This window comes from Rhinolophus hipposideros, assembly GCF_964194185.1.
Source record: "Rhinolophus hipposideros genome assembly, chromosome: 13".
Classification (NCBI taxonomy): domain Eukaryota; kingdom Metazoa; phylum Chordata; class Mammalia; order Chiroptera; family Rhinolophidae; genus Rhinolophus; species Rhinolophus hipposideros.
The window spans coordinates 6,556,393-6,613,838 of NC_138059.1; the positions used below are offsets into that span (position 1 = coordinate 6,556,393).

The 57,446-nt window shown below is 42.3% G+C and overlaps 1 protein-coding gene across 3 annotated transcripts; it reads left to right on the forward strand.

Moving 5' to 3' along the window:
• Positions 1-344: 344 nt before the first annotated feature.
• DNAAF11 (dynein axonemal assembly factor 11) lies at positions 345-55,823 on the forward strand. 3 transcript variants are annotated; one of them, XM_081070518.1, is made up of 12 exons: positions 345-479; positions 8,591-8,758; positions 12,203-12,280; positions 17,335-17,507; positions 20,595-20,818; positions 26,721-26,912; positions 29,659-29,736; positions 32,384-32,449; positions 33,645-33,714; positions 34,436-34,531; positions 47,244-47,329; positions 55,176-55,823. In XM_081070518.1, the coding sequence occupies exons 1-12, from the start codon at positions 470-472 to the stop codon at positions 55,351-55,353; spliced, it is 1,419 nt and encodes a 472-aa protein (XP_080926644.1). In that variant the 5' UTR covers positions 345-469; the 3' UTR covers positions 55,354-55,823. The 3 variants fall into 3 exon arrangements, with proteins under 3 accessions (XP_080926644.1, XP_080926645.1, XP_080926646.1); XM_081070519.1 differs by lacking the exon at positions 12,203-12,280; XM_081070520.1 differs by lacking the exons at positions 345-479; positions 12,203-12,280 and adding an exon at positions 1,342-1,355.
• The last annotated feature ends 1,623 nt before the right edge of the window (positions 55,824-57,446 follow it).

Genomic DNA, 57,446 nt, shown 5'->3' on the forward strand with positions numbered 1-57,446 from the left:
GCCACATCCAGATCGCCTGGCTCTGGAAGGTGTTAAATAAAATGCAAAGAGAAAAAAAACAAAAAACAAAAAAAACAACAACACAGGGTGCAGGGACGCTGAGAGGCACGCCGGGCAGGCAGCCCCACGGGGACAGGAGGACGCCCCGCGCGTGTCGCTGCAGTGGGCCCCGGGGTTAGGCGACAGGGAAGCAGCCTGAGGACGGCAGAGCTGGACACGCACAAGCGGCGAGCTCTGGGGTCGGGGGCGCCCCTGTCTCCCCCCGCAGCCCCGCCGCCGCGGAGTCTCACCCCCCGCCCCCCAGCGCAGGCAGCGCGGCGCCGCCTGGTCCCGCGCGGCCCCCGTAGGGACCCCGTTGCCATGGCTCCGCGGAGCCGGGGAGGACGCGCAGAGACGTCACTGGGAAGCGTGAGGGGAGCCCCGGAGGCTGTGAGTCCGGCTCCCGACGCCCCCGCACCGGAGAGGCGCCATGGGCCGGAGTAAGCACCCCTCCCCCCTCCTGCCCGCGATCGCCCCGCTTCCAGGCCGCGTCCCAAGTCCCCGGGGACCCCGGTTCCAGCCCCAGACCCCGCCCCGCCCCACCTTCCCGCCGGAGGCAGGACCCCGCCCAACTCGGCGCAGCCTGTCCCTTGGCCCTGCTTCGACCCGCCTGGCAGCCTGGCCTTGGAGAGGCTCAAGTTCCCCTTCTGTGAAAGTGGCGTGGGCGTGGGGGTGGGTGACAAAGGCACTGGGCGTGAGGAAAGGGGGCAGTGCACGGGCGGGGACGTGGCACGTCGGGACGGCCCGCGCGGCGCCTTGCAGCCGTGTGCTCCTGGCCTAGTCACCTGCCTGGGAGCCTGGGAGCCTGGGAGCCGCAGCCTTCACGCTCATTGGGGAAGGCGGTGTCGCCTAGTGGTTAGGGACAGCGACGGGGGTGGGCTGGGAAGCCTCCTCCACCTGCTGCTAGGAGACCGGGAGCCAGTGACTTCACCCCTTTGGACCTAGGCTCCCTCATCTCCAAAACGAAGGCCATAATAGTATCGCTTAACAGGCATAGCAAGTGTTGTAAAAGCATTCCTTCAAAAATACCAAGAGAATGTGAAAGTGATAGGATGAACAGTTGTTTGTATTAGATTGAGCCACTTACGTTAGGTGGAACCCTTTTGATCCCAGCACCGTTTTGGACCTGCTCACATGGCATTTGGTACAGTTCAACCTAATTGATCGCGTGTAAAAGTGTCGTAATTGATATTTTTTTTTAATTAAGAGACTCTGCCAGATGATGGTGTTTCTGCCTTGGAAGAGCAGACAGCCTGGCAGTGGAGAAGGCAGGTGATTTGTAAATGTGACCCCCCCACCCCCCATACCTTAACCAGGTACTGATATTTCCTCTCATCCTCTTTCACAAAGCAATAGACAAAAAAAAAATTAGGCAGCCTTAAAACATTTAATGAAAATTTTGTTTCGGTACTGTCACCCACCCATTTTACTCCCAAATATTACCAATGGAAACATGAAAACCTTTATCCACACAGAGTTGTGTATGAATATTTATAGCACCTACTTTCAGAGGAGCTATGAAACGTGGAAACACGCCAAGTGTTCTCCAACATCTGTTAATGGATTAACAAATTGTGGGTTCACTGATCTCTAGACACGGGTGTAGTTCCGTTATTACCTGGCCCCCACATGTCCCCACTCTAAAAAAAAAATATCCTTGATAATGCTTTGTTTTTCTAGGTGTTCATGTCAGCTAACATACTGTGTCCAAACAGGCCTCAAAATGTTCTGGAATGCCCCTTTTCCCAGTGTATCGTTATTCAAGTAATGACCAATCAGTTCTTTGGGAAAGGATTGGAGGAATCATTGCCATGTACTCTTGTTATGCTCTTGCAGAGGCCTTCCCCTTGGGGATCCAGCCTTTCTTATAGTCAGTGGGGTGTCAGATAAAATACAGGACAAACAGTATTTTCATTTGCTAACTCTGGCAACCCCAGTTGCAAGTCCCAAAACGGGGCAAGAAATTGTGAATTTCTAGAAACTGGGCAAGAAATTGTGAATTTTTTGATTAAGGTGGTTTTCCTCAGCCTTCTGGTAATCAATTCTTGTTGTATTTTGATTGTCCAGATTGGGGAGTACTGTTGTTCGCTGCCCATCTGTATTGTCCTTCGTGTTCTGTTAACCATCCCCATAGCTCTCTGTGGATAAGACCTCCACTGGCTGTCACTCCAACCTGTCCCCTCATCATAACATCAATCCACCAGTAATGGTGTCCTCATTGCCACTTGGGCAGCCAGTGATATGATTTCAAAGTCCTTCTGAGCATGTGCTTTTAGTACCACATCTGGTATTAATTTTAACTCTTCCAGGTTGCAGGAAGCAGACTTTTAGATGGAGATTAGTATGCAGGAGGTTTATTAGGAAGTGCTGTGGGAGTGGGTAGAGAAGAAAGCAAGATTGGATGGAGAGAGAAGTTGGGCTGTGATACATCTTAACAAGGGCCTTAGTTAGCCAACCTGGAAACTTGGAAAAAGCTCTAAACTTGGCATGGACTTTGTGATTTTCCCAAGTTGGGGTGAGAGGGCTGAGTCTTTATAGCCCCACATCAACTAATCATTGGATATGGGATTTCCTGGGAGGGGGCATGACCTTAGTCGAGGTGTCTCTTCCTCTGAGGTGGCTTCTGAAGAAGGTGGGCAGTTGAGGGCTGTCTGCTGGTGGAACTCCCAGCAGTAGGAATTCATCTTTCCGATCTGAAGGGGGAACTGGGCAGTGCTTCATAGCAGTCAGTGAAGCCTGGGGTGCCCTTTCCTCACTTGTTTAACTGGCAAATATCTGCTCACATTTCAAGGTGGAGCTCATGCTGCTTCTCCTTGATGGCTGTTTGACACCCCTTGTGGGGACAAAGCCCCAAAAAGCAGTTTCCAGGCTCTCGGCCTCACATAGAAAGGTGCTGGCTCGGGTAGTAAATGGCCATTAACTGAGATCAGATGGCCATCAGCTGTGGCTAGTTGGCCGTCAGCTGTAACCCGTAAGCCATTGGCCACTAACATAACTGCTGTGGCTACCCTAGCAAAAGAAAAGGAATGGGGGCTAGCAAGAAGATGGTGGCTGGCAAGCGCAGACTGCTGTTAGGCAGATTATATCGATCCTGCTTCCTGTGTCTCCAGCCCAGCCGCCAGCGAGAATATATTGGTTTGACTCCCTTATCTATGGCTCCGTGGGTGTTCCTTTTTGGCCTCACCATGTCCTGCGTTCTTATGTGGAGAGCAGGACCAGAGACCCCACCTGACACCCGGCACGACACCCCTCTTGTCACTCAGTAGCACTGATCACTCCCTCCTTTGTACTCCTGTGCTCCTGGTATACTTTTGTCAATGCCCCATACCGTTTATCCATGTTTTCTACTAGCACTCTCCAGGAGTAGCCTCTGACGATGCCATTGGATTAGGGTACAGTATGGCGACTGGTGATCATTACGGTAACAGTGACTCAGTAGGAAAAGGCCATTCAAATGAGTTAATCCTGTTTTTAAAAGTTTCCATTGAAAACAGGAAAAGAAAAAAGAGTTTAGATGCTTCAGGAGGTAACCTTCACCTGTTTGTAACTTCTTCATTTCTATTCCTATATGTATCTGCTAGGTCTTTCAAGAGGTTTAAAAATTATGCAAAATCTGCCATAAACATACATTGTTGATTTTATTTCTGACCTACCGAGAAAGAGAGGGCTGTTTACAAAACACGATATCAAGCCTTAAGGAATGAACGCTAAATTGCTGGCTTTGGGAATTTTAGAACTTTGCTCAATACACTGAAAAGCTTTGTAGAAGCAAACAGAGCATGATAACTTCCAATATTCCAGTAACCTTCTCCTCCTGCCCTTTGACTCCCTACCCTGCAAGTCATTTTATTAATTCTCCCTCAAGTTACCGAGAATCCAGTCATGTTAAGGAATTGAAAAGAAGCCTAAACTAGCGATCAGTTTCGGTTAAACTTTTGAATTCCTCAACAGATTTATTTTAATGAGATAAGTATAAATCTGTGCTGAAAACTGTCAATAAACTCCATCAACCGTTCATTCCACCAGCCATGGAGATATTGGTTAGGACCGTGTGCGGGTGACATGTTTCTCAATCCATCTGAGTCCTCTACTTTGCTATTTGAATTTTTCCAAAATAAGGGAATGAAAGCAACATGTTGCATATGGCACCTTGGCGTATGATGGGCATTGTAATATCACCTCTCCTGTAATGGTCACATGGTGACATGTGAATGCTTCCAGAGCCTTTTTAAATTCTGTGAGTGATTTCCTGTAAACGCAGTGCTGCATTATTTGGAATAGGACTTTCTAAAGATGGACAGTTCTTTGGCTCCTTGGAGTTCAAGAATGTTTGGTCTAAATTATGTAGTGCATAAAACTGCAAAATGCTTTCCCACCTAAATGCATGAAACACTATGGTCTCCAAACACCATGTCACTGTTACCCCGCATTTCTTCTTGGGGACTCTGGCTTGTGCACTGATTTTGGCCATAACAGGCAAGGCAGTATTGTGTAACAACTCTTGAGTGCTATAAAACAGTATGTTACCCAGCAGTTTACTTAATGGAGAAGAGTTCAGAAAAGGGAAATATCTGAGACTTTCATAGTTCTACTTTTTTCTGTGACTCTCCATTTTATTCTAATCAGTCCTAATTGTGTATAATTATTGCTATGGTGCTGCATGAACTCCCTTGTGTGTGTATGTGTGTAAACTGGTTATTTAGGCTGAGGGGGGTTCCCCTGCTCCTCACCGTTTTCAACTAATCGTGGTTTTTTTATCATCTGAATTCTCATGATTAGGAGATATGGATCAACATAATTCCTTCCTATTATCTACATGCCGCTGAAAGCAAAGCTTTGACAATTGCATGGAAATGATCAATTCACACACATAGTAGCATAATAGAAAGAGGTTGTTGTTGTTGTTGTTTTTAATTTTAAGGAAGTTGTACCGTGTTTCCCCCCAAATAAGACCTAACCGGAAAATAAGCCTTAGCATGATTTTTTAATAAGATATCCCCTGAAAATAATCCCTAAACCGTGTGTCCCCCAAAATAAGACTGGGTCTTATATTCAGTTTTGCTCCAAAAGATGCATCAGGGCTTATTTTCAGGAGATGTCTTAATAAAAAGCATGCTAGGACTTATTTTCTGGTTAGGTCTTATTTTCGGGGTAGCAAGGGACCATAGGAAGAGTATTTGGTACCAGTAGGAACTTTGTCAACAGTTGGAGGAAACTACAAGTCTTCAGGTTTGAACACATCAGGAAAGCTTTTAAGTCTGTAGAGCTGGAGGAACCTGTGATAGGGTCCGAGACCTGGGAAGCCCTCCCTCTGTGGGCGGTGCAGATGCTGAGACAGGTGTCCTAGGCCAGAGATGAAGTGATGGTACTTAAGATGCTTTCAGATCTTGTGGTACTTGTCTTTCTCCGTCTGACTTATTTCACGTAACGTAATGTTCTCTAGGTCCATCCATGTTGTTGCAAATGGTAAGATTTCTTTTTTTTTCTTTATGGCTGCGTAATACTCCATTGTATAAATGTACCACAGTTTCTTAATCCAGTCGTCTGCCGATGGGCATTTTGGTTGTTTACATGTCTTGGCTATTGTGTACAGTGCCGCAATAAACATCAATAATGTTGTAAAGATTTTATAGGGTATCTGATAGACACTTGTCTCATTAGGGAAACCACCTCAGGGAAGATGTAGGTGCCTGATCACTGCACTGTACACCTGAAGCTGAAGAATAATCAATGTCAACCACAATTTTATATATATATATATATATATATATATATATATATATATATATATGAAGTGGAGTACAGCATTAGGAATAGAGACAGTGGAAACGTAATGGCTATGTGCGATGTCAGAGGGGTAGTGGATGGGGGGAGGGGGGTTGACACTATGTGAGGGATATAAATGATAAATGTCTAATATTACATTGTTTTGTGCACCTGAAACTAATAAAAATAAATTAAAAAAGGAAAGATGCTTTCAGAATTCCCCTGAACACATTCAACTTAACCATGGCTCTAGGTTACGGCTCTGATGGAGTTCAAGTTAGGTTTGTATCTTACATAGGGACGTCCCATTAAGCCTTCTGGGGCAACTGGGGATCCGAGAAAGAATATAAGTGGAGGGCTATGTATCAGGTCATGATCGAACTGCCAAATAAAATACATTTTCCTCCCTAAAAGAGTACCTTCATAATAACCCAGGAGGCTACATTTAATATAAGTTTCTCAAACTCCTTGGGTTTTGTGCCAGAGCTGGTGGCCGGGGAGAGCTGGCTCCCTGGCCGCCCCTCCCTCCTCTCCCCATCCCTGGCTCTATCCTGGTCCCTCCCTCATGCCCACGTGTGAAGGTATATACTGCCTATGCACCAAGCTATCCACATTCCTGGAAACAGCTGCTCCTTGGACACCCCTGGGTATAGGGAGGCTTGCCTGATGGTAGAGGGTTTTTTCAGGAATGAGCCTTAGAGAGGTGGCCAGAGCAGGGCTTGGAGCTGGGCTTGGGGCAACGTGGGCAGGGGATTCCATTGCTCCCCTACCTGGGGCATGGTCTAGAGGGACAGCCATGGGCTCTGGATGGGCAGGTCCTTCTGGCCCCATTGACTCCAGGTCTAATGATAGCAAGGCCTCCCCAAATCCCCCTCCCCTGTGTCTTCGTGTAGTTTACATCCTATATGCACCATTAGTCACGGAGGAAATTCCCCACCTGGTGAGTAATTCCCACATTTCAGTAAGTTAGCTGCAATAACATTGGGTGTGCCATCTCAGCCCCTCAAGCCATGTCTCATCCTTGCTGAGAGAATCCTTGTAGCCCCATTACAGATGCAGATAATCCACTGGACATTCCACAGCGGCGTTGCTGTATTCTCAGCTGGGCTGTACCATTTATTCGTTATCGGTTGATTTGCCGTTAGAATCAACTTTGGTGGTGGGACTCTTGGAGAGTAATCTTGATGCCCTTTCTTGTATAGGTCTGGTCCTCAGAAAGGTTTTTTGCCCTGAATAGAGCCCTGTGTTTGAGCTGGTTTGCCTTCTAGCAGTGACAGCCAGAGACAGTGGTACACAGCAGGCAGTCAGGACCCCAGTGAGTCAGCGCCCTCCCTTCCGGGGCCACTTTGGCCTGCCCCTCCCCAAGACCTGCTTTGCAGCCATCTCTGCGTGTTGGTTGAGTCAAAGCTTATAGCAATGGGGACATTCCCTGTGTGGTATTTGAATCTCTCACCCTCTACATTTCCTTCGTCTTTCTTCCAAAGAACTGTCATTGCAAGTTGTCCCATCTCCTAACACCAGAAGTAGCAGAGGGTTCAGCCAACTGCACACTAATGATAAGGTTCAGACATGTTTTCGCATTTTTTAATAAAGGCAAACTCCACTTTGAGGGTGCAGCACGGATGCGGGGCTGCTGAAGGTGCTGTGAAGAACTTGGCTTCAGCTCGAGGAGCGTGCATGTGTAGGAAGCCCGAGACATCTCCAGAGGCTCTTATTTGCTCGTGCTGGGGACAGTGTAGCCCAGCGGTTAAAGGCACACGGTCAGGCGCCAGGCTCCTGCATTTACAAGGGGGCTCTAGCACGTCCTACCAAGACCTTAGGCAAATTGAAAAACTGTCTGGTCTCCACTTCTCCTGTGACAAATGTAAATAGGTATTGTACCTACGCATATGTTACCACATGCAAAGCATTTAGGATGGCGCCTGCCACCTTGTAAATGAGCAATGAATGAATACCATCTCTTGGGGTGGACATGCAAGAGCTCCACATTCCTAAAACGTGGGGGTCCAAGTGGATGAATAGTTTTTCCAATAGCACTGGAGATGCAGGGTTTCTCCACCGCCGTTACCTCCTTGATTTTACTCCATCTTATGAAGGTGCTTTTTGTCTTGTTCTTGGCTCCAACTGTGGACCAGGGGCTTGTCTCCAGGCCCTGGGTGCCACCATCAGGCCGACCCAGTCCTGCATATCACTGGGAGGAGACTCATGACCGCTCCTCCAGCGAGAAGCTTCTTTCAGTTCTGCTGGAAACAGACCAAGTGGTGGTTGCTTTATACGATTGCAGTGTAGAATCTGGGGCCTTCCTCTCCTTTCTATTCAGCTTTAGCTAAATTAATACGTACCAGTTGAATGAACGAGTGGACGAGCCTTTCCTTATCGCTCGGTGGGAGGTGCTTTCATATTTGTGCCCTGTCAGCCCAACTCTGCCTCAGTAGCAAGTTGCTTGCTCTGCGCTTACTTTGTGGGTCTCATCCACTTGGACATGATACCACCACAATACCTCCCTATCGACATTCTTATCGTCACTACCCATCAGCTCTGTCTCCATCTATGCACCAAAAATGTGTGTACACCCTGCACGAAAGAGACAAAACGGATGGTACCCTTCTTCCCTCTGACGCATTGTGGCGTCACAAATCGTCCAGCATGGGGCAGCTCGCCTCTGGTCGCTTTCCTTTTGCAACTCGCTTTGGCCTGGAGAATGGGCCCTGAACTGCAAAGAAAAACCCAAAGCGTCAGTAACGCACAAGGACGGAAGTGTGATATGTGACAAATTTTCTTTCAGTCACAGAAGACCTTATTAGACGGAATGCTGAGCACAACGACTGTGTGATTTTTTCCCTGGAGGAGCTCTCCTTGCATCAGCAAGAAATAGAAAGACTAGAACACATTGACAAATGGTGCCGGGAGTTAAAAATCCTCTACCTTCAAAATAATCTCATTGGGAAAATTGGTAAGTGGTCAGGACTTTGTTCTCATGTGTTTTTTTGTTTGTTTGTTTGTTTGTTTTTGTGTGTGTTTTGTGTGTGTGTGTGTGTGTTTTAAACATTGTGGATTGGAGAACTTTGGAGAAGGCAGTGTTATTCTTAGAGGGAGACAGAATTACATGGGGAAGTGGACACAGCTTCCCTCAGCAGCTGCCACATGGACACAGGAGGAGTGTCCCCCAACACTCAGAAGAGCACAGTGTGGGTTAGTGGTAAGAGCAGGCGCAGGCCCTGACGTCACGGGTCTGAGCCCCACCTTTACCACTTAGAATCTGTGTCCAGTGACGCAAGTCAGAGAGGTTGTTCAAGTCTTAGTGTTGCTATCTGTAAAATGGGGACAATAACAGCTAACACACAGAAGTGGGATAAGGACGACAGGAAACGATGTGCATAGCACCTCACTCATGACACGATGGCCGCTGCTGTTATTAATATTAATCTTGTCAGGTGCCCCAGGGTGCCCCGAACTAGCCGAATGAAGGGAGAACTGAACAGAGTTAGAGGAACAGGCATGGCGTCAGGGTTGATGAAGCACAGTGAGCGCCAGCCCCTGTGGGTTCTGATGCTGGAACCCAGAGGTCAGCTTTAGAGGTTATATTTTAACTTTCCATGCTGATGGGCAGGGGTTCTCAATAGGGGCATGTGGTGATGTCTGGAGATATTTTTGATTGCGGCACGCGTGTGTGTGTGTGTGTGTGTGTGTGTGTGTGCGCGCGTTAGGGCTGCTAATGGCATGTAGTGTGTGGAGGCCAGGGATTCCGCTAACCACCTGCAATGCCCATGATGGCCCCCGCACAGGAGGAAGGGTTACCCAGCCTCACATGTAGGCATTGCTGGGCTTGAGAAACCCTGGCGGTGTGGTTGCCTCTAGTTTGGCGGGTCATTCAGAATTGGCCCTATGGTTGCAAAAAGCCTAAAATTTGCATCCTCTTTTCTGAAGATGTATTAGAGTTCTTTCTTCAGATAATTATTTTCGGCATCTTTTACTCTACCAGGAATTTGAAACTCTGGCACATTGTTCAATTAAAAGGCGGTTACAGACAACCACCAGCTTTCACGCACGGGGTCATTGAAGAGCCGGCCTCATTGTACTGATCTAAAAGAGTTCTCGCAATTTTCATCTCCACAGCTGGGCCCATCACAAAGACTCATTAGTAGCATCACATTTCAGTCCTTTTCAGAGCTGTGAGGAGGCTTACATTTTTGCTTCCAAAGTATTCTTAAATTAAACACCCTTTTAAATTTTAATAATGGGATTTTTCAGTGCTATCCCACCCATAGGCATTGAGGCATTTATTTAGCTAGTAAAACTATTCCTCTTGGATTGAGACTTAACTCATGTGCCATTGAAATAACACTTTGCAAAAACAGTTGCCCTTCCTGAAGTTCTGTTCCTCTCTGGGAGATGCAGATGGGCTGCAGGAAGGGGGTTGGGGAGGTGGGCGGAAGGCTCTATTTAGTGTCGGTCCAGGTGTGCGCTGAGGACTCTCTGGGGTCTTGTGAAAGTGGGGCTCAGAGCCCACCCCACACCTACTGACCCAGAATCTGTCGGGGTGGGCTCGCAGAATCTGCATTTGTAATGACTTTCCCCTGAGCCTCCAGCATGGGCAGAGCTGACAGTCCCAAAGCTGCTGGAATTGGGGAGGTTTGGCCCAGGACTCTGCTTATGGAAGAGCAGCTGCTTCCAGGATGGTCTGGGCTCCAATGCTCTGACCCTCTTCCTGCAGCTCAGAGGCTCTATAGCGTCTACGTACAGAGTCCTTTTTTCTTTCTGACCCATTTGGCCCATTTGTCCTTGCGGAGTTAATTTAGGGACATACTTCCTGAACAAACCTTACCTTTGTTTTTCGACTAGATGACTCTTTTAGCATTTAGAGGGTTATAATACATATAGCAAATGTGGGGGAGGAGAAGGTATTTGATTGTGGGCTGGCAATTTTAACCATGATAACGTTAGGTATTTTTGTTCAGAACGCAGACTAGACACTTTGTTGTCCATCATAATCCTTGGCACAAAGCCCTCTACAAATCTGTTGACTCTGAAACGCTCAGATGCTGCCTAGAGAGCCTTTACTAAAGTCAGTATCACTTAGGATAATCTAACTGCTGAGAGACACTTGAGTAATTTTTGCTAAAATCCTCATTTTGAAAAATGAGTAAACTGAGGCTCGGAAAGGAAAACTTACTCTCAGGTCCATGAGAACAAGTACATGATATTTTGTAGATTGTAAATGAAATGCAGTGATGATAAGGGTGATGACTGTAAATCATCATATTTGATCCTCATCATATCCCTGAAAAATGAGTTGAAGAAGCTTTATTGAAGTGGGGCTGCCCAAACGCACATTCCTTAGCATGGTTTTTTACATTCGTGTCGTCTTAGGGAGGACTGTTCTTTCAAGGTCTAGTGTAATGATTTACTGCTAAGCTGTGGAGTCAAATTTTCTGCCTCTACCACTTAACCTTGAACAAGTGGATTCGTTCTTCGCACCTTGGTATTCTCATTTGTAAAAGGAAGACAATAATAGAGTTTTTACCTCATAGGGTTGTTATGAGGATTAATGACATCATATATACAAAAGGCTTAGAAAACCACGTGGCATACAATAAGCATTCAGTGACGTTAGCTATGGTAGGATGAGCTGTTTTTAAAGGGCCCTGTCCTACAGTGATTCCTTGACTTACTCAGACTTGTTGTTTTGCCTTTATGGGCTTTCATATTTATTAAAAATGATAACCCTGTGTCAGGATGATGTGGGCTTCGAGTAGAGGAGAAGCCAACTCAATGTGGCTTCCCAGGCAGGAAACCAACATCTTACCCACTATTAGTCTAGAGATAGGGCGAGCTTCATCTCTTGGTTGGTTGATTCATTGGGTCTGTGCCACCAGCCACAGTGGGCTTCATCTTAGAGCTGGTCCCCTTCTGGTTGCAAGAGGACTGGGTATCAATAGGGACAACACTCCCTTCTTTTTTAACATGCAGCAGGGAAAAAAGAGAAAGGAAATCCCCAAACATGGGATCGAGATCTTGCCTTTTCATCTGGTTGGGAGCATTTGGTGTGCATGCCCTCTCCTGCTTCACGTGGGCTGGGTGACCTAAGACTGTGTTGCTGAGCTGTCACTAGCAAGGGACACGGGATTGCCATGCACTGGCCCAGCGTGGTTAAGCCTTACCCCTGGAGTTGGGGCTGGGTAGAAACATGAGCAGAAATGTCTTCTACTAGGAAGGATGGAGGGAGAAATGGATGTCACATGGGCAGTCAACAGTGTGATGTGCAGGTGTGGATTTGAAAAAGCAGCATGGGTTTGAGAACCATAATAATACTTAGACTCTCTTTATCATCTTCACAATAGATTCTGTAAAAATGCCTTTTGTCTTGAAGGTTAATTACATTATTTGTATATTTCAGAAAATGTTAGCAAACTCAAGAAACTTGAATATTTGAATTTAGCTTTAAACAACATTGAAAAAATTGAAAATTTGGAAGGTAAGAATTTTCTTCTAATTTTACTGTGAATTAAAACTGAGGTTTAAAATTGGATTTAAACTGTATTTCTTAAACAATATGTTCTGCCATTTTGTTGGTTTTCTTGTCAGTTTCCTTGACGGTATCCTTTGGAGCACAGTTATTCTCCTTTTTAATAATAGCTTTGTTGGGTATAATTGATGTACAAAGACCTGTATGTATTTAATGCATACAATTGGATGCGTTTGGACATATGCACACACCTGTGAAACCATCGCCACAATCAAAGTAATAGACATGTGCCTCCCCTCTATTTTCTCTGCTCTCCCCTCAGACTTCTTCTAAATGTATATTTTGATTGCATTACGTTGATCTTCCATGCCCCTCAACCTGCATCCTATTTAAACCTCTTTGTCTCATGCTACATTCTGGAAACTTTCCTGTTTTCCTTGGCAGGCTTCTATTTTGTACCGCTATTGCTTTTCTAAATGTCTAGTAGCACTGGTGTCTTTTCATAATCACAAAGGATTTGGTTGGTTAGGTGGCTGGTGTGGGCTCATGTGCAGTTGTGAGGTTGTGTTGTGTTTGCACCTCCAGCCTCCCTCCTGGCTGGCAGGGCTGCTGCGGGATCTGTGGGCGTGGGCAGAACATGAGGACCGGCGGGCTTTCCCTCAGAGCGCAGGGCCATGGAGCAGAGGCAGGCAAGCTGCTCTCCCCACCCCACTCCCATCTGCTAATAGCTGAAGTTTAGAGGATGTTACTTAGGTTATTGGAGATTTTATCCTGTTTACCTCCTTGGAAATTGATATTTCAGCGACTATCAAAGTCATATATCAACCAAGACATACATATTCATCATACATTTTAAATTTTCATCTTCAAAGCCTAAAATATCATCACTATCACAGCCCCAGACCCATCATCAGTGCTGGAATTGAGATGATTCTTCCCATGGTTGGCATTTTTCCGCGTGAGAAATGGAGTCATTGCTCTCTGAGCTACCACTCTACAGCCCTGTTACTATGTTCTCGTGTGAACAAATGGATTAACAAAATTTACCCAGTATCCACGTTTTGCAGTAGTAAAATGCCAATATAAAATGTGAGAGGAATCATTAAAACGCTCCCTCTTGGTTGGCTTGTCCAGGGCTTGTTATTTGGCAGCAAGTATGTGAAAGGCCGGGGAAGTTCTATGTTTCGCGATCTGTTTTGGTCATCGTCCACTAGAGGGCAGCGTGGTCACTGTTGTCTCTGAGCTTTGGGCACCACAGCCCGCAGTCCAGGCCTTTCCTGGATGCTCCTGCCTTGGGCCGCTCCACTGTCCAGCTGGTATGGGCTCGGGGCAGTTTGGGGATGTGTTTGGGTGGATGGCGTCTGCTGGCAGACACGCACTTTTTGTTTCATTCTAAAGGTTTGAAGTGAAAGAGGAGGAAGATGGCTAGACAGATGCATTCCTCCTACTTATGTAAATGATCTCAATATAATTTTAAACATAAGTTGCATTTTTGTTTGTTTCGCTGGATGGCCCCAAATAGCTAGTATCCTTTTTTTTTTTTCTTTTTCCCCGTTGTGGATTTACCTGGAAAGGATAAAGTAGCTTCTTTTTCATTCCCTACTCCTTACCCTCCCTAACGTGGAAGGAGAGGTAGGGTTTCTGATAGTGTGAGCTGCCCCCCCCTTGGGAAGCCAGTGTTGTTGATTTCAGTGACCTTCAGACCCCCGTGCGTCATTGGGCTGGGTCTTTGCAGACCATGAGGTAGAGGGTGAGACTCAGGTGAAGAGAGCAGTACCTACCTGCAGGGGGCTGGGGGCTTTCTCAAGCCTAGCTAGTTCAGCCAGAATTGTTCTTTAGGATGGCAAATGTGGTTTCCTTTTATGTAGGCTGACTAGAAGAAAAAATAAGACTCATTGCATTGAAAACTAGGATGAACATTTGGAGGGTCCTTCATCTATAAAATTACAGTAAATTCCAAAAATATATGAATTTTTGAACTTGGTGTCTTTCAAATGTCAACCCGTACTCAGATGACAAAAAAAAAAAAACACATAGTAAAAATGTCTCCCAGAATATCTCAAAGTAAACTAAGAAATACCCGGTAACCTGTATCTTAAGTTAGATTACGCCAAATATATCTTTCACACTTCATAAAATCCATCTAACATTTTTTGTAAATGTAGAATATACTGATGTAGAGATAGAAACTTAATTATATTTATATACATACGTAGTTTCGTATTCATTCTTCGTATAGTGGCTGAGCCCACATATTTATAATTTAATGACTGAATTTCCAAGTACATTGATATGTTATAAATAACTCCTTATTGTTTGGTGCTTGAATTGTTTTTAATTATGATTGCTATTGTGAACAGAACTGTTCTAAACAGCTTTGTACAAATTACCTGTTTTGAGTTGATGTATCCAAATGAAATTCTGGATTCGGGGTCGGGGGGAACATTTAAAAGCTTATTTCATGTATTGTCAGATTGATGTTAAAAAGAATAATTGTGATCTTATAGACTTGACAATAGTTTTAAAAATTTTGTCTCTGTTTTTACTGATTTAATAGAAGTAGTGAGTGTGTTGTCCTTTTTTTCATTTGTGATTGTTTTTGAAAATGTGAAGTAATGAATGTCCTTTGCCAGTGTAGTAGAATCTAGAATATATAAGAGTATTTATTTGTTCTTGTGCATTTTGGAGAATCATCTTTTTAATAATTAATACATTTTCTATAGTAATACAATACACAACTTAAAAAGTTGGAGTGCTAGCTGTACTTATGTTGGCAATGCCCTCGGACCCCTAAATCCCGCCCCCTAGAGGTGACCGGCCACTCTCAAGTCTCCTTCGTTCTTCTCCACGTTTTCACCCTGTGTGCTCACTCGGTGCTTTCTTGGCTGTTTCTTGTTATTCTCATTTTAGGCTTCGTCTGTTGGCTCCCTGATATGGAAGAGGCAGATCGTGTCCTCACACTGCCCCCAAGGTTCTCTATTCCCTTCAACCCACCCTGCTTACAGTTTTATATCACTTACCATGTTTCCCTGAAAATAAGACCTAGCTGGACCATCAGCTCTAATGCATCTTTTGGAGTAAAAATTAATATACGATCTGGTCTTATTTTACTATAACATAAAACTGGGTATAATATAATATAATATGATATAATACTGGGTCTAATATAATATAATTAATATAATATAATATTATGTAATACTAGGTCTAATATAATATAATATAAGACTGGGTATTATATTAATTTTTGCTCCAAAAGAAGCATTAGAGCTGATGGTCTGGCTAGGTCTTATTTTCGGGGGAACACGGTAATGCCACAAAGCTTTAGCTCAAGAATTTTAAGGTGGTGGTGATGATGAGGGTGATGATGATATGTTGGTAACAAATAGCTGATATTGGCAAAGATATTCCCTAGTGCACCAACTCAGAGGCTTTTCAGTGGGGCAGACCGGGATTTAGTTCCCAATCCCCATTTAGTAGCTGTGCGAGGTTGTTCGTTTCTTAGCTCATTTCCCTTACAGTTCCAGTTATCTATTGCAGTGGAAAAAACTATCCCAAAGCTCAGTGCATTAAAGCAACTTCCTCCCTGCCCTCCCCTCCCCCAGCTTTGTGCGTCAGGATTCAGGAAGAGTTTGTTTGGCTGGTTCCTCTCGGATGGATCCATGGCATCAGCTGGGGAAGATGTTGTTAGAAGGCCCACTTCCAAGATGCCTTCTTCACTACCTTCTCTAATTTGAGCTGTGACCACCCCCACCGCCGCCCCAGCCAGTAGCCCCGCCATGGGATGTGCTGCTCGCCCTGCTCAGTCTCTGACCCCCCTGCAGTAGGCTGACCCCCACGTGGGTGCCTTCTTCACCTGGTGTGTGCCCCTGCTCCCCGTGCTGGGCAGCCCCGGCGTGCATGTCCTCCTTGCCCTGCTCAAGCTCTGACACCTTGCTTTTGATCCCCCACCCACGGGGATTCCCTCTTGGCTCTGCTTGGTCTCTGATACCTCTTCCAGGATGTCACGTGAGGGTGCCTCCCCACGCTACCTGGGCACTGACTCCATGATGACGCCACCCTGTCTGTACTCAGATTCTGACACCTCATGTGACTGCCTTTCCTATTCTGCTATATCTGGAAGCACGAAGGTAGAACTCAGCCATTTGGAAGAGACTGGCTTGGGATGTGACTAGATAGGAGGAAAACGTGGAATTCTGGACAAGGTGAAGTCAGGTGCTAGAATCAAGACTGGGTAAGGGGGAGAGGGCACTGTGTTTAGTGAAATTGGTTCAGCAATGAGAAAAGCTTTGCCAAAGGTGGCATGGCTACAGAGCTATGCATTAATCTGAATCAAGTCCATTTTGGTGAGGTTACCATGAGACATCAGGAACTAAAGTTCACCCCAACTCACATATAGCCACAAAACAACAGAAAAGCAGTGTACAGTCAGGAAGCACATGGGAAGGGTAGAATGTTGCAGAAGTTTGAAGAAATGAGTACAGAACAAGATAGAGCTGGGTTGTCAGCTGGACATGACTCTCGAGATACTGAAGGTTGCAAAATCGGCCGTGTCAATCCAACAAGCGTGAGCCAATCACAGGGAGAGAGCCTCAACTTGAACCTAGCCCACGGAGGCTGCTGTGTAAACCAGGTCACCTCTTCCTTAAGACACTGCAAACTCTCTGCTCATGTGACAGCACAGGGCACATTGTCCCAGAAGCCACGTGATAGTCACAAGAGTGCTCACTGGGCTACTTCTAATCCTGGCTGATATTTACGTAAGCTGTCTAGGTGGGAGGCAGTGTGCTAAGAGTTTTCCAGGAATCCTCTTATTGTCTTCACAGCCCCTGAGCTGGGTACCAATACTGTGAAAATTCTACAGACGAGAAGGCTGAGGCTTGTAACTTTTCCAAGGTCACACAGCAAGGAGGTGACCGAATTAGCAATGCAATCCATCAGCAGACTTCATATATGGCAACCGTCGCTTCTATGACGTGCTGTTTATTGCACACATTTTGTTACCAGTGTGATATTTTTGTTTGTTTGTTTTTGCTTTGTTTTCTTTTCACTTCTCTCGACAGGATGCGAAGGGCTGACAAAACTTGACTTGACCGTAAATTTCATTGGTGAGCTGAGCAGCATTAAAACCCTTCAGCACAATATCCACCTGAAGGAGATGTTTCTCATGGGAAACCCATGTGCGGACTTTGAGGGCTACCGGCCGTTTGTGGTGGCCACTCTTCAACAATTAAAGGTATGCTTATTTCAAGGATGCAGAAATCTCAGAAAAAATAAAAACAAGCAACTGCAGTAAGTCCTGAGTTATTCACAGCACTGTCAGGGACATGAGTTGTTTCAGAGAATGAAATAGTCCAGAAAATCAAAACCAATTTTTTGACTTACTGAGCCTTTAAAATTGTTTTAAGTGCTTTAATAAATCCCTGAAAAATAAATTGCGTACTTTTCTCCTTTCTCACTTGGAATACATAAAGCTTAATTGAACGATTTCTTGAAGCGTTCAAATCATTGTTACGAAGAGCATTCATCATTACTAACAGCAATGCAAAAGCTTAGTCATTTTGAAGTAGTTAACAGTTATAAATGACTTTGTATTCCATAGTCGTAAACTACTGTGCTTTTGTAATTATTATTATGTCATTGTTTTCTATTAACTTGTTCTCTGTGTTAGCGGTTCTCAGACTTTGGTATGTATTGGAATACTTGGATGGCGTTTTCTGTGTTCTAGTCCCAGAGTTTCTAATTCAGTGGGTCTGATAATGACACCCAAGACATTGCATTTCTAACAGGCTCTTAGGTGACGCCCACGCTGCTGGTCCAGGCAGCTCATTTCAGAACCACTACCTTCTGTGTTAAACTCTTATATGAGCTGTCCCCTGATCTGAGATTTTGGGAACTAGGAAAAAGCATATGGTTTCTAGAGAAATCGTGCACCTGAACATACTAAAGTAGTAATGTTAATTTTCATGTAATTCCAAGCGTTCTTGACCTGCATGTGGCCCATGCTTCTGCAAAGGGAATGCACAGATACATTGGTGTTTTCTTCACTTCTCAGATGACATTTGTTTTTAGACTGCTGAGTGCTGTGTAGTTGAGATTTTGAGGTAATGGAACACATTTCTGGTCACGTCAAGTTTCTTTAAGACAATGAGTGACTCAGGTAATTGAATCTACAATGTATATTTAGAATCAATGATAAATTGGCTCAAACATGATCTAGCTTGATCATCAATGAACTGATGAGAACCAGAATAAAATAGAAATGGGCCCTGTAATGTACCGCTGTGAGCCATTTGCCTGAAAAGGTGCAGGGGCCGTCACAGCTGAGCCCGTGTCAGTGCTGCCGTGTTTGGGCTGACAGTTTGTGACAGCCATCAGACAGGTGCCTACAAGCTGGGCCAAGGTGGTTCCAGGTGCTTTGGGTACATCTCTGGCCCTCCTGGACCCTTGCAGGGAGAAGATTAGTGCACTCAGAGATGAGGAAGCCAGGGCTCCCTGTTAAAGCTGACACACATGGCAAGTGGCTGAGGTGGGATTCGATCTTGAGAGTCACACTAGAACTACACTCACTGCTTCTCTCCAGGTCAGTGTACAGGCTTCAGAGCAAGTCTTTCCTTTCTGAAAGACTGACCTGACTCAGCTGTTACACTGGGCCACAGCCCCTCTATGAAAAACGGCATTCATAAATGTGTTTACTAGTGTTTAAAAACAGGTCGATCAGCTTTAGAATCTTAATCACCATTCCACTGAGACATAGGGATCTACTTGAAAGGAATTGTGCCAACAGATGTATTATTTTCCTAGGGCTGCCGTAACAAAGTCCCACCAACTGGGAGGCTTAACCCCCGGAAATTTATTATCTCACAGTTCTGGAGGCTGGAAGTTCAAGATCAAGGTGTCAGCAGGGCTGGAATCCTCCTGAGGATTGTGAGGAGACTCTGTCCGGTGCCTCTCCCAGCTTCTGGTGGTCGCTGGCCATCTTTCATATTCCCTGGCTTGTGGGTGCACCACTCCCATCCCCGCCTTTCTCTTCACATGGCCTTCTCCTGTGTCTCTGTGCCTTCCCATGGCATTCTTTTGATAAGAACACCAGCCATATTGGATTAGGGGCCTCGCCTGCTCCAGGATGACCTCATCTTAACTCAAGACATCTGCAATGACCCTGTTTCCAAATAACAGGGTCAGAAGGTCCCCAGAAGGACTCAGAAGGTCCCGTTCTGAAGCTCTGGGATTAGAGCTTCAACGTAACTTCTTTTGGAAGGAGTTAACAATTGACCTCACAACAACAGGGTAGTTATTCAGACAGACACATAGAAGAGGTGTGAGGAGAGTCAGCCCTTTCCAAGTAGCCTCTCCCCGGTGTCTGAGCCAGTCCGGGCAGTAAGAAGACACGGTAGTGCAGTGGGAAAAGTTTGGTCGCAGGCATACCAGGTTGGACTCATGTCTCCACTGCCGATGAGTTGCATGCTTCATTTTTCTAATCTGTAATGGGATGATCGTTTCTACTTTAAAGGAGTTCTATGAGGCCGTTGATGAATTTTAGTTTCTCTTTCTCTTTGTTCCACCACTTGCGCAGTGATTATCACTAAGCGCGGACACCCTACCTCTGTGATGCAAGAATCCTAAGTAAAGACCGAGGAATACTATGTATCGCACAGCTGAAAACTTCACCTCTCAGTTCATTAGACCTTCTACACTCAGGTGTGCTTTTGGCGCGAAGGAAAGTCGGGCCAATTTCAGAGACTACCAAACAGAAGTCATCAAATAAATTAGATCCAGTAAGAAGACCCCCCCTAGAGCAGGTACTGACAGATATATGGCAAAGTCCCAAATTTGTTAGGAGCTCTCAGTAGGAGCTTTCCTGTTTCTTGTCTGTATGGCGACGGGTAGAACATGGGCTCGCAGGTATTGGGTTCCATTTTGTGTGGTCTACAAGGGCCCTTTCTTGTAGAGGACATTTGGGAAGGGTCATCGTTATACTCTAGAGCTACGGTTTGACTTGGGCATTGGAATCCTTGATATAGTGAGTAGTTATAAAATTAATATAGTTGAGAGCTTGTCATTAGTAATTGGTTTCAGCAGAGGACCTGCTTATTATTACCAGTAAAGACAGTTTGTAAACTGTGTTAATTGTATGAAATAAATACGGACTAAGGTCCGAGTTTCTGATGTTCCCCATTAAGTGCTTTGCTTTTAATTCCATGTCACATGGTGCATTAGTTATCATTTCTAAGTTTGAAGCATTCCGATCAAAGTCAACTTGGGGCTGATTCAAATGGCAACTTTTGAACAATGACTCGGTATTGGTTGTTTTTCATTCAAGTGGTTGGACGGTAAAGAAATAGAACGTTCAGAAAGGATTCAGGCGTTACAGAACTTTCCAGTCATTGAACGACAGATCAGAGAGCAGGAGAAAGCTTACTGCCTCAGACGAGCCAAACACAAGGAAGAGGCGCGGAGGAAACTGCAGGAAGAGCAGGAAAACAAAGAGAAGAAAAGTCGCCCAGGCTTTGATGGACGTTGGTACACCGACATTGCTGCTACTCTGTACGTAAATTATTAGTTTCCTTTTGAGTTAACGTTTGTTAGAAGCAGCAAACTGTGTTCTTCTCCTGAGGCGTTTACAGTACCACTTATATTCCAGACGATTAATTTGAAGAATATGTTTTTATGTGAGTTTTTTTGGGGGAAGGCTATGAGCACCCCATTGTCTGTGACAGTAGTGAGGGTTTTTTCCCTTAGGAAAAAAAATGCCTTTCCAAATGTGTAACTTTCATTTGCATCTGAACTTCTCAGACAGCAATCTCTCTAATAGGTGCATGGTAAAGATGAATGAACAGGTGTATACTTTGTCAAGTAGGAATATTTTAGAAAAGTTGAATGCAAATCACATTATTATAAATTGAATACTTTTTGTCGTATCATATAATGTTCAATTATATAATGAATACATTGTTTAATGTGATTACTAAGCCTCTAATTGGTCTTTTTTTTTTACAAACATGAATTTTTTATGCTTGCATCTATAGTCAGTTGGCTTGATTCCATGCGGTAAAAGCTGTAAATATTTTGATAACAGAATCTCTTAAACTTGCGAAAATCATAATTATACAATTTTCAGACAAACATACATGTTAAAAAAATAAATCAGCAGTTATAGTTCCACCATCCGCACTTGGTAAATATCAATCATTTGCTCGTTGGCTTTGGGTCACTTTTAAACCAAGAAATAAAATATCACCGGTAGAGCAGAAGTTCCCTAAGTGTCCTCCCCCCATCCCTTTCCTCCTTTCATCCTACCATCCTACAGTCAGTATGCCTTTCCTATCTGTTCATCCCATCCACGTTGTTAATATATTCACTAGGTAATTATGCCTCCTAAACAAGAGTACTTAGGTGTAATTTTTTAGCATGAATGATTATCTCTCTACCGGCTTTGCTTTCCATTCATTCATTATGTTTTTGAGATTCATGCATATGAAAAAGGTAGAACTAGTTCATTCATTCATTCTAGCTGTGGAAATCTATTGGATGAATAAATCACAATGTGTCCTAGAGGTGATGTTCAAAATGTCTAACAGTAGCGACTCACCTGATCAGTCAGGTGTGCCCCGGCTCTAACAACCTGCAGGGCTCTCCTAGTGGCTTCCAGCTGCATATCAGCCCCGGGGCGGCCATTCTCCTTGGGTGGCCATTTAGGTTGTTTTCCTTTTCCTTCTTTTTTTTTTTTCAGAGATGTCTGCACATGTCTTCTTGTGCAGGTATGAAATTTCTCTAGGGTATTCAGCAGTGACATTGCCACATCATCAATTAATGAACACTTTTCAACTGTGTATGCTTTAATTACCCAATTGTTTCATGTATCAACAATATAGGAGAGTTCCTAATCATTGCTACATGTTTCCCTGAAAATAAGACCGGGTCTTATATTAAGTTTTGCTCCAAAAGATGCATTAGGGCTTATGTTCAGGGGATGTCATCCTGAAAAATCATGCTAGGGCTTATTTTCTGGTTAGCTCTTATTTTCGGGGAAACACGGTGGTCCTGGAGAATATATTTTCAAACATCGGCCAATCAAGTTGGTTGTTGAATAGCACCTAATATTTAATTTGCACTTCTAGAATTACCAGTGAGTTTGAATATCTTCTCATCTGTTTATTGGCTATTCAGATTTCTTCCATCTTGGTTCTCTTCAGATCCTCTGCCTATTTTAAATAAGTTATGAATTTTTAAAAATTTATTGGGGTGGCAATTGTTAGTGAAATTACATAGATTTCAGGTGTACAATTCTGTAATACATCATCTATAAATCCCATTGTGTGCTCACCACCCAGAGTCTGTTCTCCTTCCATCACCATATATTTGATTCCCCATACCCTCATCTCCCTCCCCCCAACCCCCTTATGAATTTTTCTTTATTGACTTATAGTTCTTTTACATTCTGGAAGAAAATTCTTTTGTAGTTATGTGCTTTGCACATATCTACTTCCAGTCTGTGACTTGTCTTTAATTTTAATATATGCTTCTGTTTTATAGAATTCAGAGATATTCATGTAGTTATACTTATTTTTGTTCTCTCTGAGCTTGTTTGTGAAAAGTTGCATTACCCCAGTGTCACAATTATCTGGAACTAACTTTTGACTGCAGTGCAGGGTGGGGTTCTAATTATTTCCCACGGTAGCTGATTGCCTCTGCACCATTGATTAAGGTGTTGTCTGTCCTTCTCCCACTGGCCTGTAACACCACCCGTACCGTGTACCCTCTTCTCTTGCTTTTATGGGTCCGTTTCGGGGGTTCATTAGACTGCTCCATGGCTTTAATTCCTGCAGGTCTATGCTCAATCTTGATATTTAGTAGGAGGTATTCTCATTTTTCCAAAATTACCTTGGCTCTTCTTAGTTTTTTACTCTTCTGTAAGGATTTTAGAATCCGCTATTCAAATTCCCCCCAAATCCCCAGTGTCATTTTGATTGAAATTGCATTTAATTTATATGTTAATTGGGAAGTTGACATCTTCATGACATTGATTCTTTTCCTTGCTGAACTTTAGAATAGCTCTTTCTATTTAGACCTTCTGAGTCCTTCAACAAGTTTTTTGTAATCCTCTCTCTATAAAGATCTCCCATCATCTTTTATTAGATTTATTTCCAAGTATCTTGTAGAATGGGATTTAAAAAATAGATTTGCAATTTATTCTTGCTGATGTATAAGGAGACAAATGATTTCTGTGTACTGATACTATATTAATCTTGCTGAAATTTTTTAAAAGATGCAATAGTTAGTCTGTAGATTATCCAGTCTTTTCTAGGTAGGTAGAAAAACAATTTTTATAAACAGCAACCTAATTTTTTTTTTTTCCCCAATCCTCCTGCCTCTGCCTTCTATTTTCTTGACGGTGCTTGCTAAGACCTTCAATGTGGGGTGGAACAGCAGCAGTAAGAGGGGGTTTATGTATCTGGTTCCTGACTTTAAGAAGAATGTTTCTAATTTTGCATCATTACTATAATATTTGCTGTGAAGTTTCAGTACAGGTAAGCAAATTTCCTTTTACTCCAAGTTGATGAAGAGCTTTTATCATCACACATCCTGGATTTTTATTAAATGCTTTTTCTGCATCTACTGAGATAATCACGTTTTTCTGTTAATGTGCTGAGTCCCATTAATAGGCTTTCCAATATTAAACCATCCTCAAATTTCTAGAATGAACTCACATTGTCCATATGATGTATTTTAATGCACCGCTCCATTCATTTTGCTACTACTTTTGAATAATATTAACTGGCGTTCGTAAATGACTTTATGCTGTAATATCCTTGTTCCATTGTGTTTTTTCCTGGCGTTTTGCATCAAAGTTATAATAGGCCCATAAAATGTGTCGAGGATCACGTCCTAGTCTTGGTTTCTGAGAGCTGACAAACGTTTCAAACAACCCATCCCCTTGCATTTTAGCAGAGCCACACAGTTGAGTTTCTTGCAGGTGCTTCCTTGCTTCTCCCACAGGACTGGCTGTCCCTCAGCTACCACCCCATCACTCCATTTAGCCTATAGGAACAGAAACCTAGGTGTTCTGGAGGAGACTCACAGACATAGTTGGGGAGGAGTCGGTGGCTACTTTCCTTTCAAGGCTGCAAGAAGAAACACCATAGAGAGTCACGGGTTGCAAGAAGGGGAGATGAGCATTTCATCTCTTGACTAGACAGAGCCTGCTTCCAGCCCGGAGAACTGTGGTCTAGAATAGCCTGGAACAGAAGGGTCACGGAAGAGGGCATTAATGGACACAGCTTACACTTCAAGCATTTGGCATTGGAAGGACTTGTGAATATCCCATAGGCCAAGTACATGTGGTAGAAGGAGCCGCACTTGAGCTGTCTTGAATGGATGATGCCTAAGAGAGTGGCAGCCATAAGAGACTGTGGGGTGAATCATCAATGGCAGAAGCTAAGGAGTTATCATAAATGACAAGCCAGGTAGTATGTTGATCCCTCTGGTAGGGAACAGTATACTTGGAAGGCTCTTGTTGTATCTCCAAGAACCAACAATTGTGCTCACAGGAGAAAACCAGTAACTGGGCATCAGCCCCAGAGAGGGTACCAACAACCAAGGTAGAAGAGCCTGATTCTCACAAGAGATGTTTGCTTACTGCCCCCCATCCATCCATCCTCCTGGGCCCGCATTTCTGAAGTCGGCAGGCACCTGTAGCTGCCTAGTGGGATGGGGTACAGCAGGAAGGAATCCCTCTCCCCATGCCCCTTCTGGAACAGGGAGAGGGGAGGAGGGTTTGGAGAGGGAGGGGAAGGGCTTCAATTTGGATGCCAAGTTTTATTTAAACTGTAGGCCTTTTAATCCCTGAAAGTGAGTGTTAGCTGAGATGAGACTGTTCTTTAACATCTGCTCACACATGGGAAAAGAGTTTCTTCCGAGGGAGCAGATTTGAAGGAAGTGGTTGAAGAGCAATTTTTTTGTTTGTTTATTCATAGCTTTAAGCTCAGTCTATTTCATCAACCAGCTATACACATTTTACCTTTGGACACTTACGTTGTTTAACTGATATTTCTATAGTTTTTCTTAAGTACAATTTTTGTTTTTTATTGTATTTTTATATTGCAAAAGGTAAAAGTGTACCAATTAGTCAATTTCCAGCAAAAAACCAAATTCTTTTACGTGAGAATGGAACTAATTATTTCAGTGACAATTAGCTAGAATGTTATAGAATATTACAGATTCCCTTAATAGATTGTTTCTTAATATCATAAAGAACTATAGCTATATGGCAAAGCATTTTCAGTAATTTGCATTACTTAGTTTATTAAACTATTTAGTTGCATTTTATAATAAAGACTCTAAGCAGAATTTTACTCTGTGTCCTGTTTACTATTGAAATACTGTTTCAATTTCATGTTCTAGTATCTTTGCTCCATCCCTTCAAAAAGCACCTAATTTGAAGATCAACTAAATGGGACTTGTGTATCATCTCATTTCAGTGACAATAACAACAAAACCTAACATTTAATGAGTACTTACTATTTGCGATACTTGGTACTGAAGGGCTTCATGTGGAGTTTTTCATTTAATATCATTTTGCTGCACAGTGTATATTGTAGGGCGTGGTGAGAGCAGAGAGGCTATTCTCTATGTTACTGTTTGCAGGATGTCATTTTCTCTCTGCTCGGATAGAATCTCCTACGGGTGGTGTCATGGTCTGCCTTGACCAGGGCCGTGTCTGGTGTCTGGCACACAGAAGATGCTCAATAAATATTTCTTGAATCCACATTGAACGAATGTTGAATATCTCGTAAAGTACCGATTCAATGCCGTATAGAGACATTTAGTTTGCTGACGGTCCACAGAACGTGAATAAAAAGGAGAACACAGCACTGTTACCAAATAAAGCTACCAAATCAGAAGTTATCCATGAAACATAGAGTAGGCAGAAGCCATAACTGTGGAAATTCTCATATGTCCCACTGGAGAATTTTGGAGCTAGAGAGCCTGGAAATAATATGATCTAATTTTCCTGTTAGATCTCTGGGAGCAGTGTGGAGTGTGGGCTTGAGGAGATGGGATGATTGTTAAGTGTCAGTGGTCCCTGAGTTTGTCTGATCATCAGAACCCCCTGCAAAATATTGTAAAATACAGATTCCGGGACTTCACCCCAAATCTGCTGAATAGACTCTGGTGGGAGTCCAGTAGTCTGTCCTTGTTATAAAGCTCCCAGGTGACTCAGGTCAGCCAGGTATGTGATCCCTGGAATCTGCAGTAGTCTTGGTGATACTATATGATGAGGGCCTGTCCTGAGGCTATAGCTCTACTTTCCTCCAGCTTGGCTCAGATGAGCTCTGTTTCAGACACATTTTGTCAAGGTAAGAGGATAACATAAGAAAAATGTAGAAGATATTTAAGGAGCAGCAGTTTAAAGATGAAACTCAGACGTCCTTTTGTTTTTACCTAGCCCATCTTCTGTAGAAAGCAAAGACCACCTCCAGGCACCAGAAATACAAGAAGGGGAATATACCAAAAAGAAATTAGACGACTGCGAAGATGACCTGGAATTCTGGAACAAACCCTGTTTGTTTACTCCTGAATCTAGATTGGAAACGCTTAGACATATTGAAAAACAACGGAAAGATCAAGAAAAATTAAGGTATTCCAGTTTTTTCCTATCATTGAGAGTGCAGTAACACTCTCTTATGGAGTCCGTGTCCGTGGTTGCACATTATTTTACTCATTATCTGTGTTCAACCTTTGCTAGCCATCACACATAAACTCTGCTCTTGTTGAAGCTCAGCCTTTTGTTGGTTGTATCTGCTAACATTTATTAACATCAAACTACTTTCTTTGAAATACCGTAAGTTATGGCACTTTAGGTAGGGTTTTGTTTGTATATCTTTACCATGTTTCCCCTAAAAATAAGACCTAACCAGAAGACAAGCCCTAGCATGACTTTTCAGGATGCTCGTAATATAAAATAAGCCCTACAGTATTTCCTCGAAAATAAGACCGGGTCTTATATTAATTTTTGCTCCAAAAGACACATTACGGCTTATTTTATATCATGAGCACCCTGAAAAATCACACTACGGCTTATTTTCCGGTTAGGTCCTATTTTCAGGGAAACACGGTAGTTTCGTAATCACTTTAAACATGTCGGGTAATAGTGTCCTGGCTTAGAGATCCTAGTTGTCACGGTACCAAAAAGAAGTCCACTTTGTGGGGTGAATGGCCACTCTGTGTCTTTTAATTTGCAAAATTAATAATTAGAAATCGGTTTTATTAGGCACTATATTTTCCTAATACAACTCTCTTGGACATTGAACAGTATGCTTTTCACTTTTGATTTATTTAGGTATAATTTGATGATTTGTTGGAAGCTACAATGCTTAAGCTACTGTTTTCCGAGTAGCTTTCTTAAAGACAGGCTCCGTGTCATTCCATTTCATGTCTTTGCTTCGGTGTAGTATGTAAAGTGTTTCACTGATGGGAATACTTAGAATTCATGAGCTTGGCATGTGACCAGTTAGCTCTGAAATACGGTTAACTGCGTGGCAGTGACATAAGAGGAAACCAGTATCTCTCCCTACGAGGAGAAAAACAAGCAGCAATCTCTGCTGCTTTCATAAACTTTTCTTTATTAATTAGCTAGACAGGAAGGTACAAAAATGAAAATGGAATTTTTTCTAAAATGCTTGTTTACAAAATTCGGTGATTTGTACACTGTGAGGCCAGTTTGGGAAGAGCACTGGACTAACATTGGAAAATGGGATTCATGTGGTGACTCTGATTTTACTCTGTGTAATATGGGCAAGTACCTAACTTCTTCTCGCCTGTTTCCTCATCTGTTAAACAGGGACTAGTGTACCTGCCTCCCCTCCCCACGGTATTGTTAAGAGAATCAGATGGGCCAGAAATGTAACAGGGCTTTGCAGGCTCAAGAACCCTTTGAAATGGAAATTCTACATGTTTGTACCATATGTGCTCTATATCTGACACATATGCACACACACATATACATACACACGTATTACATTTATCTAGGTAAACGTATACTCATATATAATACATATTTATAGTATATGTAAATTACATTATATTGAGCCGGAAATCAGGCTAACTTTTTCTTTCCCTGACAGCCTACTAAAGTACTGCTGACTTGGATGGAAGTCTCCCCATTCTGTTCAGTGTGCTGGAATTTGCCCAAACCCGAGCTGTTTCCCTCTCCTGGTACCCCTTTGTTGTCCTGGCTCATGGAAAATAATGTAGTCTACAGAAACATTAACTTATTGGAGTTGGGGGTGCAGTTAAAGCTACAGAAAAGCATGAATAAATTTATCTCTTTGAAAATAAAGTTAACTGACATAAAATATATATGAAAAGAACAATAGAAATCCAAGGCAAAGCATTCAAAGCCTTGCGCTCAATTCCACCATCTAAACAAATTTATCCATCTAATCTTCTAGAGCTTATCCATATATATGCCTATTTAAGTTTTTATGTATTCTCAGTCATGTTTTAAATAAATAGAACTTACATTCTACATTTTTCCTTCATGTAATTCCATGAATCTTTCCCTTTTTGTCCATCTCTTTTCCTCCTATTCCTACCCCTTCAACGTAATGAGTGTTAAAAGGCTTGAGTTGATCTCACCAGAACTCCCTCTACCCTCTACAATTGGATCTCATTTCTGCAAGTGTAGGATATGGGTTCTTTAAAAAAAAAAAAAAAGACTTATATTTTATATACTTGTTCTCACTAAATACATCATCAGCACTTTTCTGTCACTTTTTCGATCAGTAAGTAAAGAGTGAACGCATTTTTTTAAGAGCTGTAGAATATTTCATAGCATGAACATACCGCAATTAATCCAATCATTCCTCCATTGGTGGGCATACGTGACAGTTCCAGGGTTTTGCCATTACAGATAATGCTGTGATAGCCATCCTTTTATGTACGGCCTTCTATACTGGTATTTTTATTTCTGCAAAATACATTCTACTTGGCATTTTAAAAAACTGTAATTGTAACTAGAGCAGAAGCTGTATACACAAATGGAGAATTGACAATGCTCTGGCTAAATCATGCATAAAATAGACTTATTTAAATATTAATGGCTATTTCATGAAAAGGAGTCTTTTTCCCCCATTCGAATTATCTGGCAAATTGTCTTGGTCACATTTTTGCTTTACAGACATCGATACAACCCGGCAAAAGTCTGGCTTGATTGTCAGTTCCCAGCAATGGAATGGACTTCATAACAGTGAACAGACACTCACAAATATCTGATTAATTTTTCTTAAACTGTTTCTCAGAAATATTAATTACTTTCCTCTTCTCTTTGTTTATTTTTCCCCTCTTCCTGCTGCCCCTTGTTCTCATCCACCCCCTATCTTAAGGGGGGAAAAGAAGAAAGTGAAACTGCCCAGGACCCTGATCACTGAAGATGGGAAAGCTCTGAACGTAAATGAGCCCAAGTACGTGAGGCCACGTGGAGACTTGGAAGCAAAATGTGTGGTGTTGATTGTTACAATTACAGGTTTGCTCTGCAGAGAGTATATCTGACCGCTCTTAACAAGCTCGATGACTCTAATAAGAATGACATTTGTGCATATTTGAAAGCAAATTATGTTTTCAAGTGCATAATGTTATATTTCACTTTCTTGGCATCCAGAAAATGATCTTGACATATGGAAATCTCAGTTATTTTTATATCCCCTGAAACTTTGGACCATCTACAATTTTATGCCTGGAAATTGCCAGTGTATTATTGTTGTGTTTATGAATTTTTAAAACTCTGCCATGAACAAGCTGGCCGAGAATACTGCTACTTCTTCTATCCATCTACTTCAGACCCTGGAACACATCTACAAAGCCTTCGAGAGCTAAGGAAGGAAATTGATATAAATACCTCCATGAAGTTAATGAGAGGAAAAATATTCAAGCTGGAAATCCTCAAGTATAATAATATCTGCTGTACTCTAGCTGGCTGTCTTAAAATTTAAAACTAGAAAGCAGCCTAAAAAGACCTTTTGTAGCCAAAATACAGACCAAAAAGCGTATGGTCTAAATCTTACTTGCTTCCTTTCATTACTTCAAAATCTATTTATTTTCATCCTTTTGTTTGCTATGCCATTACTGTGATAAAGGTACCATCTTGAATCATAGCCACGCATGCTTCATTTCATCTGCATGGCAATCTTGTGTGATAGGCAGTATTCCTTTTTCATAGGTCCAGAACCTGAGCCCAAAGTCGTGTAGCTAGTAGCTGGTGTGTCTGACTTGTTCATGGTAACCCAATTCTAGTTATTTCTGGGATCAAGTTTACAATCTCACCCTTCCCACCACTTCATACACACACATACCTTCTTTATCCAGCAAGCATGAATGCAGCATAACACACGATGCTGGGTACTGGGGATACCGCAGTGAATATGACAGGTAAAGAAGGGGCAGTCCTTCTTGGATATTAAAAACATAGTGGGAAAACATCTCTTTCTTTAGCCTACAACAGAGCTTAGGGGAGACCCCCCAGCGTTCTCTGTGCCCCACTCCTCTCATCACACTAACCACTTTGCCCGCCTCTAAGACTAATTCTGTTTAGGGGGATTCTGTGAAGAACTGATTTCCCATCACCACCCCTACCACCATCTCCCTCTGTCACGCTGTGGTCACCCTTCCTTACCTTCCTGGGTCATCTGTCGTCATCCAGAATCCTATTCCCATATGGCTCTGTACACCATCTAATCTAACTCATTCTCTTCCACCTGCCTGACCCCCCATCCTGTGCTCTCTGGAGCTTATGCTTTGTCAACAAAACCTGGACAATTGCAATAGCTTGTTAACTAGTCTCTGTGGTTCATCTCTTCGTCTCCTGTAATCTCTTCTACTCTGCGGAATAAAGAAGGACAGGAGGGACTGGCACACACTCCCTCTCTTAGGAAAATTCCTGGAAGGTGCCATAAAACACTTGCCTCCGCAGAACTAAATCATATGACCTCATCTAGCTGCAAGGGAGGCTAGAAAATACAGTCTTTGTTCTGCAGAGCCCTGTTCCTAGTTAAAATCAGGGGTCCTGTTACTACAGAAAAAGGGGGAGCAAATAGTGGGGAATGACAACAATCTCCACCACAGAAAACCTCTCTGAAATTACCTTTCAAGCAATGTATGAAGGAACAGTTTAAGTTGACTGGCTGGAAAATTGAGGAGTAGCCATCAAGGCAGAGGGGACAGTATATGAAAAAGCTCCTGAGATGAGATAAAGAATGCGTGGGTCATTTAAGCAACTGAAGCCCCTCACAGCTGGACATGCTACAGCTGAAAGCCAGATCAATGGCTAATTTTATATTTGTCCAAACAATTTAGCTAATATTCTTTAATATTGTTGGGTTATGTGTTTTATAGAATAATATAAATGAACTGTTCAAAATAGAAATGATTAATGCTGAACAAACAGTATGTTGATTATGGAAGTTATACGTAAGACTCAGCCTCCAGGTATAGTTAAAAGACTTAGAGCTTTGAAATCCTGCCTCTCCAGGCTCATATGGCTTCTTTCCCAGCTACGACCACCTCTCTGGGCCTCTGTTTCTTCATCTATAAAATAGAGATGATATAATGGGCAGTGTGTCAGCATTTATGAAGGCAATGGAAAGGCCAACAATGAAAGGAGAAGAGAAAAAGATGGCAAGGAAAAAGGAAACAAGACTGTTTAAAACTTAAGGAATAAGATGTTGGATAAAGAGAGACAGGGACAGCATTTAGTTCTCCATACATGATTCCACTGTTTTAGTTTGCTTCTAGCAAACTCGAAAGAAATGGAAAGGAAAACTTTAACCACCAGATGTCTCTAGCTCCGCACCAATGATAATTTTTTTTGTATGCAATTTACCTTAAAACTGCCACATTTAAACAACGTAAACAGAAATAATTTATGAACATATTGTTGTTTTCTGTTGAAAATTTTGAATTAACATAGGCATTTTATTGTCCAATTGCCAAAATAAGTTTGTCATTGGAAATCATTAGATAATTATTATGAAACTTTTGATAAAGGGATGAGGCTGTCTGTAAAGTATTGCTAACGACCTTGTTTTTTCCCCCCCAAAATGGATTATTCCTTAGACTTGACTTCTCTTTGAAAGATGATGAAAAACGTAACCAGATCATCCTGGACCTTGCTGTGTATAGGTAAAGACACTTTATTATGCATTTAATTAATGGCATTTCTCTCTGTTTTCGTTCTGCAATCTCTAGAGTTGTGAAACACTTTGAAAGGAAACTTGGTTGGTTGACAAACAACACCAACTCCTCTCCCAGCACTTCTTTCTACCTCTCCCTTTGTTTCTACCTGACAAACTATAAATTAACTTGTATTTTTAAAAATTTGTGGTCATGGCAGGAACTTTGTTTTATTTATTTGTTCCTTCCTCCTTATATCTCCAGCACCTAAAACAGTGCCTGGCACCTAATAGGTGCTTAATAAGTATAGGAATGAATGAATGAATGAATGAATGAAAGAATGAATGAATGAATACTAATGATGGGAATCATGAAACATTTACATGCATGGATTATAATAAAGGCCTTTCTCTTTTTAAGGGCTGTTTTATATATTCTATTTTATTGAATTTCTTATAACCCAGTGAAGTGAAAGGGATTATTATCCTGGAATTACCCAGGAGGTATCTGTGATTTTTGAATCATCACTGCGTTATTCTAATGTTCACAATCAATATCTTAAAACATATAAAAATAATTATTTGGCTAACCGAGCAAGGTGAAATGTACATCTTTCATTTGTTCAGAGAGTCAAGGAGAACAATTGCCACCTGATCCTGGGGTCACTGCCCAAGACTGAAGGCTTTGCTTACTCAGCGGGTTGTGCCTTCACAGAGAAGCAAAGCCGGTCCAGGGGAGATGGTATCAGGGCAGCTGCTGCAGGGGATGGAGAGCAGCTAACAAAGCAGAAGCTGGCGGTAGCAGGCCCCAAGCAGAGTAGATTCAGCATTCCTGGCTATTCAAGTCAGTTTTCGGGGCTTCAAATAAAATATTCACGAAAAAACATGCCACGCTGTTTTTTTGTTGTTTTTTTTTGGGGGGGGACACCTCTGATGTTTCAGGCCTCAGATATTTTTGGGTGAGGGGCAATCAATGCCAAGTGTATTTGTGGGTCTAAAAATGAAATTGCTGATATATTGCGTTTCCTTTGGCTGGGGATTATTTCAAGGCTAATTTTTAAAGACCTGGGTAAGCATGGGAATTTGGAACTCTCTTCATTGACAACGGTCCCAGAAGTGGGAATTTGTACTTGGAAATTCATTTGCAAACTTCATGTTTTTGAAAATCACAAGATTTAGTAAGTATATTATGTTTCATTTGCAAGGTATATGGATACTTCTTTAATTGATGTGGATGTACAGCCAGCTTATGTGCGAGTGATGGTCAAAGGAAAGGTGAGCATAACGCGTTAGACTGTCGCAATTTCAAAAGCCAAGCCATGGACTAAGTAAGGTGGGTTGCCTGAAAAAAAATTTAAGCAATATTAAAATAGAAAAAGAGAAACCCAAGCAGAGAACTATTTTTTAGGCACATGATTTTATACCATGGGAGTAATATTCAGCAGTAATGGTTGCTGACCGTTGCGTAGTTTGATAAAACTAGTATTTTTTTAATGTGTGTCTATTGCACTGGTACTTTTCCCGAAGATGATGACTATATATGTGGTAGCCAATGCTTGAAATTATATTTAAATACTACTCCCAATGAAAATTGTCAGTGATTTTATTCATAGCAACTGTAATTTGATCATTTTTGAAATCGTTTTTTCTAATTCTGAGCATATGAGGTAGCTTGACGACTTTAAAATGGAGATAGGTTGATGTTTTATGGCAAGAATTTTTATCTCCCAATTCTTTATCAGCCACGTTAACATAAATGGACCAATGAGTGTTTCATTGTTTGTGATGGATAACAGTTTTTTTAGACTATTCATTAAAATATGTAAACTAGTTTGTGCATATCAAGCATAGCCCATATATTGTTTTTTTTCTAAGTCCAAGCATGTTTTTTAATTGAATGGTGAATCTTGAATTTATAACGAAGATACTTCTTGAAGTAACTACTCTCTTGTGAAACATGCACTCACTCTCCATGACACTTGCTGTTCATTTCCAGCCATTTCAGCTTGTCCTTCCCGCAGAAGTGAAACCTGACAGCAGCTCTGTGAAAAGATCTCAGACAACTGGGCATTTGCTAATTTGCATGCCCAAGGTAGGTAATGTCATTTGAATCAATTTCAAGTCTGGACATGTTGGTTCCTGAAGGTACTTGACCTGACAGGGCTAATTATGACCACTGATCATGGTTCCTTTGGTTGAGAAAGCCAGAAAATCTACTCACACCAGTTGAGGTAATAGAACAGAGATCTGTGAGAACAGAGCTGAGACTAGGATGTGGCCGGGGCCACATCCTACCAGAGGTTCTTGTCTCTGCAGCCTTCTCCTACCTTTGCAGACTGGAGTGTGGTGGGAGTTAGGTTTCGTACATCACACGGTTCTTCCAAGTGGAGCAGATATGTACCTTTGTACATACCTATCACACGGTGATAGGTGCTTTCCTTACAAATAACTGTGAGAGGAGATAGATGTAGTCAGCCTTGGGTATCTAAGAATACGCATATGTTTGAATTCCAAATATGGAGCTTACTAGTTTTGTGACTTTGGGCAAATTACGAACCTTTCTAGGCCTTTGTGTCCTAAGATAGGGAGATAATACTCATAAAAATTCATAGCATAGTGAGCACTCGATACATATTGCTGGCATTATTTCTCAGAGTATTTTTATGATACGGACAAGATATTATTTTAAGGAAAACTCTTTTTTGTCCATCTTTTGGGGGCTGGGGGTATAGATTACTTTTGATCTGAATCAGAGAAAGAGACATAGAGAGATCTCCTATCACCAGGGAATAAAAGTTCCCCTGGATTAATTAAGCCAGTTTAGTTGAAGAGCCCAACAGGTCTTGATTAGTGTATCCCTAGACAGTCGACCCAATCTCTGGCCAAAGAGATGGTAGTACTTTGTTTAGTTTTTTTTTTTTTTTTTTGTATTTGGTTACTTTATGTCATGCCATGAGCTAGAGGTGTGGCCACCTTTGCCCAAGTCACTCTGGTTTCAAAGGGGAAGACGAGATAAGCCGGTCAAAATGGGGTTCTTCCTGTGAGGAAGAAAAGGAGAATGGGGGCAGGCGTGTCTGCCACAGAGTATAAACTTGATGAACCAGTAAGATTTCTATAATAATTTAATAATCCTTCATTTTCCCAGAGCCAGTTGTGCAACAGATTGATTATGGGTAATCAATTATGTATTTTTATTCGGAGGCAGTAAAACAACAAATAAGATTTGTCGTCAAGCAAAAAAGAAATAACAAACACAACTGTAAGATACTGGCGGTCGTCCTTCGTGACTACAACAAATTGAGGAAATGCTTCCATGCTAATTAGAATAGCCTATAGGGAAATCTAAGAGATAACTTAATTACCTTAGTGCTTTGATGGAGAGTGTGTATGACAGACACTGTGATCGGCAGGTGTTTTTGTTTGTTTGTTTGTCTGTTTGTTTTTAGAAACTCCCATTCTAAAGGAAAAGCCAAAGCGTAAATGGTAGCTGGTATTTCCTACAAGGAAATCAAGACATGATTTGTATACCCTTTGCTGGGTGCCTGGTGAATTGATCAGAAAGCCTTTACTATCACTGCTTAAGAATCTTTTAAATAAACACAACATTCTTTTTCCATTATCTTTTTTGTTTTTCTATCTGTCTAAATTTTTCATGTGAAATACACATGAAAAGTGTAAACATTGTATATCTAATAATGTATGTTTTTCCATTTATTACACGTATCTTATGTCCCTCGGACGTTTTTTTTGGGGGGGGAGGAGAGGGTACTTTTTCTCTACAGGTGCCACATATTTTCTAAAGTTTCCTTACAGGCACCACATGTATGATTTCAGTTCTCATTTCAAGGGGATTATTCCCCCATCGCATTTTCTAAGAGTTTAGGCTTGGCCTTCAGCATGTTCGCTTAAGTGTGCTGTCAGATGAAGTTGTATCTACATAAACGGTCTTATCATCACCAGCCCGGGAATTTTTAGCACATGAGCTCATCGCGATCCAAGTTAAGAAGACTTAACTGAAATTTTGCATTCATTGTGAAGCTTGCATCAAGCAATTAAATTAAACCCCCATCTCGATTCTCAATTGACAAGTTACAGGAACACTCCAGGAATATGCTTCATGATTTCCTTTGGGTGTTCTTTCAGAATAATTAACTGAGATTAAGGAAGTTGCCATGTGAACTGAAGAACAAAATATATTTACAACTTGACTTGGTGAACATCTTGCTTGAGTCTTCTATCTTGAGCACGGAGGTAAAGGTCGCCATGAAGGTCATTATTACAGACCCTGGTTCTAAAAAACACAGTCTCAGGCTCCCTTTCTTATTAGTTGGACATCTATTTCTCAGTACTTTCTGTTCAGATATACTTGTCATGTGTCCCTCATAAATTCACTTTTAGTCTCTGGTTGTTCATTTCAAGTGGGTCTGCCGTGAGGGCTGCCTGGTCATCTTGCTGGATTTAGATTGTCTTGTTCCATTTGGACTTCTTCTCCTTTAGTGCATTGTTTCTCGTCCTCAGCTCATTCCTAAAACTTCCAACTGAAAAACTAGAAGCATCAAAGGTTGATTCCCACATAGTTCAACTATCATCTCTCCCCTTGCTTGGCCTACCTTCCTGATTCTACGAATGAACTGACTGCAATCTGTCCAGACTCCCCGGATGTGTGTTGGATCCGATTTCCAATTGCCTTCGAAAGGCCATTTTCCCTCCCCCCTCTGACAGTTCCCTGTTCTCACCACTGCTTCATCCAATTTCCCCTGTCTGCATCTTATATTTTAAAACATGCTGAATCATCTCTCTTTTTAAGAACAAAATAGAAACATCCCCCTCTATGTATTGCCCTGATCTGCTTTACAGCAAAACTCTTAAAACGCACATTTGTATTTGCTTGCTGGTTCTTCCTCCAAAAGTTGGCATGTCTAGTCATTCAGTTCTGGGACCCTTTCTCTTTATTTAGACTCAATCCATGGACTCGAATCATGGATGGATGGGTGAATGGATGAATGGATGGATGGGTGGGTGGATGGTTGGATGGATGGATGGGTAGGTGAGTGGGTGGGTGGATGGATGGATGGATGGATCGATCGATGGATGGATAGATTTTTGTTTCACTTAAGTACCTGACACACAGTACAACTTAAACTTGGCACTCACAGAGACCTGAGTGGGACCCAGTAGAAACCTAGTCAGTGTTTTGGAATCTGGTTATGCCAAGTTGCTTCTCTTCCTCCTGAGAGTCCCACGGTTAATGTAGATATTAAATTGTGAGACACAGACTGTCAAACACTGTTTTAATTTGAGGTCTCCCAGAAGTGGAACCTAATGCAGGGATATATGAGTACAGGAGTTTATTTGGCAGTGCTGGTCGGGAACGCAGTGCTGGTCGGGAAGCAGGGAAGGGAAGGCAACTAAGAAAGAGAGCTCCATTGAGCCAGCAACCCCCGTGGGAAAGCTCTAGGAGACAGTGCAAAACACATACCTCAGGGTATCTCTGCCTCAGAGGTGACGGAATTGGGTCAGAAGGTAGTATACCAGCCCCTGAGATTCTGGTTTTGGCTGCTCCCTGGTGTGGGGAGGGTGTGCGGTATGGGGTGGCATAAGTGCCCCAGCACTTCTGAACTATTGCTGTTATAGACCAAGCAAGATAACCCTGACCTTTCTCATGTGAAAGGAGTATATTTCCAACTGAGACTATCTTGAGCAAGATTGTGAAAGGATCGTTGTCTTTTTAAATGTCATTGTCATCCTTGATGTTTGTCCTAACGTAGTAAAGTGTTTTCAGTTTTAGGCTCTGTTGTGTGGAGGATCCTCTGTGAGGAACTGTCAGATAAGATTGTACTTCACAAGTATAAGAGAATTTTGAAGGACCCATTGTTCGTTAGGTTTGTTCTACTTTTATTTCAAAGCCATATAACTGTCTTATGTAACTCAATGCTGATTTCACTTATAAATATCAGTAATTGTACCTTTTAAAATTTTCCTCAGACAATTTGGGTAATTTTGAAATTCAAGCCAGTTCTTATCCTTCTTACTTTTTGATCAGTTTTTCAAAATTTAAATTGTCTTTGCTGCCAAATATGTACCCTATTGCCCCCAAAATAAGTCCTAGCTGGACAATCAGCTCTAATGTGTCTTTTGGAGCAAAAATTAATGTTAGACCTGGTATTATATTATATTATACCCAGTCTTATACTATACTAAAATAAGACCAGGTATTATATTATATTATATTATATTATATTATATTATATTATATCATATCATATTATATTATATTATACCTGTCTTATTTTATTATGATAAAATAAGACCTGATCTTATATTAATTTTTGCTCCAAAAGACACGTTAGAGCTGATTGTCTAGCTAGATCTTATTTTTGGGGAAACACGGTATTTATTTGAGATAGAATATACTTCAAAAATGTTTGACTTGTACAGATATTTTTATCCGTTCAAAGATTTTTAAATAATGCGCTGATGGTAATTTATATATTTTTCTAATATTGTTGATTAATGACCTTCTTTTAAATTAAAAAAAAAAGATCTGGTTTTCTTTTTTTTAAATTAAAGTTTATTGGGGAGACCATTGTTAGTCAAATTACATAGATTTCAGGTGTACAATTCTGTATTACATCATCTATATATCACATTGTTTGTTCACCACTCAGAGTCAGTTCTCTTTCCATCACCATATATTAGATCTTGTTCTCTTTAAAGAAAACTTTTTTAATAGGCTCAGTGAATTATGAGCTTTTCTTAGTAAAGTCAATAAGAACGCAGTTAAGAAATAATGAAGTTACTAAAATATCAACAATAAGGTTGGAGATAGATATATACTCTCTCCAGAGGAAAGTAAAAAAGGCTTATTGATTCTGAAGTTTTGTATTAATAATATTCCTTTACGGGAATCTGAAGTTTGCCTATTCAAATGTTCAGTACCACAATTATGGATAATTAATCAATGTAAACGTCAGAGATATGTAAGCAGATGGATAATTTACAAGTGACCCGATTCCTCTGCAGCTGATATCAGGATTGTTAGAAAGTGGCCTTCTGTGTCAGGTGTCAGGCTGGGCCTCCTTGCTGAGTCTGGACATGCAGTAACCGAGCCCACGTGCCATTCTCCAAATCACATCGTTGGCGTACATCAAGGCAGGCTGGTATCTAATGGACTTAGACAGTTTGGAAGTTCTGCGAAGAAAAACATGTGGAGACATTTTTAGAAATCACTTCTGAGGCCTGGGTGAGGATGTTCAGAGTGTTTACTTAAGCAAAACTGATGGTGCGCCCATAAATAACTTATATGGAAGTTATTAATACCAGATGAGGGAATTAATTAACATGTCTGGGTTGTCACAGCATGGAAGTAAGGTGCCAGAAGTCAGAAATAGAAGACTTTCTGCAAAATTATGAAAAACTTTAGACAATTAATGAATTATTAATTAATCAATTCAAATATTTGTTCATCAAAGACTTATTAAGCACTTAGTATGCATAAAGCATTGTGTGAATTATTGTGGAAGAGGAAAAACATGATACGGGTTCTCAGGTCCTTCTTCCTGTTTTCTCCTTGCTGACTCCCTGACCATCACCCCCACAGACCCAGGTCTGTCCTTGACCCAGTTTAGACGTCCCTGATGTAGTAGTCTTCCCTTAAACTTGAAATTATGCTATTGGCTCAGAGACTAGTGTCACAGTCATAACTGTGAGATCTTCTACGGCTCCCAAGCTCCTTTTCCCCCAAATACACTCAGCATCAATAGGGCCCAGCCCACCTGAAGCTGCAGCCCATAAAACCATTCCTTCCCCATTTGTACACAGAATAGGCAGGAATAGGCATCTCACGGGATCTTCTCTTAGTTCTAGTCTGTTGCCATTCAGATGTTCTGTACGTTTTAATGAACGCCTCCTGTGTGCTGGTCATCTTTGTGAAATTCTTGGAAGTGCAAAGAGAAAGGAAGACTTGCACTGAATTAGACACCCCAGGGATGTCTTCTTGCAGGGTTAGGGTTGAGGTTACAATATCTTCCTCACCCATGAGCTCTCTGCTACTGAGACGCTGTCATCTTTCTAAAGTATTTCAACAGTCTTATGGAAATAGTTGTAATTGTTTTGAATAAGGTTTCAAAAGATTCAGAAAGTTATTTCCTTTGGAAGAGTAGTGAAGGTGATATGAAAAGAAAGTTGTGTGATTTATAAAACTTAGATTGAAATATGGAAATTGTGAGTTAGGAGAACAACCATATAAACACTTTCTGTTTCAAAATCTCCAAATATGTAATTTGCACTTTATTTATGTTGATATTTAATATAAATATTTTCAGAGAAAATGAATAGACTTAAATAGAAATGTATACATTACAAAGCATTACAGAAAATAAATGCAAACAAAAGCCAGTATAATTATACAAAATAGAAAAACCTGAGGAAGGAAACACAAAAAGCAGAAAATCTGTAAGGAAAGTAATAGTTGTAAAATCACTTATGCTATGCAGCTTACAAGAACACACCTGCTTCTAAAGGACACAGGAAATATAGACAGAAAAAAAATGGGTAAAGCTATATTAAGTAAATGCAAGCAAAATTAGAGTAGTTACGGCAAAATTAGTATCAGACATGATAGAATTTAAAGCATTAAATGAAACAGGATTATTCTGTAGTAACAAAAAATAATATGAAGAGCCAACTGCCTTTTATTCACTATATTGTACATTATTTAAGGTCTTACAAACAAGGAAAAAATCAACTGAATCAGTTATATTAGAAGATTTATGACCAATTTCCATCTTTGATAGACATCAACAAAAAGTAGAACCATTTATTTTTGAATAATGTAATTGAGATAGTTTTAAAAGTTCATAATAAATAAAACCCTATGAAAACCTTATTTTCATTTTGAAAAGAAAAAAATAGAGAGAAATTACATTTAATTATAAGTCCATAGAAATATAACTGAGCATAAAATGTAGAGTAAAGCAACAAATAAAATTGGGATATGATGGTAAGCAAGCTCAGTACCTATATTATGAGTTAGGATGTCATGTCATAGGCTCTTTAATATACCACAGAGACCTGGACTGAAGAGTATAAAAGTCAGTTATTAATATTAAATTCTTTTTAAGGACAATATCCATTTAACTTTCGTGTTCTTTGGGGAAATTGTGCTTAATGGATTGTACTGCATGCAAATGGCCCCTTTTAAGAGGTTGGATAAGTACTACATGACCTTGAATGCAGAGTCCAAAATGCATTGTGGGAAACTAGAAAAAGGTGGACATATCTGTAGTCTATAGGCAGACTAAAACCCAGAATAGTTTATTAGCCAGCAATTTCCATGTGAGTATTCTTACAATCAAGTTGATGGCCATTGCACACTTTTATACATTTTCCCAACAGAATTGTATGTCATTAGTATTTGCAGAGTAGAGTTGGCTGGGGAGGTGGGAGCGGCTGCAGAAACCTGACTATCATAGTCTAAAATGAAAGAAAAGTGTATTTTTATCTAGCGAGGAAAGAAATACTTCTTTCAAAAGCCATCCCTCCACTGGACTTAGTATTTTTGTTAATATCACACACGTTGGCTAGTGAAAATAAGAAAGAACATTTAAAATATTGCTCTTTCAACTGAGATGAATGAAAAACTATCATTGGAGGGGAGCTGGGGGGGAAGGGAAATACTGCAAAGGATCCCATCACCTCTTGTGCAAAGTCCAAGTACCTTAAAACGAAGTCTCCCAAGAGCTGCTTTTTGCCTAGGGAACTCTTCAGCCTTATTTCCAGCGATTATCTGCCTAATATCCTCCACTAGCTTATGTGCTCATTTAGCTCATTTACTTTCCCGTTTTTTTGTTCGTGCTTTTTTCTTGCCCTGGAATGTTCTTCATCCCCTGCATGACCTCTATCTTCTGGCAAATTCCTACCTATTTTTTAAAATTCACGTCGAACCTCACGCCCTGCAGTTAGCCTTCTTTGGTCCTTGTGCCACCCAGGATGTGTCCCTTCCTTGGGCTTCCGTAATAGTCCATGCATATCTCTATCACATGCACTTCAATGTATTTTAATTGCTTATGCGTCTTTATCCCTCATGAGATAATCAGGGACAATTTTTTAATCTATCCTTCTATATCTGCCACTTAGCCCTGTGCTTGGCATAGAGTCCGTGCTCAGTAAATACTTCTTTGAACGGATTTAATGGAGGTAAGTAACAGTTGAAACTAGGATACGAGGTAAAAAACCTAAGAGAAGGAGAAATTTACCTCCAATTTGCATGAATACTTTTATTTAAGATAAATTTGCAGGAAAAAAGTTAAAAGGTTGATTGTTTTCTATTTTCTTTCTCAACAAGTGTCTCTGATTCTATTTCATTTTCTTTGGCCCTTTACTCTTTTAATTGGCCACCAATAAATCTTCATCTGAAATGGCGTGACTGATGGTTCCTTCTTATTTAACTTCATGTAAATAACTGTTAAGTGGAACTATGGGAAAATCTGGATTTCATAGGTCAAAAATAGTCGGATATCGGTCGTTTCTATGGTTCAACCTAAACAGAAGCCTGAGAATTAGGTCTGCCTCCCTTACTGTAGTTTTACTAGGCTCGCATAATCCAGGTTTCTTGTATTAGGAACTTTTATAGTTGTCGAAGCAACCGCATACATGTTGTTAAAGTAAGTGTAGACTGTCTCAGCGCAGGGTACTGCCTGAGGAAGTAACAAGACCCCCGCCAGCCCGGGGTGCTATTTAAGCAAAGGCTGGACAGCTGTCTATCAGGAAAGCCTCAGAGGGGACTGTTGTGTCCTGTAGCGAAGTGGATTTGATTATGGCCTCCATGCTCATTTCCAGCTTTCAACTGCAGCACTCCATAAAAGTTAAAATAATGCTGCCTATCATTACAGCATTAATTTGTCCCTTTATGCCTGCCCCACAATTGAATTTTCACGTAGTTGCTTACATTTCTCTCTATGGATTCAGGAAACCATTAGTCCCACAGTATCTCATTTATGAACCCTATTTTGGTCCTTACAAGGTTTCCATTAGGCATCCCTCAACACGCTTAGCACAAATGAACAAGACGCTTGACGTTAATGAACTTCACTTCCTAGAGGAAGAGTGGCAGGTGTAGTAGGAAACCAAAGGTCGGTATCTCCGTGCTTCGGAAGGCTGAAACTATGGCCCTCTGCTTGGGAAAATGAGATCTCTTGTCACAAGAGTTTTACCTGCTGTCAATGCGAATGTTGGGCGTTATTAGGTTGCTGCAAAACTAATTGCGGTTTTTACAATTATTTTTAACCTTTGAAACCGCAATTACTTTTGTACCAATCTAATAATATTTTTCTTACTGCTAATTTCTTAATCCCTCCTAACTTTTCAACTTAAGAGAACCTTTGAAACTGACTGAGCTGAAAATATCTTTTAAAAATAAGAAACACATTTAGATTCTGGTGCACAGCAAATTCTCTGTGAAGAAAGTTCCAAATTTGTGATTCTATTTGCATTTCCATCAACACAGAGAATCTTTGTCTGAGCTTATTATGTGACAAATAAGTGTTAGAAAGGGGGTGTTTTTAGACTCTAATTATGCCTATGTTCCCGTTCTCTTTAGTGCATTGACAACATGAAGCAATACAAAACTTGTACTTTGGGCTCAAGGGCTTTTTTCTTCAAGTCGATATTTTAACAGATTTTAACTAACATTGGCCTCATTAAGGTAATTAAAATATTTTTAAAAAAAATTAAAAAGGTGCTAAGGTGCCTCTTCTCCCTGGGAAGCAGATTCTGAGATGCAGATGAGCATGCAAAATATTTGTTAGGGAGTGGCCTAGGCATGAAGGGTGAGGGAGGGAGGGAAGGCACTAGAAGCCGAGCTGCGATGCAGGCCCCAGATGCCTCAGCCATCTCCTCATCGAGCTCTGGGCAGACAGGGTTCTTCAGACTTGTCCTGAGGGGCTGGGAGCAGCCTTAGATCCCCCACTGAGCAGAGAGATTAGGACACGTAGGCTTCAGGTCCCAGGCATGTCAGGGAAGGAGCAGAGAGTTCCAGAACGGAAAAGGACCGCCACGCGGTCAAGGAGGACAAATGCATTAGGGGTAACTGGTATGGATGGGACGTCCTTCACTCCCGAAGAAGAATCAGGCAGCCCACGCAGGGGTTTGGAGCTCACTCTGGTCACATTTCTGGCTCTCTGGCTTGGTCAACACAAATTAAAATGACTTAGAATTAAATGCAATTTCAGTGTCTCAGCGGCACCAACTACATTTCTAATGGACAGCACAGAACATTTCCATCATTGCAGGACATTCTCATGGACAGGGCTGCTCCACACATACCATGCAGGCCCATGTCTCAGAGGTCCCGCTGCCCCCTGAGACCCTGCAAGAGGGTGGTGCCACTTCCCGTTACCGTAATGACCTCTCTCCAATCCCCTCCATGTGGAGGCATCTCTGTTTGGTCTCCCCAAAATTCCATCTTTGTTTCACATTTGACATTAATATGGCTTAATAAACCAGCTCTGGAATCAATAGCAACTGAAAAGTATTTCCATTTCTTTAAGGCTAGGCCAGAGAGGTGGCGGCAGTATTTGTATTCATTGGACTAGTTCAGTGAGAAACAAGCAAGAAAACCCGTTCAAGTTTTCATGTTAAAATAGTGTAATCATCTACGCTGCCACAGTCATGTCCAAAAACGTAACATCATGGGCCAGCAAGAAATTAATGGGAAACAATAAACTTATGGCATGAAGTATATTTTAAAATATAACAAATAAAACATTTTAGAATTAGCCTCCTCCAAAATAAACTGTATTTGATGAAGTTGATCAAAACCTGCTTTGTTGGGTGAGCCTTCCCATGAGTTATTGTCTTTAATTCTCCGGTAAACATAGCATTGGTGTCTTTACTCGCTGATTCTTCCGTAGTATTCTCCCCAAAGATTTTGTTATGCAGGCTGTACTCCTTTGAAAACATTTTGAGCAAACTCTTCCAGACTTGAAATATGTCATCTTTGGTACATGCAGTATTCATTGTTTTTTTTTGTTTTGTTTTTTGCCTTCTTCTTCTGGAGTCTGAGTAAATGTCTGGCCATGGCACAAACCATTTGTAATGCTTACAGGTATTTTTCCCAGTTGCTGTTTGATACACATGTAGAAGACATGGTCTTTCCCTCTGTAGAAAAGACCTTTCTTTCTGCATTGCGCACAGGCCTTTCTATGAGGTCTATGGGAAAGGGAAGGCAACCCTGTATTCCTGTTCTGCGGGGTCAGGAGCTGAACTAAAGCTCACAGACGTAGACGTACTCAGATTGAATTTTTTAAAATATGATAGAAAAATACAGAAGTTCGCTATCCGAAAATACTGGTCCTTGTACCACTGCATAGTAGAAGGATTGCCATGGTGGGGTGCAGAGCCATAAGAGCACTCACCCCCCCCACACACCAGTTGAATGCTGTAGTCTTCCAGACTAGGACGCATTCCTTCGTTTGTTCCTTCATCATTCATTTCCTGAAGCACACCTGGGATAAATAATGGGCCAGGCAGGCTTTGGGGGTTCTGACCTGGGGAGCATACAACCAAGAATGGCTAGTCGAACGGGAGATTATCCATTTGATGAAGTGCCCAGACTGCAATGCAAAGGTCTCATGAAGACGGCATCAGACAATCTGCTTTGAGACTGAGGCCAAGTGGGGCCTCCTAACTCCCTCCCCAAATACAGATGGCCAGTTCAGTGTGCTTGCCTGAGCCAGCAGATGGGAACAGGAGCGGTGACTGGGCCGTCAGAGCCCAAGCCTGGTCTTTGTCTGTAGTCAGGTGTAGGGGTCTGATCACTGCTGTGAAACACATCCCGTCTCAGGCAGGGCAGAGGAAGGGTCAGTCCTCTTGGGGCCAGGTAAGCAGTAATGAGGCACCTTCTCACCAAAGAGGAGGAGCTGATGGGGCAGAGAGAGGAAAGTACACCCACTCTCGATCTCTCTCCCTTGCAATGAAAGAGCAGTAGCCCCCACCTTGGTCAGTGAGCCAAGGCAACATGAGTTTTAAAATTCCTTCTTTTCACCTGCAAGTAATGCCCATCTCATAGGAATATTGGGAGGTGGGGGGTTAAGCAAATAAAGTATGTAACATACCAGCTAGCATCAGTAGGCATGTACCCTCCCTTGTTCTCTTCTTCCCCCACACTCTTCCATGTTGCAGCTTCCTAAGGGAAAGTACCAGGTCTGAATAATCCGTCCTGAATGTTTGTTAAATTGAATCAATCGGTTTCATTTATTGAGACCTCACATGCTTAGCCCTGAGCTTATTGAGTTTAAAAGAAGTGTAAGAATGAAAGATGGTTTTCAGACCAAGGAGGGACCTTTGCGATCCTATCTAACGCCTTCATTTTACAGAGTTGGAGAGCAGGCTCCCGTAGCTCCCAGCTCAGAGTGCTTTCCTCCACAGCACGTTCACTGGGGGCGCCTCAAAGACAGTGAGTGTCCCCATCACTTCTGTATCCCCAACACCCTAAAAAGTGCCTGGCGTGTTGCTGGCTCTTAGGAAATTCATTGTCAAATGAATTCATTCACCACCTCCCCCTGCCCAGCCCTTGGCGGTCAAATGATAAATTGTGGCTTTGCCAAGGCTATTGTGAACAAGCACAATTTGTGATCTAACCTTCTCGTACCACGTAGAGCGGCTTCAAGTTTGTCTCTGCCATGGACTGTGTGGTGAAAATTAGAATTAAGACATTTTAGCACTATATATATATAGAGAGAGAATTTTTGAAGACATACCAGAGAGTAACATACCACTTAATGCGTGCTGTGTTCTTGTTTTAGGTAGGAGAAGTAATCACAGTTGGCCAACGAGCATCCAAGCCTGTGAAAAGTACGTCGGACAGCAGCATGGAGCAAACAAATAAAAGGTACCACCCTCCCCCCGTCTGTCTTTCGCTTTATATTGTTCCCTCCATTGTCATTTGGTGGCTAGAATGCACCTCCCAAAAAGATACAATTATTTCAGGTTTTGACATGATGGCTACCATGAATGTTAATGTTTATTCCCAAAACTTAGACTCTTGGTTTGCAGGGCTCTTGATCCCTAAAAGACAAATCTGTGTACATACGGGTCCCACCTTCTTGATCGTGATAACAAGAGTGGTGATACCAGCACGAATGACATTTACGGGTCACTTGCATTGTGTCAGTCATTCTTCTGTGTGCGTTACCCATGGTAACACATTTCACCCACACACTCTTTTACCCTCTGTTCACAGATGGGGAAACAGAGGGAGAGAGAAGTGTAGAATGTTCGAAGGTCATGTAGCCACAACACGTTGGGACACAACTGCTGAGCCCTGCTTGTAATGCTGCTCACACTGCGTCCCTTTTATGACCCACCTGTCACTTCATAGATTCTAAAACTCTCAAGGCGTCAAGGGCCAAGGGGACCCATCACATGCCCTCCTGTCAACCTCCTAATCATAGGTCATCACTGAGCCTTTGCTTAAGCTTCTTTTCTACGAGGGTCGTCACCCTCTTGAGAGAATATTCACCCCATTCTGAGTATTTCCCAATGTTAGGAAACCTCTCTTGATTCCTAACTGAAGATTCTAGCTCTGCCCCCTGAGACCCTCGGAACACAGCCCGCCTCCCGTAAGCATTGACATCCCTTACGGTATTTTAGACAAAGCTCTCGTTATTTCTCGATTCTTCCTTAGAATGTTCGTTCAAGCTTTCCTTCCACTTGTCATGATTTCCAGACTCTTAACCATCCAGATGGTAAAATCTATTTTGAACCAAGGCAAACTATCTTTGTGATACAAATGTATGTGCTAGAATTGTCATTATAAAAATACCTGAACAAGAGCGATATTTATGTCTTGCATAATACAAGCAATCGGGCATCTGTATGTTCAAAGACAACTGTTGAAGTTTGGTAGGGATTTTCAAACATAGGATTGGTTTGGACAGGTATGGAATTGAATTCCTACTGCAAAGTGGGGAGCTGTTTTTAACCTTGGAAGTCCACTCATGTATTTCCTAGCTTAGTGATTTCCATTCCAGATACATGTGTAATATACAGTCATCATGAATATTCATGGTCATAATTAACCCCTAGCAGCATCAGCACGTGTGTAGAGTCTGAATCTAATTTGGGAGGAATTGTGGGGATGGGAAACCAAACAGTCGGGAGCTTGCGGACCCCAGGAAAACTATCATCACTGTGATTACATGTGATGACTTAGGGATGTCGTCGCACCACCCTTCCTAGTAATACCTCTCATGTTATTTTCGAGAAGCCTTTCTTTTTCATCATTATTCCTGAGAAATGATCACCTCCCAACCATCCATAGTATATCTATGTGAAGGTTGTTTGTGGTGCTCCCGAATCGTTGACAAACTTCGTTATCCACATGACCTCAGCCTCTGGCTGGGCAAACCCATTAGCCAAACAGCTGCCCGCTAAGGCTGCATGAGGAAATGAGGTCGGGCAGGTCGTAGTTTAAGGGGAAGAAGGACTACGGATGCACTAGTATGCTGGGAGGGCAGGATAGGCCCCTCGAGCCTGTCACAGCCAGAGTGGTCCTTTCCTCGCGCTGTGGAGGCTGAGTGGATGGAAGCAGAAGAACACATGGAGGAGGGTTTTGTTCATCAACACTGGATGGGTCACGTGTTGGGGGGAGGTAACAGATTCAGCAACCTCTTGTGACCCAGTGGCACTGTACATGACACCCAGCTTCCTCAAAAATGGATCTGTCGAGCATTGAGTGCCTTCCCTTCACTCAACGTTGTAGGATGCTGTGCGTTGTCTTATCTTTAGTATTCAAACTAACTACAAGAGAAATCCTGTTATTCCTAATGTACTGAAGATCACAGGGATTACTTTGCCCAAGATCACAAAGTTGCTAAGTGAGTGGTGGAACCAGGATTATAAAACGTGGTCCACTCTGGGGCTTGCCTTCTTACTCTCTTCGTGGTAACTTTTTTTTTTTTTTTAAACAGATTTTCTTCTCTAGAGCAGTCTTAGGTTCACAGCAACATTGAGCAGAAGGCACAGAGATTTCCCATACACCCACGGCCCCCATTCATGCACAGCCTCCCCCATGGTCAACGTCCCCCATCTGAGTGGTACATTTGTTACAATGATGACCCTACATGGATCATTGTCACCCAACGTTCAGAGTTTACATTAGGGTTCAAACTTGGGGTCATTCATTCTCTGGGTTTGGACAAATGTATAATGACATGTACCCGCCATCATAGTATCACGCAGAATAGCCTCACTGCCCTGAAAATCCTCTGTGCTCTGCCGAGTCATCCTTCACTCCCCTCGACCCCTGGTAACTATTGACCTATTTACTGTCACCATCGTTTTGCCTTTTCCAAAATGTGATACAACTGGAATCATACAGTAGGTAGCCTTTTCAGATTGGCTTCTTTCACTTAGTAACATGCATTTAAGGTTCCTCCCTGTCTTCTCATGGCTTGAGAGTGCATTTTTTTAGGTGCTGAACAGTATTCCATTGCCTGAACGCACCAGTCTATGTATCCGCTTATCTGCTAGAGGAGATCCTGCTTGCTTCTTGTTTGTGGCAACCATGAGTAAAGCTGCTTTAAATATTGCATGCAGGTTTTTATGTGGGTATGTCTTCAACCCCTTTGGGTAAATAGCAAGGAGTGCGATTGCTGGGTCATCTGGTGAGAGTATATTTTGTTACATAGGACACTGCCGGACAGTATTCCAAAGTGGCTGTACCGTTTTTAATCGCCGCCAATAAGGTATGAGAGTTCCTGTTGCTCCACACCCTTGCCAGCACTTGCTGTTGAGGGTGTTTGGATTTTGGCCATTCCGTTCTTTAGTGGTATCTTGGTGTTTCAGTTTGCATTTTCCCTGATGACATAGTGTGAAGCATCTTTTCATACACTTCTTGCCAACTGCACATCTAACTAACCTGGTGAGGTGTCTGTGAAAGGTCTTTGGCCTATGGTTCAATCACGTTCGTTTTCCTATTGTTGAGTTTTAAGAGTCCTTTGTATATTTGGGGTAATAGTCTTTTATCAGATGTCTTTTGTAAATATTTTCTCCCAATCTGTGGCTTGTCTTGTCATTCTCCCAAAATTATCTCTCATAGAGCAGAAGTTTTTCATTTTGACGGCGTCCAACTTGTCAATTATTTCTTTCAAGGATCATGCCTTTGGTGTATCATCACCATACCCAAGGTTTTCTAGGGTTTTCTTTCCCCCATGTTACCTGCTAGGAGTTTTATAGTTTTGCATTTTGGGTTTAGGTCAATGATCCATTTTGAGTTAATTTTGTGAAGGTTGTAAGGTCTGTGTCTAGATATTTTTTTTTTTGTTTTTGGATGTGGAAGTCCAGTACATCCAGTACCATTTGTTAAGAGATTACCTTTGCTCCATTGTGCTGCCTTTGCTCCTATGTCAGTGATCAGTTGACTATATTTATGCAGGTCTATTTCTGGGATCTCTTCTGTTCCGTTTATCTATTTTTTTATTCTTTTTCCAGTATAGACAGTGCAAATCAGCACTGTCTTGATTACCGTCGGTTTATAGTAAGTCTTTGAGTAACAGTCCTCCAGCTTTGTTCCTCTCCTCCAATATTGTGCTGGCATTTCTGAGTCTTTTGCCTCTCCATATAAACTTTACAATCAGTTTGTCAATATCCACCAAATAACTTACTGGGATTTTGATTGGGATTGCATTGACTGTATAGATAAATTTGAGATCTGACATCTTGACAATATTGAATCTTTCTACCCATAAACATGGGATGTCTCCCCATTTATTTAGTTCTTCTTTGATGTCCTTCATCAGAGTTTTGTAGTTTTCTTCAGAAACCAGAAGTCACTTAATGGTATCTTTTAATAAACAGAAGATCATATTCTTAAAGCAATCAAAATTATTAAACTTTTAAATTGGTATTGCTTTCTTATTCTTGTTTTAGAAATCCTATTTGACCTTGAGGTCAGAAAGGTACCACCATATGTTAAGGCTTTGTAGTTTTGCCTTTCACATTTAGGTGTAATCCACCAGGAATTGATTTTTCTTTAAGGTCGGCAGGTTTGTTAAGATATGACAGCTTAATTTTTTCCCATGTGGACACCTTATTGTCCCAGTGTCTCTTATTATCAAGATTATGCTTTCTGCAATGATCAACCAGGCCACCTCTGTCATAGGTCAAGTGTCAACATATGTGTAGGTCTGTTTCTGGGCTCTATTCTGTTCCATTTCCTTAATTGCCATAGTTTTATAGTAATTTTATAACCAGTAGGGAAAGTCTGCTCAACTTCCTGAAGAGTTGGCTGTTCTTGGCCCTTTGTGTTTCTATATAAATTTTAGAAACGGGGGTCATGTCTCTGTCTCTGTCTCTGTCTCTCTCTCTCTCTCTCACACACACACACACACACACACACACACACTGCCCCCTCCACGTACACAGCGTATTGGGATTTTGTTTGGATTCTATTGGATCTATAGAACAATTTAGGGAGAACAAGTTTATAATATTGGCATATCTTTGTTAGTCTTATTTGTTGTTTCTCAGTAAAAGTTTATACATTTTCCATAGCTATATCCATGTTTTATTAGTTTTTAGGTATGTGATATTTTTCATGCTATCATAAATATGTATTATTTTTTGTTGCTTCATGGTATCTAGATTTGCAATATTTTAATTGTGGTAAAATACCCATAATATAAAATTCACCATTTTAGCCACTGAAAAGTATACAACTCTGGCATTTAGTATATTCACAATATTATGCAACCATCACCAGTATGTAATTTTATGTTTAATTTTGTACTTGGCAACCTTGCTTATCTCTCTTATTATTTTATTAATTTATTTGCCTGTTACTTCTTTTGGATTTTCATATATCTGCCAAGGATGATGGCTTGCTTTCTTCCCAGTGTGTCTTTTATTTCTTCTTCATGCCTTATTACATAGGGAGACTGTAGGACAGTGTTAAATAGAGGGTGGTAGCAGACACCTTTGTCTTACTGCCAATCCCAGAGGGAAAGCTCTCAGCATTTTACTATTAAGTCTGAAACGTTTTCTTTAACCATCGTAAGTGTGGTGGTTTTATCATTCATGCTTTCATAGCCAGTATCTGAAGTTGTTTTGTTTCTGCTTCTGTTGCTTCTGATGGTTCTCACACAGAGTACCCTTTTCCCTTGATTGCTTGTTTATTTTTTAACTGTGAGCTGCTCCGTTGTCTTAGAAAGTAGTTTGGGGGCTTTTCAGAGATCTGGGAGATGCTGGGCCAGAGAGCCTTAGCATGCCGTTGGGGCAGACTCCAAGGACACTGCCAACTTGGAACCACTTCACTCCAAATTCAAGACTGAGGATTTTTAACTACCAGCCAGGAAACTTACTGAAGCACCAGCTTGTGACAATTACCTCTCTGTCCCACGGGGCAACTGTCCTCACAGCCTCCTGGGGAGGTGGGCAGAGTGAGCTTACATCTGATTCATTCTCATGTGAGACCACACCCTTACTGGGAGAGGGTGTCCTGTTAGCCTGTCCCTCTGGCATGCTCAGGGTCTTGTCCTCGGTCCCCACACTCCATACAGTCAGCAAAGCACAATTTTAGGGGCTCAGCAAATTCCCTCAGGGCAGAGGGGGCTTCAGGAGCCACTTCCTTCTCTGTGTTTCTCCATTCACTGAATTCTGACCTCGTAGTTCCTTATTATCTTACGACATCCTTAATGATCTCAAGAAAGTTTTCAGCTAGAGGTGGGAGTCTTGGGCTGGAATATGCCAGCCCACCATATTGCTGGAAGAAAGTTCTTGTGTCCTTCAATAGAAGGAATCTATCTTTGATGTGTTTTACGCCTAGTAAGACTTTGTTGTTGTTGTTTTGTTTCCTTCCGTGGTAATAAACATATTCACTGTGTCTTCCAGCCTTTCTTACTAGATTCTAGAGCTCTGGTTCTGACAGCCAGGGGGTGGGTATAGACAGCAATGGGCGTATCTGTCGCTTCAGGCTTCAGGCACTGAGGCAGGAGGCAGCAGGGGAGAAGAGCCCCTCTCCTCTTTATTTGGGGCATTAGCTGACCCTCCACTGCCCCAGGCCATGCTGCCCACTGTTTATTACCCAGAGCTTCCCGAGTAATGAAAGTCCTGCATGCAAATGACCCCTCACAGTGAGGCCCTAAGAAAATGGATGGAGGCTTTGCTCACTGGCTACTATTGAGGTCCAGAAGGTGTGGCCCCGGAGAGATGCCTGGGAATGAGATAGGCCGCTTCTCCACAAAATCAAGGACAGCATAATTATAACAGCTGAATTTAGACATTTCCTTAATTAAGCCACTGATATCACAGCCTTTTAGATAAGAACATAGTAATTAAAAAGCACAGCTGTATTAAATAATGACTGTACTGTTCAGCTTTTGAAAACTATAATTTCCTGCATAGCTTATAGTGGACCCTCTGAGTGAGAATGTACTACTTCATACTCTGTCTACTTTGTCATTTTCTTCAGCAGGTCTATGTGGATTAGTCAAAATGCTAAGAGGAATCAAAGACTCAAATGCCTTCAAGGGCTGAGCAGATTACAGAACAGAGGGGGAGGGGAGTGGGACGAGCTGCGAGAACAACAGAGAGTGTATGCTTTCCAAAGATAATCCAACCTCCCTCCCACCGACCAATCGTGTCCCCTGCATGAATTTGGTCTGAGGATATCAGTTTGGAACTCCCGGGTTAGACTGACTGTGATTTTCTTTAGGTCACAGATAATTTCTTATTGAATTTCATTTTCCAACAATAGTATTCTGATTTTTTTTCCCATTTATTCAACAAGGATTTATTCAGTAAGGCTGTATGCCACAGATACAAGATGAAACAGACAAAACCTCTGCTTCAATGATGTCAGTCTAGTAGAGAAATGGACCAATAATGGACAATCACATGGCAGTGGGATACATTTTATATTGGAGCACTGTACTGCCCTATTAGATGTCACCTGGAGACTCATCTGTTTGCACAGCCCCTGGGATTGCTGTGTCTGGAGCATAGGAGGCACTTACCGTATATCTGCTGAATAACTGATTGAATGAGTAGTGCAGCAACGGCAAAATAATTTGATCATCAGAATCACTGGGGCAACTCTATATAAATACCAATTAGTGGGCCAAACTCCAGGTCTTTGGAATCGAAATTGCCAGAAAAGCAGCCCAGTGGCCTGTATTATCCAGAGTGTCTACAACTACGATAGTGGGAACCGTTGGCCCTTCCGTGTTCGGCTCACGGTAGCCATTGCTGAAAGGACTAGGTGGGAGCAGTAGCAGCAGGTTTTTGTGGGAGGGGACATTGGTGGGCGGAGCTCTGCCATGCACCTGAATTTGCACAGAAATGCCCCTGCCAGACATGGAAGGTGGGATTGTCTGACACACAGGGTCCGTGAGCCTGATTAACTCCACTCAGGAGGAAGGCCTGCGGGAGTGATTCTCTGATGACCCTTGCTGCGGGCCTCGAGGGGAGCAGAATCGCCCAGGTGACCTCTCCTCCAGCTGCCGTGCATTCGCACAGCCCGGTAGCACTTTTTTTAGCACCGTATGACTATTATCCCCAAAGTCAGATTCTTGCTTCTCCAAGGCTCTAAGCTCCTTGAAACCAGGGGCAGTCTCTTCTATGCTCCAGGGATAGCACTTGCCCATGGTTGCTGAATAAATGAGTGAATGAGTTGAACCTGTTTGAAATTTAATTTTAAATGACGTATCAATTGCCTCTTCCCTTTGTTACTGTTGCAGAAGCCGGCAAGTTGAGAGACTAGAAGTGGACCCTAGCAAGCATTCCTTCCCTGATGTGGCTAACATAGTTCAAGGGGGAAAACACGTGCCCAGAAGAATCCGATCTGAACCCACAATTATACCAAGGGAGGACGATCCAGGCTTTGAAGATAACCCAGAAGTACCCCCTTTGATCTGAAACGTCAGGCTGCAGTGACTGGGACCCGCCAGACCCTGTTTTGCTCAGTGCAGAGAGTGTATGCATATCATTTAGGGGTAAACACCGAGTTATTTGTCAGTAGCTCCACTCCAGTGTTTTAGCTCTTACTCTCTCCAGTAATATGCTTAAGCTACTATAAAATAAAAAAAAAAGTGTGCCTTAAGCATGTTATACCTCATCATTTGTCTGGAATAAAGGGTTGGCTCGTGAAATGGTCAGTAAATCGTAGGACTAACCTAATGCAGCTCTCCCTTAAACAAGCAAAAACAATGCTGTTGTGGACTGATTGTGTCCCCCTCAGCCCCAATTCATGTGCTGAAGCCCTAACCCTGAATGTGATGGTATGAGGAGGTGAGGACTTCGGGAGGTGATTAGGTTTTAGATGGGGTCATGAGGATGGGGCCTCCGTGGAGGGATTAGCGTCCTTAGAAGAGGAAGAGAGACCACAGCGCCCATCCTTCCTCCCCCTTCTTTCCCCCCTTTTTCTCCCCCCACCCCCAACCCATGTGAGGACTCGGCAAGAAGGCGACCATCTGCAAGCCAGGAAGAGGTCCTCACTAGGAACCGAATCAGCCAGAACTTGACCTTGGACTTCCAGCCTCCAGAACTGTGAGAAAGAAATGTCTGTTGTTTCAGCTCCCAGGTCTATGGTATTTTGTTAGAGCAGCCTGAGCTGGCTAAGACGTTATCCACTCCTCAGACAGGATACGCAGAGTCCTACGTGTCACCTTATCTATCTTTGGGTGATGGTTATTCTTCTTCTGGAGGAGTCACACCTAAACGTTGTGGGCTATGCCTAAACCCTCACCCAGATGCTGGGAAGGGTCACCCATGACAAAGAAAGAGCAAAAGCAGAGTGGGAGACGAAGATATGTTGTGTTTTGATTCTGGCTGCAGGATCAACATTCAATATTAAATTTACACCAATAATAGTCTGTGACCTTGGAATCTGGTGCTGTCTGCGTTTTCCAGATGCCCCCTGCATCACTGACCCTTTGCACTCTGCCTTTGCTCATTTCTGACGTGGAGAAGGCTCCTTGCTCACACCCCCACGCCAGCACCATCAGGGGCAGGAGACACCTCATCCCCTAGGCCCTGGGAGAGAGGAAATCTCACGGGCTGTGATGTCATCTTCTGTTCCCAATGCCCAAACGCTCTCCAGTCTGGGCATTGTTTCTCCTGCTTTTCAAGTTTTTCTTGAGCAGCACGATGGTCCCCGACACAGTCATTCATGCCTCTGCTCCCGGCTATCAGGATGAGCCCCGCAGCAGGACCCGTCCCTATGGGAGTGGCCTGTGAATGTCAATAGGACACCACGCGCAGTGACCGCTAGGGGAGGTGTGTGTGTCGCCCAAGCCCCAGGGCCTGAGTGTGTCCACCCTCGTCCTTGCCACAGGAGGACCGCCCTCCACTCCACCGCTGGGGCTGCCACACGCCTTGTGTATCTGTCACCGCTGGCAGTCTGTCACAGCTTGCCTGACACCTTGGATGGAAAGTGCTACCTCGTCTCCAGTGGACACAGGCCAGGCCAGTGTGTCTGTCACAGTTGTAGCAGCCCTTAGCTAAGACTTGCTGTTCTTCCAGACATCCGCTCCCTAAGTGTTGCTCCTTTTGCGTGGTCTGGTGTTTCCCAGGTGTTAGAGATAAGCTGCAGTTTGCCCTGCCGATGGGCACATTTGCTGAGCACCCTACTGGGTGCGAGGAGCCACATCAGGTACCAGGGAGATTGTCTTCGGAGGGCCACTCTCCAGTTCCCGTCCTCTTTCTGCTGAGTGACCACTCCCTGCAGCCATCACACTATGCCGTCCCAGGGCCATCCCTTCGTCCCGTCCTCATCTCCATGTGTGCAGGCTCCCTCTCCCTAAATACCTGGGTCCGTTCCCATGGCTCCTGCCGCCAGCTCTGGGCTGATGCCCCTGAAATCTCCATTTGACGTTTCAGACACGTTCTGAAAGAAAAGTGACTCTCTTCTCCTGGTCCCACGTCCACTTCATCATCCTCCCTCACCTTGTCCTGCCACGTCGCCTTTTCTGCTTCTTGCCTTCTGGCTTTCATCTTATGGATTCAGTTTC

Bases quoted from the DNA above. Each gene is read 5' to 3' on its own strand.
- DNAAF11 (XM_081070518.1), top strand. The intron at 8,759-12,202 runs GTAAGTGGTCAG...TGTATATTTCAG, and splicing joins TAATCTCATTGGGAAAATTG to AAAATGTTAGCAAACTCAAG. The intron at 34,532-47,243 runs GTAGGTAATGTC...TTCTTGTTTTAG, and splicing joins TGCTAATTTGCATGCCCAAG to GTAGGAGAAGTAATCACAGT.